Below are 72089 nucleotides of genomic sequence, written 5' to 3'. Positions count from 1 at the left end.
AAATAACAATGCTGAATAAGACCCCTTACCAGCTCATCTCTTTTCCTTCCTCTCCAAATTCAGTAGGAAAGAGAATTGAGAGCTTGTCAGGATTAGCTGCATGGCATTAAACAGTCCCTCCCAGGGAAGGCACAGAGAAGAGACTCCCTGGTACCTTGCTTTGGGGAGTGGCCCATAGGAACCCAGTGTCAGCAAGTCTCCAAAAAAGCAGCATCTGGAAAAGGAGACATCTCGCCCAGAGATGCCTCTTTCTTCCTCCCCTCCCAGACCTTAGGCTGAAAACATTGAGTTCTCTTGGTCTATAAAGGAGGACATATTATTAAAAGGGCCATAGGGAAGCCCGTCTATTTCTCAATGTCCTAGAATGCCATCCAACCATCTGGGGTCAGATGCCCATTCTTCATCTCTCTCTGACTAGGGGGTGGGAGGCTCATGCCAATGCTTGAGTTCATTCTGATTTTAAGATTAAGACAGAGTTTTCTCTCCCCTCCTGAGAGAAAGGTACACAGGTGTCCAGAGAGAGGGAAACAGTCAGGGACCACTGTGCTAATGTGGACCTGTGGATCTGGTGGTTTTGACAATGGGAAACCAAAGGTGGTTCTGAAATGGGATCTGGTGTCCAGATCCAGCTTACTTATTTTTGCTGAAAACTTTAAAAATTAGTTTCCTGGTAAAGAAACAATGTTGTGTCAAGGTCCCTGGAAAAATTAAACAGTGTTATTCTGTAAGGTCTTAATGGGAGGATCTATCCATTTTGACCAGGGATAAATGTATTCGATTCAATATGTTTGGTTTGGGAAATCTCTTTTTGTCAAACCCAGGATAACCAATTGTCCATTATACCATGTCCTTGCTAAGAGAAGCTGATGTAGAAATATTTAACCACCCCATCCATAAACATTTCTTTCCTCCCAGAGCAGAAAAAGGCTGATCTTCTCAAGGCCTAATGTTATTTATTTTCCAGTGAAGGGATATGATTTTTATGCCAGGTACAGTTTTCCTTTAGCATTTTTAAGTGCCTGCTTTTTAAGTGACTCCTAGAACTGAGATCCTGACCACTTGCCCTTGTTAAATATCTGGCGATCCTTTTACCCAACAGATGGGAAGGGCCTCCTGATATGCCCCTGGCCTAATTTCAATTTGGGTAATTGCATTCTGTCGACTTGAAATTTCCCCACCAGTTTAACCTGCCTGGGATATGGTGCCTCCTTCTCGGTCCTGAACTGCCTGGCGTGCCGATGGAGGCTGGGGAACACCTGGTGCATTCCACCCCAGAAGTGGATACATTTTAGTGGCAGGTGCAAAGGTTTTCTTCAGCTGAATACAAATTCTAACATAGGAATGAGCCTCTTGGATGCTTTTTATTTTTATTTTTCTCAATGAACATAACTTTCGCAGAACCAAAAATATAAAAGCATCCAAAGCATCAATATGAATGGAAAAGAAAATACATGCTCACTAAAACCAATCTATTGTGTGATCATTTTGCATTCCGTGAATCTTACAATGCTTCTAGATTTGAATGTTGACAATAAGGATAAATAATTCACATAAAGCAATCATTCCTTTTCTCAAAGAATTTTACACACAAATACATGTACACACGGGGGCACATGGGTATGTGCACACATCCTTCCATGCACGTATAGGGGTGTGTGTGTTTGGGTATACCAACTCTTACCTCCCTCTGGAGGGTCCTTTTTAGTTGGGAATAAAAACAGCTTTCCCCACAAAAATACCATGTTAGGCATTCTATGCATATCTTATTTGAGTAGGTAATACATTTAACTGTAAAGAGCTTATCTCCTGTAACAAACTGGAATCTTAGAAGGTATCCTATCCGTTTCTGTTTCCCTGGCACCTAGAACATAGTAGGTACTTAACTAATGGATTAAAATATAGACTACGTAGACAAACCTATTTAATCTTTAGCTCTAAGACCCAAAATGCAATTTAAGGACTGCAGGTCAAGGTATAGTTTTTTAAGGTACACCTTAAAACTCCGGGAACATTGGTGGCCCCAAAGTCACATCCCTTGGCTACCTGAGCTCTAGGAACAGTTACGTGCAAGCATAGGCTCACCTTGCAAACGACCAATACCATCTCTCAGAGGTGACTGCCAGAGATGCTGGTCTGCAGATTCAAGGCGAGTGCACCAAACCAACAGTAAACCAGTGGAAGATAGGGGCTAGTAGAGAAATGCTCCTGCCTTCCAGACTTCAGGCAGACAATCCTGGAAGTCCTTCCATACCTTCTCTGCATATCTCCATAAAACTGAATCCCACTGACCAACCTCAGTTTTTTTTTTCTTTTTCTGTAATCTTTTTCTCTGTGACCTTGATAACACACCATTGTATTGGACATTTCTCCTTCCCATCTTCCCACTCCCTTGCTCCTGCTTCAGGGAATCACCTCTCAAATGGACTATCTGCCCCCTTGCCTCAGGCTCCGAATTTGGGGGAACCCAGACTCTAATGACTTAGGACATCACCATGCTGACAGTCACACCAGCAGACTATCCACATATGAACACATAGAGTACCTATTCCCCCACCATTCATTTTCTTTCCCTATCATAGGACAGATAAGCCATACACCAAGACCACTCTGATATATATATAGGCTGACAGATTATATGCTATATTTATGCCAGGAAAAAGGAGGAGAACTAAGATTGTGCCTTGATGTATTCTAACCATATTAGTTTAGCTCTAAATATCTTACCTTACCAATGGCTCAAGAGGCATTCCCAGAGTCTCATAATTAGTAGGACAGTCCAGATTCTGCCTCATTTTAGCCTCTGCAGGTCATCATAAATTAGCTTAGAGGCCCCAAGCCTCTGTATGACTCAAGCTGACTTGAATCCTAATTTGTACTATGCAGCAACCTTAGCAATGCCACTTGCATGCTTAAGTCTTTTGCTCTCTTGGCCCTTGGAAAAAACATATTTGCAGTAGCACCTGTCTCTGCCATCCCTGTTTAGTGTAGATCATCAATGGGTAGTGTCCTAACCTAAGAATACAGCCTGATGAAGACTTGGGTCCACCATGTAATGACTATGCACGTCATGAAGCCAAGGGCGGGCTGCCACAGAAGAGGGCCAAGCCATCTTTGAGTTGACTGCCTCATACTCACTGGAGGGCTACCCTGTTGGCCACACTAGATAGAGAAATGCAGGGAATTCTCAGCAGTTTTGAAGACACCGGTGTTTAGACCTCTGGCTTCTTTAAGGGCAAATTGAGGCCAGTGCCTAATATAGTAGCCAGAGTGGGCCTAAGGTGAGCTGAGGGACCAGTCTTTCAGTTCATGGAAAGGACTGTAGTACCTTAAAAGTAGTATTAGAGAAGACCCATGAGGGATATGGATCATCCTTTGATTCTCATAAAATTGATGATTTTTTATAAGACTGTAAAAGCTCTACTTTCTCACTATAAAATGCAAAATTGCATTAAAACAATTGTATAAAAATTACATTAAACATACATCTCTTGGGATCCCTGGGTGGCGCAGCAGTTTAGCGCCTGCCTTTGGCCCAGGGCGCGATCCTGGAGACCCGGGATCGAATCCCACATCGGGCTCCCAGTTCATGGAGCCTGCTTCTCCCTCTGTCTGTGTCTCTGCCTCTCTCTCTGTGTGTGTGTGACTATCATAAATAAATAAAAATGAAAAAAATTAAAAATAAATAAATAAAAGCTGCACTTAAAAAAATACATCTCTGATCCTATCTGATCCTATCACACAGAGGTAACAGCTATTAATATTTGCTCTATTTGTTTCTAGTTTTTCCTATGAATAATGAATATATATTTCTCTCTTTCTCTGTGTTGTCCCTCTGTCCATATATGTGAGATCTAGAAAAAAATATTGTATTTCTGTGCACTTCCTTCTTCTGACAACATACCATGAACATTTTCTTTGAACACAGCACTTAATGGGGGCATAATATATAATCATAATATTTTGTAATTCTCTGTTAGGGATGTATAAGGTTTTTTAATGTTTGTTATGTATAACCTTATATTTATATATATTTCATATATACATGTTTTGAAATCCGCCCCCCCCCCTCAGTGTGGATTCTGGGATTCCTTTCTGCAACAAGGGCCAGATATCCATCAGTGGGCAGTGTCTGGGTCATCCACATGACCATGACAAGCCACCTTCTGTGTGTTGATATCTAGCCTCATGGTCACAAGATGACCACAGCAGTGTTGGCCACGTTATAATCGCCCACCTCAAGTGGTTTCTTCTTCCTCTGGTATCTTTTAAAAATGTAAGAAATCTTACTAAAGGCTCCTGCCCCCAACAGTCTGCTCCTCACAGTTCATTGGACAAAACGGGTCACGTGCAATTTCCCAACTCATTCACTGATGCAGATGGAAGGGTAATGATTGGTTTAGACTACGTAAGACACACCTCCCTCTGAGCCTAGGCAAAAGATCATTGGCTCCAAGCAAACAGCGGCATATGGCTGGAGAATGGAACATGTGCTGTGGACAAGAAGTGGAGTCCTCCTGAAAAGAAAGGGGGACTTAAAGAGGAACTATATTCAGGGAGGCAAGAAGCAATTGTCTCCAATATAAATTAAACTTGTTTCGTTATCTTCTCACCTACATTATCACGCTCTCTTCCCCGATAACATTGTCCTTCCTTAATTTACCAGCTAGACACTCCTTTTTAATCAAATGTGTGCTGGTTATCCATGAATCTCTAAAAAGTTAACTGAAAAATTAACATCATAATGATAATGAGTTTAAGGTCTTGCTCTCCTTGGGGGCATTTCTGTTCTAAAAGGCAGTTCTGAAAGATATAATCATCTTCACGATCTATAAGACCAAAGTAGTAATGGTAGTATGGCAGGCAAGAAAGGATTCAAGACCCACTGTGACCCTCCTACCTTGCTCACCTTCCTCACTCTGTTACACTCACACTGGCCTCCCTGCTGTCTCTCCAGGAAGCCAGGATACTTACACTTGGGAGCCTTTGCACTTGACTTCCCGCTGCCTGAAACAAGCTTTCTCTAGATAGCCTCAGGGCTTAATTCCTTGCTTCTTATAGTTTTCTTACCCATATGCCACCTTATTAAAGAGGCTTTCCTTGATCCTCTTACATAACATAGTACCTTCACTTCACTCTGTAGCCTATTACCCTACTTTCCACATATTTGGCACTTATAACCACCTGACATGGTATGTAGGTGTTTACTATCTTTCTCCTAAATAGAGAGTAAATCCTATGAGACTAGAGTTTATGTTTTTTTAGATTGATTTCTTTTTTTTAATTTATTTATGATAGTCACACAAGAGAGAGAGAGAGAGAGAGAGAGAGAGATGCAGAGACACAGGCAGAGGGAGAAGCAGGCTCCATGCAGAGAGCCCGACGTGGGACTCGATCCCGGGTCTCCGGGATCGCGCCCTGGGCCAAAGGCAGGCGCTAAACCGCTGCGCCACCCAGGGATCCCCGAGTTTATGTATATTCATTGTTCGTTCCTCTGAGCCTAGACACAGTGCCTAAAAAGCAGGCATTCCATTGCTAAACATTGATTGAGCTGCATCAGAATAGAAGCCTGATGGCAAGTGATGCAGAGCATTTTCTCATGTGCATGTTGGCCATGTCTATGTCTTCCTCTGTGAGATTTCTGTTCATGTCTTTTGCCCATTTCATGATTGGATTGTTTCTTTCTTTGGTGTTGAGTTTAATAAGTTCTTTATAGATCTTGGAAACTAGCCCTTTATCTGATATGTCATTTGCAAATATCTTCTCCCATTCTGTAGGTTGTCTCTGAGTTTTGTTGACTGTATCCTTTGCTGTGCAAAAGCTTCTTATCTTGAGAGACCACCTCACACCAGTGAGATTGGGGAAAATTAACAAGGCAGGAAACAACAAATGTTGGAGAGGATGTGGAGAAAAGGGAACCCTCTTACACTGTTGGTGGGAATGTGAACTGGTGCAGCCACTCTGGAAACCTGTGTGGAGGTTCCTCAAACAGTTAAAAATATACCTGCCCTACGACCCAGCAATTGCACTGTTGGGGATTTACCCCAAAGATACAAATGCAATGAAACGCCGGGACACCTGCACCCCGATGTTTCTAGCAGCAATGGCCACGATAGCCAAACTGTGGAAGGAGCCTCGGTGTCCAACGAAAGATGAATGGATAAAGAAGATGTGGTCTATGTATACAATGGAATATTCCTCAGCTATTAGAGATGACAAATACCCACCATTTGCTTCAACGTGGATGGAACTGGAGGGTATTATGCTGAGTGAAGTAAGTCAATCAGAGAAGGACAAACATTATATGTTCTCATTCATTTGGGGAATATAAATAATAGTGAAAGGGAATATAAGGGAAGGGAGAAGAAATGTGTGGGAAATATCAGAAAGGGAGACAGAACGTAAAGACTGCTAACTCTGGGAAACGAACTAGGGGTGGTAGAAGGGGAGGAGGGCGGGGGGTGGGAGTGAATGGGTGACGGGCACTGGGGGTTATTCTGTATGTTAGTAAATTGAACACCAATAAAAAATAAATTAAAAAAAAAAGAATAGAAGCCAATGGGACCTAATCCTGTGTAGTCATCTTTCTGTCATAACTCTGATGCCCACAGTAAGTCTAAGGAGGTCATATTTTCTTTTTCACCTATTTCCCTGTAGGCAAGACCTTCATTTTCCAGGATGCACTGTGTAGCTGTGTATGTCTTGAAATCTGAACAGTATCTATCTCTCTACTATGAAATAAAAGGCAAGTCCCAACTTAAGACACATCCTATAACTTGTAATACTATCTAATTAATAAAATGTGTTTCAATTCTGATTAAAATTTATCTTGAGTGCCAGAAATACTCATAAAAGCATATCTAAAAGCTACAAGGAAATAAGGTAATGTAATTATTCAACAATAACTTAAGAAGTACATTACCATGTGACTTGGAGCTCCCATCTAATGCTCTGGTTGAGACAGATACACACACACACACACACACACACAGAGAGAGAGTTTTATTTTTTATTTATTTTTAATTTTTTAAAAATTTATTTATGATAGTCACACAGAGAGAGAGAGAGAGAGAGAGGCAGAGACATAGGCAGAGGGAGAAGCAGGCTCCATGCACCGGGAGCCCAACGTGGGATTTGATCCCAGGTCTCCAGGATTGCGCCCTGGGCCAAAGGCAGGCGCCAAACCACTGCGCCACCCAGGGATCCCAAGACTAAAGTATTTAACCAATTCGTGTCCAATTATCATCAGTTATATTTCATCCCGTTTCAAGACCCACAGGCCTCCTGATGGCAGCCAGCACAGAAAAACAGAGCTTCGAAAAGTAAAGAACATCTATTGTAAGGCTCCAAACTTCAGTCTCTAGAGTCTTGATCACCCTCCATATAAAATAAAATATGTAAGGCAAATACACAAAAACAAAAGCACACCCAAACAAACTCTACGGGACGTCAGTTAGTCGTACTATACCTTCCCACACCTTCTTTCATTCTATACTCTGTGATTGAAAGTCTGAGTTGCCCCCACCCTGGTGCATCCTATCCAGTGAGAAAAACCCTTTCAGAGCCACAAAGAACAGCTCACCAGAAAAGCCTCTGAAATCGTTGTTGTTCCTGATAATCACTGTCACAATCTCCTTTCTAACAACCCTGTCCATCTGCAAAGCACTTTACTACGGATATCAGGAACATCTTTATGTTGCCAAATAACAACAAAGGAACACGAGCGAAACTATTATCTCTGCTAGAAGAGAAAAACCACAATCCCAGGGCTTGCTTTCTTCTCATATTCTCCTCTGCCTCATTAACTCCATTGCTATGTTACTAATTTCAAAGAAGCAGGAAGAGGTGATGGGAAAGGGGAGGTAAATAATAATCCACATGCCTGTTTCCCATCCCAAGTGCAGGATACACACTGCTTGCCAGACTGTGGGTCGAGCCATACCTTGGTTTAGAGACAGTGAGGATAGTAGTAAGTGTACTGGGGGTACATTTGTGGCTGATCCAGGCGTTTACCCATGTAGCTGGAATCTTTATCTCCGAGGCAGGGAACTCGATGACACGGTATGGTGCCCCAGGCCGAGCGTCCTCTTAAACCACTATTCCTGATGGTCCCGATGACTGATGAGGCTTCAGAGATCCTTCGTCTTCCACCATTCACTAGTTCCAACACGGCAGGAATTTAAAAAAGAAACACACCAAAAAAATAGAAAGAAAGAAAGAAAGAAAGAAAGAAAGAAAGAAAGAAAGAAAGAAAAAAGGAAAGGTATTGGTAGAACAACACACGCACACACACACGCGCGCACACACACACACACACACACAGCCTTCCCAGATCCTGCCTTCCTTCCCCCAGCTGCCAGGGTCCACTTGGGATGAGGCACTTTGTTCTCTACCCAGGCTGTCTGTAGTGATGTCAATTGCCAGCGTTTGTAAAGAGGGAGAGAAGAAAAAAATCAAAGTCTTTTTAGCACAACTCCGAATCCTTGCAGATCAGCTTCCTGTCTCCTGTTTGTCTCTTTCCCCACCTTAAAGAAAAAGGGAAAAAAAGAAAGAAGAAAGAAAGAAAGAAAACAAAAAAATGAAAAAGAAAAAAAAAAAAAAGAAAGAGAAAGGGGAAAAGAAAACAAAACAAAACAACCTTGCACAGCCTGGTTGCTGCTGTCTCCCTTCCAGAGTGACATGGTGTTCGGGCTCCTCCTGTCCTTTCATTCACTTCCTCTCCTTCCAGCTGGTGGGTGGAACCTCTCCAGGGAGCAGGGTATGCAGTCCAGAAAGCTGCAGTATTTCCTCCAAGAAAAAAAAAAAAGCCTGCTTCAACCCCTGCTGCAAGCAAAGTCCTGATTCCCTCTGCTGGCTATCTCGAACAGCAAAGCAATTTTTGCAGCAAAGCTGCTGCCGCTGGAACTGAACCCAGGGAACTCAAATTCGGGCGGTGGATTATTTCTTATCCTTCCCTCCATCTACCCCACACAAGAGCTGCCTTTTTTTTCTTGCCAAGTGGCAAGGTAAGCCACACTGCTAAAGCAAACACAGAAGACCACGGGAGGGAAGAGAGGACGAAGGGAGGAAGGAAGAGAAAGACAAAAATAAAAGCAGACGGACGACCCGTGCTGGTTAAAATGGAACAAGTGTGTCCCAGATGCTTTCAGAACCTGTTAACATACGAAAGCCAGATGAATCCAAGACCCGGTCCAGAAACTAACCTTTTACTTCTCGGACGACACGGAGGATGCTAAGCATTGAAGAAATTTGAGAGTCTATGCCAGGACTACTATTAGCAAGCCCTGCATCGTCAGATCACAAGGACCCACTTGCCATAGCCGAAATGATCATTCTTACCCTTACATCCGTTTTGTAAGCATCAAAGGAGGTATCCCATTAGGTTTACAGGCGTCTTCATAAATAAAAGCTCTGGTTCTCTCACTGTCTATCTATGATGATTTTGATTCAGGGATGCTTTAATCACTTTCCCGATGTCATCACAAAAAAAAGCACAATTACCTGACAGAGTTTTTCCCCACCAATAATAAGTAATATTCTGACATGTCTGTCGGCTGTTACATTATAATACAAATGGTTTCAGCGAAAATATATTTCCTTTAAGGGTCCCTTTTCAAGGCAGTCAAGGCTAAAATTAGACATGCCAGCTGTGTTTTGCTGTGAGCGCTCACGCATGCCCAAAGCGTGGCCAGACCAACATTGAGCGCCTCTCCACTTCGTCAAACCAGCTCTGTTCTCCCCAGCCTAGAGCTGCCTTTTCAGATAAGAGGTTCCTGGTACAAATCCAGCTTCCTAGTGAGGAAGAACAGAGAATTCCAGCCCGGTGCACAATATGGTATCCAGCCACAAACAAGCCCTGCCGCCCGTGAGGTCACTGGCTTTCACTCAGGGGTCTGGTTATTAGAAGCTGTGTGAGTGCATGGATATTCCTTGGAAAAAGTTAAGGATGGTGGATAAATAGCTTTATGTTTGACAAGAATAACAACCAGAAAGAAGGAAGGAGAGAGGGTGGGAAGGTAGGAGTTAGAAGCCCTGATATCACTGTCATTAAGAGAATTAAATCAATTCCACCAACATTGAAATGTGTTCTTCTGGGCCTTATTCGTCCCATCCAGAAAGTGGAAATGCTGCCAACTTATGTGGCTGAAGGTGGTAAACGGAATCAGATACTAAATCAAAACTACATTGATTTAAAAATCATTCAGTGGCATCTCAATGCTCAGACAATAAAGTCTTGGCTTCTTGGAATAGTTTTCAAGACCCTTGAAAACCCAACTTTATTCTCCAGCCTCAGACAGTAAACTCTGGCCCTCGTAGTCTATATCTGAGTCACAGTGAACTGCTTTTAAAGTGGAATGTGCGGAGGATCCCTGGGTGGCTCAGCGGTTTGGCACCTGCCTTCAGCCCAGGGCCTGAATCTGGAGTTCCGGGATCGAGTCTCACGCCGGGCTCCCTGCATGGAGCCTGCTTCTCCCTCTGCCTGTGTCTCTCTGCCCCTCTCTCTCTGTCTCTATAAATAAAATCTTTAAAAAAATAATAAACTGGAATGTGCCCTCTCAGGGACTTCTGTCATCTGCTCTGCCCCAAATGGTCTTGCATCCCCATTCAGCCCATCCTTCAGCTCTCAACACGGATATCACCCCTCGGAATAGCTTTCCCTAAAGCCTCCTTTCCCTGCTGCACCTTATATTTGCCCTAAAAGGATGCTTATCCTGGGCAACTGTCTGTTAATTGCATGTTTGTTTCTTCTAGGATGCCGGAAAAGCATCAGGAAAAGCAGAAAAGTAGGAGTCCCCATCATTCTCATTCACGTTCCTATTTCCACAAACTGTCATGGAATCTGACACAAAATGGTGCTCTGCAAGTGTTTGAAGAGTAAGATACCTTAAACCCGATAAAAATTCTAACTCAATTCGTATCCTCTCTCAGTACATTTCAGTACACTTCTGGATGCAGGGGATAGAGTGGTAACACGGATCAGAACAATGTCCATCCCTCATAGAATATATATTCTAGTGAGGGAGATAAGCAAAGAAGTAAGCAAGTAAACAGGCATTATCAATCAGGTAATATGTAGTACTGTTCATAAATATAAAGCTAAGTAAACAGAAAGAGTCACAGGAATTCCACTTTAAATAAGATAGTCAGGAAATGCTCACCAAGAAAGAGCTCTGAGGTTAAAGGAAGAGTGGGAACCACACCCTGGGTGTTGTGTACTATGAGAGCACTTCTTGTGAGAGCCAAGGCCTTCGTTCCAATCCTGCCTTTGCCAGATCACTCTGCCTCCTTTCTCATCCATCCAGTGTCACTACACACTTCATACGGTTATCATGAAAATTCACCACAACAAACATGCAAAGCATTTATAACCCCTTGGAACATACTGGATCTGCCCAATAAATGTCAGCTTGTCTCTGGGGGAAGATCATCCCAGGCAGAAAGAACAGGAAGAACAGAAGGCCTGGCAGCAAGAACACTTCTTTTGAAATGTGTGAGAAATGGCATAGGGACTGAAATGGAGCAAGTAAGAAGTAAAGACTATCAAACAAGACTAGAGAGGTTCCCTAGACCAGATCATATAAGCCTTGATGAGGAAAGCTAAATTGCTGACAGGTAATAGTATAGCCTGGACTCTACCCAAATATTTTGATTATAGATCTAGCCATCTTCAACTATGGAATGCTGTTCTCCTAAATGACTTATTAAGGCTCCTCCAAATACTAAGACTTTTAAGGTCAGGATCCTCAATTTTGCCATGATGAGCAAAGGCTATCAATATTCTTTTACTAATAACTGGCCTAGCTACTCCTTGGAAGGAAAAGATTAGTGTCTTATTTACAAATGAAAGACCAAATAAATAACTCCTTCACCCACGCTATAGCTCACTTATATGTAAAGTTCCCAGCATGTGTTGATGCTTTCTGCAATTTCTACACAAATTGCCACTTTACAAAATGGTATTGGATTATTGCTATATTCTTGGCATCAACTGTCATTAGTCTAAGCACATTCATCGAACACTTAAAGCTTTTCTTAAATAATGCAAAGACAGTTTACCACTTGTGAGAATCGCAGAACCTGTGTTTTATTTATTTATTTATTTATTTATTTATTTATTTATTTATTATTTATTTGTTTGTTTGTTTATTATTTATTTTCCTTCAGAGATACCAGTAGCCATCACAACTGAGGAGGCAAGATACTCGTGTCGGAAATGGTTTTTATATCATGTCTACTCTGTTGGAGCCATAGTGCTTTCCATTTAAATGATCAAGTTAAGGTAGGAGGTAACTAATTTAAAACACTCTCTAAATCAGAAGCCAGCTGTGTCCCATTTGCCAAGTAACAAACAAATTTTGTACAAATCCAAGAGCAGCAAACTCATCAAAGGGCATGGACTCTTACAGATTCACGGGATTCATGGCACAGACTGGAGAGGCACTGATTTAAGACAAGTTCTTGGTTTCTAGGATAGAGACAACATCTCAGACATACCATCCATAAATAGAGAAGTGACGGTACCGAAACGAGGTTCAGTTGGGTAGAGACAGAGATTCTCTTCTGGTTTGCTCTTGATCTATCCAGTCAAAGAATAACTGGGTCCTCTCTTTGGCTGATTTATTTTTTAAATGACAAAGACTTAGTCAAAAGCAAAAGGAAAGAACAATAGAGAGAGAGGCATCATCATCATCATCATCATCACCATCATCATCACCATCATCATCATATGCTATCTTTGAAAGCAAGTATACTATTCTTACATTCATGATCATGAATAAATTAAAACAAACAAAACTGCCACTCGGTATTTGTTGCCCTCTTTATTCAAATTTGTGAAATCTCTTCAACACAGCAGTTGCCAAACAGATATTAAAGGTAAATGTTGTTGTTGTTGTTGTTGTTGTTGTTGTTGTTTTTAGAAGACAAGATGGTAGATCACAAACTCCAACAGTAAAGTAGTAGTCTTTTGTCCTACTGGACATACCCATGGTTTAGGAACATACCCGAGACAAACTAGGAGAAAGAGACCACTAGTGATTCAAGCATTTGTGGTCCAAATTTAAACTATAATTAAATGTAAAATTTTAATGTAGATAAAAACAATGAAAATTGGCCTTGCTTCTGAGCAAAATTATAATGGACTATATTTTAAGACAGTCAACCAAATGGAGAAGAATAATTTAAAACAATGAACATTATTAACTTCAACGAAGTTTTACTGAGCATCTTGTATGTGCCTAAATAACCAAGAATAGCAATATAAAAACCATCACCCTTGTCCTCAAGTAGACTTAACATCTCCATATCTATTAAACATCAGTCATTCATAAATGACCTAAATGCCTTTCCTCTTATCTAAATACTAAATTTTAATAATTGTTATTAAATAACTTTAAGTTGACCCAATTTTTTAAATACATATTTTATTATAAATTTAAACAATGATATACTTGAAAACTTATGTTTATTTTGTTTTATTATCTTTTTAAAAATACTTATTTATTCTCTTGTTTTTTATATACTTAATACTGTGGTAGTCACATATGTTTCTCCTTTACCACTAGGATTACCAAGAGTCACATTTCTCCTCTTCATTGAAATTAGGCATGACAATGTGACTTGCTATGGCCAATAAAAATATGAAGCAAAAGTGATGCATGTAGAATCTTTTAACTGTTGCTGTTTGATTCACTGGTCCACTCTTCCCTGATGGAAGCATGTGCTTAGATGGAGGAAGCATATTGGAAGGCTTAGAATAGCTGCTTCAAATAGTCACCTGAACCAGCCACTGACTTGTCACGAGCAAGAAATAAACTTTTGTTGTAATTATGCTAATGAGATTTAGTGACTTACCACAGCATCACTTAGCCTACCCTGACTAATATGATATTACTTGTAGTGTGATTTTATGCTTATTGATTTCTTTCTTTGAGAGTCTCTCCCACTAATATCCAAGCTAAAAGGGCAAGGAATTTATCTATCGTCTTCACTGTTAAATCTCCAGCACCCAGAACAATCCTTGGGATTTAATAGACATTTAATAAATATTTGTTAGATAAATGAGTAAAATATTAATTTAAAATCATCTAATTTATCTATCAGTGGTTAAAATGCAATACTTCATGAAATAGAAGGGAAATGAGGCTTATACTTAAAATGGAAAAAATGTTTAAGTCTTCTAGGAGGAAAATTGCTACGAGTGGAACTACTAAATGTTCAGAGACAGGGAAGGTTTTTTTGTACTGATCATATAGATGGCCTTTCATATACTAGATGCTGTACTAGAATTTCAGAAATGTTTCCCCAGTTAGAACTTAACAAGTTACTGGAAAATGGGTATGATTCTCCCTACTTTTTAGTTGAGCAAATTAAGAAGGAAAGGGTTTAGCTATCCAAACCAAATTAATACAGTTGTAACGTGGTAGGGGAATATTCCTAAGTCACATCTGCATAAAGCCCAAACCCAGATTTTTTTCTCAGCATCACTTGATGGAGATCTTAAATGTTTTATTCCAAAACTAGATTAAGATAATCTTTGTGTTTACAACAGAAAACTCACAGTATACATAAAAGTCCTAAATAAGTCAGTGTGTTTTCATAGAAACAGATGGTACTGAACAGAGAAAAAACTGGAAAGAAAGAACATGGCCTTCTATCAAATAGTATAAACTCTATTTGGACCACAGATGTGATGGTTAATTGTATGTGTCAACTTGGCTAGGCTATAGTGCCCAGTCATTTGGTCAAATACCAGTCTAGATGTTGCTGTGAGGTATTTTTCGATGTGGTTTACATTTACATGAGTAGACTCTGAGTAAAGCACCTTATTCTTCACAATGGGACTGAACTTCATCCAAAAACGTAAAGGCTTTAAGAATGAAGACTGAGATCCTTTTAGAAGGAAGAAATTCTGTCTCCAGACTGCCTTTGGCTTCTAGATTCGACGTCAGCTCTTCCTGAGTCTTCAGCCTGACAACCTGACCTGAAGTTTGGGGATCCACTCCCACCCCCCAGAATCACATGAGCCAATTCCTTTAAGATTCTCTTTGCATACAAACACATCTTACAGGTTATGTTTTTCTGGAAAACCCAGACAAATACACTAGGTTAATAAAATGAAATAAATGACAGCAATGAAGGTCAGTGATATAGGCACTCTTACACATTCCTAGTAAATATCTATAATGGTTCTAATAGAGCTTAACAAAATGTATAGCCTTAAAACTTTTCATCCTTGTCAGTCCCAGTAATTTCGGTTCTAGGAATCCAAACAGATCATCACTAGACATTTAGGAATAGGTAATTGGAGAACTCTGAGTATCCAACTCTAGTTTGGTTAAGTAAATCACAGTACAGAGTATGATTCAACCATTAAAATGATACTTAAGAAATACTTTAACATATGGGAAATGCTTAAGTCAAATAGTTAATGAAAAAATCAGAATACAGGGACACCTGAGTGGCTCAGCAGTTGAGCGCCTGTCTTTGACTCAGGGGGTGATCCTGTGGTCCTGGGATCAAGTCCCACATAGGGCTTCCTGCATGGAGCCTGCTTCTCCCTCTGCCTATGTCTCTCTCTCTATCTCTCATGAATAAATACATAAAATATTTTTTAAAAAAGAAAAAATCAGAATACAACCTTGTATATACAGTAGGTTTCCAACTATGAACTAAAAACACATAGACAAGACAATAGAACAACTACATCGAAGTAACAATAGTGGAAATGTTTCCTCTATGATAGTGTTATTGGTGATTTTACTTTTTTTCCTTATCCTTCCAGAAATCCCAGCATTTTTCAAATTTGTCTTAAAATGAGCATATATTTCATTATTTAAAATAAATATTATTTTTAAAGAATTCTCTTAGGTAAGTATATTCTTAAGATTTTTGTTGTTGGGGGATCCCTGGGTGGCGTAGCGGTTTGGCGCCTGCCTTTGGCCCAGGGCGCGATCCTGGAGACCCGGGATCGAATCCCACGTCGGGCTCCCGGTGCATGGAGCCTGTGTCTCTGCCTCTCTCTCTCTCTCTCTGTGAATATCGTAAATAAATAAACAAAAAATTAAAAAAAAAAGATTTTTGTTGTTGTTGTTGTTGTTGTTAGCTGACAGGACATTTTAAAACACCCAGATATGACATTAAAATAAATTGTGTGTGCACTTGAAATAGCCATTTCCTTCTTACCTGAATCAAACATCACTTTAAGAAAAGTTTACCTTTCTTTAAAGACTGGGAGCATAAATTCTATAATTTAACAATGACAAAACTCTGATTTAAGGCCTATAACCAAATATCCTCATTTAAAGAAAGAAAAACAGCTACCAACGGCAAAGGACATATCTTTGCAGACACTACAGTAAACCTACATAAGTATCTAAAACATTAATTTTTTTTTTAAAGATTTCATTTATTTATTCATGACAGTCACAGAGAGAGAGAGAGAGAGAGAGGCAGAGACATAGGCAGAGGGAGAAGCAGGCTCCATGCAGGGAACCCGACGTGGGATTCGATCCCGGGTCTCCAGGATCGCGCCCTGGGCCAAAGGCAGGCGCCAAACCGCTGCGCCACCCAGGGATCCCTAAAACATTAATTTTTTTAATATCCACTAATTCTGCCTTTGCATTTCTTTCTCTTTTTTTTTTTTTGCATTTCTTTCTCATAAGTTTATTTGTAAACATCAGTTTGCTTACAATATGCTGTAGAAACAGGGAATTTCTTTCTTTCTTTCTTTCTTTCTTTCTTTCTTTCTTTCTTTCTTTCTTTCTTTCTTTCTTTTTGGGGGGGTGGCTATCACTGTCTCCTTGTATATTTCCGTGCAAAGAATTCCACTATTTGCAGACCACTGAGCCAACTTTGTCTTCATGTAGCTGGCAGATTCTTGTGGCCTTCTTACAAACACACCTTCCGCCATGACTTTTGCCAGCAGTGAACCAGAGCTTTAGAAAACACCAACTAACAGCCTCAAAGTCAGGACAGATGAGTAGCTGCTTTGTCACATGAGAAACACATTTTCCTAAAAGGAATATCATTACTTTGTATTCACTATTCAGCTTCCAGCTGCCAAAAGCTAAGCAAGGTAGGTCAATATGACCACATTTGATTGGCTGGGCTGAGCCTTCTCTCTAGAAACATCTGCAGAAGTCCAGGCTAAAAGTTCACTACTAATTAGAATCACTATGCTATACACCTAAAACTACCATAATATTGTATGTCAACTATATTTCAATTAAAAAATTTTAAAAAAGAAATTAAAAAAGAAGAATTACTGGATAAAATACAAGATATCCAGTTAAACTTGAATTTCAGACAAACGATGAATACATTTTTTAAAAAGATTTTTATTTATTTATTTATTTATTTATTTATTTATTTATTTATTCATGAGAGACACAGACAGAGAGAGAGAGGCAGAGACACAGGCAGAGGGAGAAGCAGGCTCCATGCAGGGAGCCCGATGTGAGACTTGATCCCGGGTCTCCAGGATCACACCCTGGGCCGAAGGCAGGTGCCAAACCGCTGAGCCACCCAGGGATCCCGATTAATACATTTTTAATACAAATTATGTCCCGCCCAAATATTGCACATGGCACTTCTCATGAAATATCTGGGCCATACTTTTAAAAAGCACTCAATGCTTATCTGAGACTTAAATGTACCTGGGTGTTACATACTTTTTATTTCCTAAAGCTAACAAACTTAATCCTAATTGATGCACTTAAAAGGTCTACAGGTCTTTTAGAGGATATAAGAATTGGTAGAAAGTTCAAACTTAATGACAACGGAAATGCTTAATATATTCAATCCTCTTTACACTCAAACCACGTAAACCAAAAATGTCCCCATTTTAAGTCTCTTAAGAAGAATCCATACACTGATCTCTGGGTTTTTTGGTTTTTTTTTTTATGATTGTAAACTTGTTTTTTTTTTTCCTTTTACACGAGGAAACATTTAAATTTTTTCTTAAGTTGTTATTCAACGCAATAAAGTACCTATCAAAAATGACAGATGCCTAGATCCTATCCCTGATATCAGAAAGTTGCAACCTAGAGAACCAGACAAAAGCACAAAATAATAGAGAAAAAGAGACCAAGGCAGTTCTCCTGTGTCCATGATCAGTGTGTACTGCGATCAAGAATAAGTGTCTAGCAACTATATAGTAATTTGTCAGCAGAAGTTTATGTCTCTTGTCTCCAAGAAATAAAAGTTTGGACTTGTATTTTGAAAGTCTACACTTCATTTTTTTCTAGTAATTTCTATCGCACATTACAGAGATATCAGCTGAGGTCAATTAGAAATAAACAAAAACCTGTCTTTCATGACAGTTTGAAAAGTGCTGATCTAGAAAATATTCAATTGTCTTATTTCCTTTCATTTCCACTTGCACATTTCTAGTGGTGGAGAAGTTGCATCGATGTGTTTTCTGATTGAGATACAAGGAATAATGAAACTCATATGAACTACAAAGGAAAAATGCAATTCTCTCAGATTTACTTTTCTTGTCTTCCTAACTCACTTTTTAAAAATCTATTCCTTACCCTCTAACCTATGTCACCTTCCTGACCCCAAGGACAATATTTAAGAGTACCAAACCCAAAGCCAGGAGATGTGAGACTTGTTGCTTGGGACCCTGGATAGAATGATTCCCCAGCCAAAGCCTCTTGTGTAAAATGTAGGTTGTAATGAGGTCATCTAAGGTCGTTTCCTAACTCCAATAGTCCACGATGCCGGGATATGCTTGTTAAACTCCGATGACACCGCATCATTTTAGCTCCAGGGATACACTGGCTGGCCCCTGGGGTGGATGGCGAGCTTCAGGCCAATAGCACAAGCTTGACATGCTTCAGCCAGGGGCTTTATGTGACGCCCAGCCATTCCCAACAGCTGTAGGCTGGGAGGCCCCAAGTCCAAAAATAGCCACACAAATTATGATTTCCCTTCTAGAGATGACATCTCTGTGAATGGCACTAAATCAAGGCCAAGCAGTTAGCCTGACACTCTAGCCAATGCCTCGAAAACAGCTCAATCCCTGGAAGTCTAGGTGTACCATCCATCCCACCCAGGGCTTTCAGTATTTGAATGTTGATGCTCATTATGCAGTCAGGAAACATAATTATTCGTTTTTCTTTAAGGAAGTTTATGACCGAAGGTAATGGGGGGAACATAAATGTACTGACTGTTTACTGACACTCATAAATGCTATGAACACAGACATATAATTGTCTCCTGAAGATCTGCTCTTCTGGTGTAGAATCTTCATTTTTAGCAATTTAACTACTGAAAGTTTACCCACCTTGAGGAGAATTATTTAGTGGAAAATAAAACTTAGCACCTATTTCATTCCGTGCTCCAACAACTTTCATCCTTTCAGAAAACTGGCTTTCCCATAAAATTTGCAGAAGGTAGCTTGTTATATAGGGCTAGTAAAACTAAGAGGTAATTAGTACAAACCAAACCTCTAAATAATAATGTCAAGTTTTAACATTTGCAGAGTTCTGGATCAACATTAACTAATAACTCCTCTCTCTGTTTTCCTCTGTGAGAAAAAAACTTTGTTATTCACAAATTATCAAGATAGAAAACAAAACAAAGAAATTGGTTCTGGCTAATTAGAAAAAAAAAGAAGAAAGAGGAAGAAGAAGAAGAAGAAGAAGAAGAAGAAGAAGAAGAAGAAGAAGAAAAGAAGAAGAAGAAGAAGGAGGAGGAGGAGGAGAAGTAGAAGAAAGAAGAAGAAGAAGAAGAAGAAGAAGAAGAAGAAGAAGAAGACGAAGAAGAAGGAGGAGGAGAAGGAGAAGAAGAAGAAAGAAGAAGAAGAAGAAGAAGAAGAAGAAGAAGAAGAAGAAGAAGAAGGAGGAGGAGAAGGAGAAGAAGAAGAAAGAAGAAGAAAGAAGAAGAAGAAGAAGAAGGAGGAGGAGAAGGAGAAGAAGAAGAAAGAAGAAGAAAGAAGAAGAAGAAGGAGGAGGAGAAGGAGAAGAAGAAGAAAGAAGAAGAAGAAGAAGAAGAAGGAGGAGGAGGAGGAGGAGGAGAAGGAGAAGAAGAAGAAAGAAGAAGAAGAAGAAGAAGAAGAAGAAGAAGAAGAAGAAGGAGGAGGAGGAGGAGGAGGAGGAGGAGGGGGAGGGGGAGGAGGAGGAGGAGAAGGAGGAGAAGAAGAAGAAGAAGAAGAAGAAGAAGAAGAAGAAGAAGAAGAAGAAAGAAGAAGAAAGAAGAAGAAGAAGAAGAAAAAAAAGAAAGAAAGAAAGAAAGAAAGAAAGAAAGAAAGAAAGAAAGAAAGAAAGAAAGAAAGAAAGAAAAGGTAAGCAGCTCAGGTCAGAATTCAGCAAGTGCAAGCAAATGTTTACACCTGTTCAGAGTTAAGAACAATGGTCACTTATGACTAGGATGGACCATTAGGTCACACTGAGCTCATTTTTAGGAGACCGTCCAGGAAGGCTTGGCATTGCAGAATGGGAGAAACCAGTGTGAAATCCCTAGACTTTTGGATTACTGCTCTCCTACCTTAACTGCTGCAATGACAGGTACATGTGTGTGTGCAGGGGAGGAGGGACAGAGACGCTGCAAGTAACTCAGTGTGTACATGGCCTGCCTGTAGCTCTCCCCCAACCCCCCAATGGGCAGCTTTGCTAAATTTGTCAGTTAACCTTGCCTTACCCCTTCCAGGAGTGGCCGTACTGTCAGGGTCCCCAGGATGTCACCTCTTGGCTAGCAAAGAGAGTTAAAAGTGAACCACTCCAACAAAGGAAAAAAATAACAATGCTGAATAAGACCCCTTACCAGCTCATCTCTTTTCCTTCCTCTCCAAATTCAGTAGGAAAGAGAATTGAGAGCTTGTCAGGATTAGCTGCATGGCATTAAACAGTCCCTCCCAGGGAAGGCACAGAGAAGAGACTCCCTGGTACCTTGCTTTGGGGAGTGGCCCATAGGAACCCAGTGTCAGCAAGTCTCCAAAAAAGCAGCATCTGGAAAAGGAGACATCTCGCCCAGAGATGCCTCTTTCTTCCTCCCCTCCCAGACCTTAGGCTGAAAACATTGAGTTCTCTTGGTCTATAAAGGAGGACATATTATTAAAAGGGCCATAGGGAAGCCCGTCTATTTCTCAATGTCCTAGAATGCCATCCAACCATCTGGGGTCAGATGCCCATTCTTCATCTCTCTCTGACTAGGGGGTGGGAGGCTCATGCCAATGCTTGAGTTCATTCTGATTTTAAGATTAAGACAGAGTTTTCTCTCCCCTCCTGAGAGAAAGGTACACAGGTGTCCAGAGAGAGGGAAACAGTCAGGGACCACTGTGCTAATGTGGACCTGTGGATCTGGTGGTTTTGACAATGGGAAACCAAAGGTGGTTCTGAAATGGGATCTGGTGTCCAGATCCAGCTTACTTATTTTTGCTGAAAACTTTAAAAATTAGTTTCCTGGTAAAGAAACAATGTTGTGTCAAGGTCCCTGGAAAAATTAAACAGTGTTATTCTGTAAGGTCTTAATGGGAGGATCTATCCATTTTGACCAGGGATAAATGTATTCGATTCAATATGTTTGGTTTGGGAAATCTCTTTTTGTCAAACCCAGGATAACCAATTGTCCATTATACCATGTCCTTGCTAAGAGAAGCTGATGTAGAAATATTTAACCACCCCATCCATAAACATTTCTTTCCTCCCAGAGCAGAAAAAGGCTGATCTTCTCAAGGCCTAATGTTATTTATTTTCCAGTGAAGGGATATGATTTTTATGCCAGGTACAGTTTTCCTTTAGCATTTTTAAGTGCCTGCTTTTTAAGTGACTCCTAGAACTGAGATCCTGACCACTTGCCCTTGTTAAATATCTGGTGATCCTTTTACCCAACAGATGGGAAGGGCCTCCTGATATGCCCCTGGCCTAATTTCAATTTGGGTAATTGCATTCTGTCGACTTGAAATTTCCCCACCAGTTTAACCTGCCTGGGATATGGTGCCTCCTTCTCGGTCCTGAACTGCCTGGCGTGCCGATGGAGGCTGGGGAACACCTGGTGCATTCCACCCCAGAAGTGGATACATTTTAGTGGCAGGTGCAAAGGTTTTCTTCAGCTGAATACAAATTCTAACATAGGAATGAGCCTCTTGGATGCTTTTTATTTTTATTTTTCTCAATGAACATAACTTTCGCAGAACCAAAAATATAAAAGCATCCAAAGCATCAATATGAATGGAAAAGAAAATACATGCTCACTAAAACCAATCTATTGTGTGATCATTTTGCATTCCGTGAATCTTACAATGCTTCTAGATTTGAATGTTGACAATAAGGATAAATAATTCACATAAAGCAATCATTCCTTTTCTCAAAGAATTTTACACACAAATACATGTACACACGGGGGCACATGGGTATGTGCACACATCCTTCCATGCACGTATAGGGGTGTGTGTGTTTGGGTATACCAACTCTTACCTCCCTCTGGAGGGTCCTTTTTAGTTGGGAATAAAAACAGCTTTCCCCACAAAAATACCATGTTAGGCATTCTATGCATATCTTATTTGAGTAGGTAATACATTTAACTGTAAAGAGCTTATCTCCTGTAACAAACTGGAATCTTAGAAGGTATCCTATCCGTTTCTGTTTCCCTGGCACCTAGAACATAGTAGGTACTTAACTAATGGATTAAAATATAGACTACGTAGACAAACCTATTTAATCTTTAGCTCTAAGACCCAAAATGCAATTTAAGGACTGCAGGTCAAGGTATAGTTTTTTAAGGTACACCTTAAAACTCCGGGAACATTGGTGGCCCCAAAGTCACATCCCTTGGCTACCTGAGCTCTAGGAACAGTTACGTGCAAGCATAGGCTCACCTTGCAAACGACCAATACCATCTCTCAGAGGTGACTGCCAGAGATGCTGGTCTGCAGATTCAAGGCGAGTGCACCAAACCAACAGTAAACCAGTGGAAGATAGGGGCTAGTAGAGAAATGCTCCTGCCTTCCAGACTTCAGGCAGACAATCCTGGAAGTCCTTCCATACCTTCTCTGCATATCTCCATAAAACTGAATCCCACTGACCAACCTCAGTTTTTTTTTTCTTTTTCTGTAATCTTTTTCTCTGTGACCTTGATAACACACCATTGTATTGGACATTTCTCCTTCCCATCTTCCCACTCCCTTGCTCCTGCTTCAGGGAATCACCTCTCAAATGGACTATCTGCCCCCTTGCCTCAGGCTCCGAATTTGGGGGAACCCAGACTCTAATGACTTAGGACATCACCATGCTGACAGTCACACCAGCAGACTATCCACATATGAACACATAGAGTACCTATTCCCCCACCATTCATTTTCTTTCCCTATCATAGGACAGATAAGCCATACACCAAGACCACTCTGATATATATATAGGCTGACAGATTATATGCTATATTTATGCCAGGAAAAAGGAGGAGAACTAAGATTGTGCCTTGATGTATTCTAACCATATTAGTTTAGCTCTAAATATCTTACCTTACCAATGGCTCAAGAGGCATTCCCAGAGTCTCATAATTAGTAGGACAGTCCAGATTCTGCCTCATTTTAGCCTCTGCAGGTCATCATAAATTAGCTTAGAGGCCCCAAGCCTCTGTATGACTCAAGCTGACTTGAATCCTAATTTGTACTATGCAGCAACCTTAGCAATGCCACTTGCATGCTTAAGTCTTTTGCTCTCTTGGCCCTTGGAAAAAACATATTTGCAGTAGCACCTGTCTCTGCCATCCCTGTTTAGTGTAGATCATCAATGGGTAGTGTCCTAACCTAAGAATACAGCCTGATGAAGACTTGGGTCCACCATGTAATGACTATGCACGTCATGAAGCCAAGGGCGGGCTGCCACAGAAGAGGGCCAAGCCATCTTTGAGTTGACTGCCTCATACTCACTGGAGGGCTACCCTGTTGGCCACACTAGATAGAGAAATGCAGGGAATTCTCAGCAGTTTTGAAGACACCGGTGTTTAGACCTCTGGCTTCTTTAAGGGCAAATTGAGGCCAGTGCCTAATATAGTAGCCAGAGTGGGCCTAAGGTGAGCTGAGGGACCAGTCTTTCAGTTCATGGAAAGGACTGTAGTACCTTAAAAGTAGTATTAGAGAAGACCCATGAGGGATATGGATCATCCTTTGATTCTCATAAAATTGATGATTTTTTATAAGACTGTAAAAGCTCTACTTTCTCACTATAAAATGCAAAATTGCATTAAAACAATTGTATAAAAATTACATTAAACATACATCTCTTGGGATCCCTGGGTGGCGCAGCAGTTTAGCGCCTGCCTTTGGCCCAGGGCGCGATCCTGGAGACCCGGGATCGAATCCCACATCGGGCTCCCAGTTCATGGAGCCTGCTTCTCCCTCTGTCTGTGTCTCTGCCTCTCTCTCTGTGTGTGTGTGACTATCATAAATAAATAAAAATGAAAAAAATTAAAAATAAATAAATAAAAGCTGCACTTAAAAAAATACATCTCTGATCCTATCTGATCCTATCACACAGAGGTAACAGCTATTAATATTTGCTCTATTTGTTTCTAGTTTTTCCTATGAATAATGAATATATATTTCTCTCTTTCTCTGTGTTGTCCCTCTGTCCATATATGTGAGATCTAGAAAAAAATATTGTATTTCTGTGCACTTCCTTCTTCTGACAACATACCATGAACATTTTCTTTGAACACAGCACTTAATGGGGGCATAATATATAATCATAATATTTTGTAATTCTCTGTTAGGGATGTATAAGGTTTTTTAATGTTTGTTATGTATAACCTTATATTTATATATATTTCATATATACATGTTTTGAAATCCGCCCCCCCCCCTCAGTGTGGATTCTGGGATTCCTTTCTGCAACAAGGGCCAGATATCCATCAGTGGGCAGTGTCTGGGTCATCCACATGACCATGACAAGCCACCTTCTGTGTGTTGATATCTAGCCTCATGGTCACAAGATGACCACAGCAGTGTTGGCCACGTTATAATCGCCCACCTCAAGTGGTTTCTTCTTCCTCTGGTATCTTTTAAAAATGTAAGAAATCTTACTAAAGGCTCCTGCCCCCAACAGTCTGCTCCTCACAGTTCATTGGACAAAACGGGTCACGTGCAATTTCCCAACTCATTCACTGATGCAGATGGAAGGGTAATGATTGGTTTAGACTACGTAAGACACACCTCCCTCTGAGCCTAGGCAAAAGATCATTGGCTCCAAGCAAACAGCGGCATATGGCTGGAGAATGGAACATGTGCTGTGGACAAGAAGTGGAGTCCTCCTGAAAAGAAAGGGGGACTTAAAGAGGAACTATATTCAGGGAGGCAAGAAGCAATTGTCTCCAATATAAATTAAACTTGTTTCGTTATCTTCTCACCTACATTATCACGCTCTCTTCCCCGATAACATTGTCCTTCCTTAATTTACCAGCTAGACACTCCTTTTTAATCAAATGTGTGCTGGTTATCCATGAATCTCTAAAAAGTTAACTGAAAAATTAACATCATAATGATAATGAGTTTAAGGTCTTGCTCTCCTTGGGGGCATTTCTGTTCTAAAAGGCAGTTCTGAAAGATATAATCATCTTCACGATCTATAAGACCAAAGTAGTAATGGTAGTATGGCAGGCAAGAAAGGATTCAAGACCCACTGTGACCCTCCTACCTTGCTCACCTTCCTCACTCTGTTACACTCACACTGGCCTCCCTGCTGTCTCTCCAGGAAGCCAGGATACTTACACTTGGGAGCCTTTGCACTTGACTTCCCGCTGCCTGAAACAAGCTTTCTCTAGATAGCCTCAGGGCTTAATTCCTTGCTTCTTATAGTTTTCTTACCCATATGCCACCTTATTAAAGAGGCTTTCCTTGATCCTCTTACATAACATAGTACCTTCACTTCACTCTGTAGCCTATTACCCTACTTTCCACATATTTGGCACTTATAACCACCTGACATGGTATGTAGGTGTTTACTATCTTTCTCCTAAATAGAGAGTAAATCCTATGAGACTAGAGTTTATGTTTTTTTAGATTGATTTCTTTTTTTAATTTATTTATGATAGTCACACAAGAGAGAGAGAGAGAGAGAGAGAGAGAGATGCAGAGACACAGGCAGAGGGAGAAGCAGGCTCCATGCAGAGAGCCCGACGTGGGACTCGATCCCGGGTCTCCGGGATCGCGCCCTGGGCCAAAGGCAGGCGCTAAACCGCTGCGCCACCCAGGGATCCCCGAGTTTATGTATATTCATTGTTCGTTCCTCTGAGCCTAGACACAGTGCCTAAAAAGCAGGCATTCCATTGCTAAACATTGATTGAGCTGCATCAGAATAGAAGCCTGATGGCAAGTGATGCAGAGCATTTTCTCATGTGCATGTTGGCCATGTCTATGTCTTCCTCTGTGAGATTTCTGTTCATGTCTTTTGCCCATTTCATGATTGGATTGTTTCTTTCTTTGGTGTTGAGTTTAATAAGTTCTTTATAGATCTTGGAAACTAGCCCTTTATCTGATATGTCATTTGCAAATATCTTCTCCCATTCTGTAGGTTGTCTCTGAGTTTTGTTGACTGTATCCTTTGCTGTGCAAAAGCTTCTTATCTTGAGAGACCACCTCACACCAGTGAGATTGGGGAAAATTAACAAGGCAGGAAACAACAAATGTTGGAGAGGATGTGGAGAAAAGGGAACCCTCTTACACTGTTGGTGGGAATGTGAACTGGTGCAGCCACTCTGGAAACCTGTGTGGAGGTTCCTCAAACAGTTAAAAATATACCTGCCCTACGACCCAGCAATTGCACTGTTGGGGATTTACCCCAAAGATACAAATGCAATGAAACGCCGGGACACCTGCACCCCGATGTTTCTAGCAGCAATGGCCACGATAGCCAAACTGTGGAAGGAGCCTCGGTGTCCAACGAAAGATGAATGGATAAAGAAGATGTGGTCTATGTATACAATGGAATATTCCTCAGCTATTAGAGATGACAAATACCCACCATTTGCTTCAACGTGGATGGAACTGGAGGGTATTATGCTGAGTGAAGTAAGTCAATCAGAGAAGGACAAACATTATATGTTCTCATTCATTTGGGGAATATAAATAATAGTGAAAGGGAATATAAGGGAAGGGAGAAGAAATGTGTGGGAAATATCAGAAAGGGAGACAGAACGTAAAGACTGCTAACTCTGGGAAACGAACTAGGGGTGGTAGAAGGGGAGGAGGGCGGGGGGTGGGAGTGAATGGGTGACGGGCACTGGGGGTTATTCTGTATGTTAGTAAATTGAACACCAATAAAAAATAAATTAAAAAAAAAAGAATAGAAGCCAATGGGACCTAATCCTGTGTAGTCATCTTTCTGTCATAACTCTGATGCCCACAGTAAGTCTAAGGAGGTCATATTTTCTTTTTCACCTATTTCCCTGTAGGCAAGACCTTCATTTTCCAGGATGCACTGTGTAGCTGTGTATGTCTTGAAATCTGAACAGTATCTATCTCTCTACTATGAAATAAAAGGCAAGTCCCAACTTAAGACACATCCTATAACTTGTAATACTATCTAATTAATAAAATGTGTTTCAATTCTGATTAAAATTTATCTTGAGTGCCAGAAATACTCATAAAAGCATATCTAAAAGCTACAAGGAAATAAGGTAATGTAATTATTCAACAATAACTTAAGAAGTACATTACCATGTGACTTGGAGCTCCCATCTAATGCTCTGGTTGAGACAGATACACACACACACACACACACACACAGAGAGAGAGTTTTATTTTTTATTTATTTTTAATTTTTTTAAAATTTATTTATGATAGTCACACAGAGAGAGAGAGAGAGAGAGGCAGAGACATAGGCAGAGGGAGAAGCAGGCTCCATGCACCGGGAGCCCAACGTGGGATTTGATCCCAGGTCTCCAGGATTGCGCCCTGGGCCAAAGGCAGGCGCCAAACCACTGCGCCACCCAGGGATCCCAAGACTAAAGTATTTAACCAATTCGTGTCCAATTATCATCAGTTATATTTCATCCCGTTTCAAGACCCACAGGCCTCCTGATGGCAGCCAGCACAGAAAAACAGAGCTTCGAAAAGTAAAGAACATCTATTGTAAGGCTCCAAACTTCAGTCTCTAGAGTCTTGATCACCCTCCATATAAAATAAAATATGTAAGGCAAATACACAAAAACAAAAGCACACCCAAACAAACTCTACGGGACGTCAGTTAGTCGTACTATACCTTCCCACACCTTCTTTCATTCTATACTCTGTGATTGAAAGTCTGAGTTGCCCCCACCCTGGTGCATCCTATCCAGTGAGAAAAACCCTTTCAGAGCCACAAAGAACAGCTCACCAGAAAAGCCTCTGAAATCGTTGTTGTTCCTGATAATCACTGTCACAATCTCCTTTCTAACAACCCTGTCCATCTGCAAAGCACTTTACTACGGATATCAGGAACATCTTTATGTTGCCAAATAACAACAAAGGAACACGAGCGAAACTATTATCTCTGCTAGAAGAGAAAAACCACAATCCCAGGGCTTGCTTTCTTCTCATATTCTCCTCTGCCTCATTAACTCCATTGCTATGTTACTAATTTCAAAGAAGCAGGAAGAGGTGATGGGAAAGGGGAGGTAAATAATAATCCACATGCCTGTTTCCCATCCCAAGTGCAGGATACACACTGCTTGCCAGATTGTGGGTCGAGCCATACCTTGGTTTAGAGACAGTGAGGATAGTAGTAAGTGTACTGGGGGTACATTTGTGGCTGATCCAGGCGTTTACCCATGTAGCTGGAATCTTTATCTCCGAGGCAGGGAACTCGATGACACGGTATGGTGCCCCAGGCCGAGCGTCCTCTTAAACCACTATTCCTGATGGTCCCGATGACTGATGAGGCTTCAGAGATCCTTCGTCTTCCACCACTCACTAGTTCCAACACGGCAGGAATTTAAAAAAGAAACACACCAAAAAAATAGAAAGAAAGAAAGAAAGAAAGAAAGAAAGAAAGAAAGAAAGAAAGAAAGAAAAAAGGAAAGGTATTGGTAGAACAACACACGCACACACACACGCGCGCACACACACACACACACACACAGCCTTCCCAGATCCTGCCTTCCTTCCCCCAGCTGCCAGGGTCCACTTGGGATGAGGCACTTTGTTCTCTACCCAGGCTGTCTGTAGTGATGTCAATTGCCAGCGTTTGTAAAGAGGGAGAGAAGAAAAAAATCAAAGTCTTTTTAGCACAACTCCGAATCCTTGCAGATCAGCTTCCTGTCTCCTGTTTGTCTCTTTCCCCACCTTAAAGAAAAAGGGAAAAAAAGAAAGAAGAAAGAAAGAAAGAAAGAAAACAAAAAAATGAAAAAGAAAAAAAAAAAAGAAAGAGAAAGGGGAAAAGAAAACAAAACAAAACAACCTTGCACAGCCTGGTTGCTGCTGTCTCCCTTCCAGAGTGACATGGTGTTCGGGCTCCTCCTGTCCTTTCATTCACTTCCTCTCCTTCCAGCTGGTGGGTGGAACCTCTCCAGGGAGCAGGGTATGCAGTCCAGAAAGCTGCAGTATTTCCTCCAAGAAAAAAAAAAAAGCCTGCTTCAACCCCTGCTGCAAGCAAAGTCCTGATTCCCTCTGCTGGCTATCTCGAACAGCAAAGCAATTTTTGCAGCAAAGCTGCTGCCGCTGGAACTGAACCCAGGGAACTCAAATTCGGGCGGTGGATTATTTCTTATCCTTCCCTCCATCTACCCCACACAAGAGCTGCCTTTTTTTTCTTGCCAAGTGGCAAGGTAAGCCACACTGCTAAAGCAAACACAGAAGACCACGGGAGGGAAGAGAGGACGAAGGGAGGAAGGAAGAGAAAGACAAAAATAAAAGCAGACGGACGACCCGTGCTGGTTAAAATGGAACAAGTGTGTCCCAGATGCTTTCAGAACCTGTTAACATACGAAAGCCAGATGAATCCAAGACCCGGTCCAGAAACTAACCTTTTACTTCTCGGACGACACGGAGGATGCTAAGCATTGAAGAAATTTGAGAGTCTATGCCAGGACTACTATTAGCAAGCCCTGCATCGTCAGATCACAAGGACCCACTTGCCATAGCCGAAATGATCATTCTTACCCTTACATCCGTTTTGTAAGCATCAAAGGAGGTATCCCATTAGGTTTACAGGCGTCTTCATAAATAAAAGCTCTGGTTCTCTCACTGTCTATCTATGATGATTTTGATTCAGGGATGCTTTAATCACTTTCCCGATGTCATCACAAAAAAAAGCACAATTACCTGACAGAGTTTTTCCCCACCAATAATAAGTAATATTCTGACATGTCTGTCGGCTGTTACATTATAATACAAATGGTTTCAGCGAAAATATATTTCCTTTAAGGGTCCCTTTTCAAGGCAGTCAAGGCTAAAATTAGACATGCCAGCTGTGTTTTGCTGTGAGCGCTCACGCATGCCCAAAGCGTGGCCAGACCAACATTGAGCGCCTCTCCACTTCGTCAAACCAGCTCTGTTCTCCCCAGCCTAGAGCTGCCTTTTCAGATAAGAGGTTCCTGGTACAAATCCAGCTTCCTAGTGAGGAAGAACAGAGAATTCCAGCCCGGTGCACAATATGGTATCCAGCCACAAACAAGCCCTGCCGCCCGTGAGGTCACTGGCTTTCACTCAGGGGTCTGGTTATTAGAAGCTGTGTGAGTGCATGGATATTCCTTGGAAAAAGTTAAGGATGGTGGATAAATAGCTTTATGTTTGACAAGAATAACAACCAGAAAGAAGGAAGGAGAGAGGGTGGGAAGGTAGGAGTTAGAAGCCCTGATATCACTGTCATTAAGAGAATTAAATCAATTCCACCAACATTGAAATGTGTTCTTCTGGGCCTTATTCGTCCCATCCAGAAAGTGGAAATGCTGCCAACTTATGTGGCTGAAGGTGGTAAACGGAATCAGATACTAAATCAAAACTACATTGATTTAAAAATCATTCAGTGGCATCTCAATGCTCAGACAATAAAGTCTTGGCTTCTTGGAATAGTTTTCAAGACCCTTGAAAACCCAACTTTATTCTCCAGCCTCAGACAGTAAACTCTGGCCCTCGTAGTCTATATCTGAGTCACAGTGAACTGCTTTTAAAGTGGAATGTGCGGAGGATCCCTGGGTGGCTCAGCGGTTTGGCACCTGCCTTCAGCCCAGGGCCTGAATCTGGAGTTCCGGGATCGAGTCTCACGCCGGGCTCCCTGCATGGAGCCTGCTTCTCCCTCTGCCTGTGTCTCTCTGCCCCTCTCTCTCTGTCTCTATAAATAAAATCTTTAAAAAAATAATAAACTGGAATGTGCCCTCTCAGGGACTTCTGTCATCTGCTCTGCCCCAAATGGTCTTGCATCCCCATTCAGCCCATCCTTCAGCTCTCAACACGGATATCACCCCTCGGAATAGCTTTCCCTAAAGCCTCCTTTCCCTGCTGCACCTTATATTTGCCCTAAAAGGATGCTTATCCTGGGCAACTGTCTGTTAATTGCATGTTTGTTTCTTCTAGGATGCCGGAAAAGCATCAGGAAAAGCAGAAAAGTAGGAGTCCCCATCATTCTCATTCACGTTCCTATTTCCACAAACTGTCATGGAATCTGACACAAAATGGTGCTCTGCAAGTGTTTGAAGAGTAAGATACCTTAAACCCGATAAAAATTCTAACTCAATTCGTATCCTCTCTCAGTACATTTCAGTACACTTCTGGATGCAGGGGATAGAGTGGTAACACGGATCAGAACAATGTCCATCCCTCATAGAATATATATTCTAGTGAGGGAGATAAGCAAAGAAGTAAGCAAGTAAACAGGCATTATCAATCAGGTAATATGTAGTACTGTTCATAAATATAAAGCTAAGTAAACAGAAAGAGTCACAGGAATTCCACTTTAAATAAGATAGTCAGGAAATGCTCACCAAGAAAGAGCTCTGAGGTTAAAGGAAGAGTGGGAACCACACCCTGGGTGTTGTGTACTATGAGAGCACTTCTTGTGAGAGCCAAGGCCTTCGTTCCAATCCTGCCTTTGCCAGATCACTCTGCCTCCTTTCTCATCCATCCAGTGTCACTACACACTTCATACGGTTATCATGAAAATTCACCACAACAAACATGCAAAGCATTTATAACCCCTTGGAACATACTGGATCTGCCCAATAAATGTCAGCTTGTCTCTGGGGGAAGATCATCCCAGGCAGAAAGAACAGGAAGAACAGAAGGCCTGGCAGCAAGAACACTTCTTTTGAAATGTGTGAGAAATGGCATAGGGACTGAAATGGAGCAAGTAAGAAGTAAAGACTATCAAACAAGACTAGAGAGGTTCCCTAGACCAGATCATATAAGCCTTGATGAGGAAAGCTAAATTGCTGACAGGTAATAGTATAGCCTGGACTCTACCCAAATATTTTGATTATAGATCTAGCCATCTTCAACTATGGAATGCTGTTCTCCTAAATGACTTATTAAGGCTCCTCCAAATACTAAGACTTTTAAGGTCAGGATCCTCAATTTTGCCATGATGAGCAAAGGCTATCAATATTCTTTTACTAATAACTGGCCTAGCTACTCCTTGGAAGGAAAAGATTAGTGTCTTATTTACAAATGAAAGACCAAATAAATAACTCCTTCACCCACGCTATAGCTCACTTATATGTAAAGTTCCCAGCATGTGTTGATGCTTTCTGCAATTTCTACACAAATTGCCACTTTACAAAATGGTATTGGATTATTGCTATATTCTTGGCATCAACTGTCATTAGTCTAAGCACATTCATCGAACACTTAAAGCTTTTCTTAAATAATGCAAAGACAGTTTACCACTTGTGAGAATCGCAGAACCTGTGTTTTATTTATTTATTTATTTATTTATTTATTTATTTATTATTTATTTGTTTGTTTGTTTATTATTTATTTTCCTTCAGAGATACCAGTAGCCATCACAACTGAGGAGGCAAGATACTCGTGTCGGAAATGGTTTTTATATCATGTCTACTCTGTTGGAGCCATAGTGCTTTCCATTTAAATGATCAAGTTAAGGTAGGAGGTAACTAATTTAAAACACTCTCTAAATCAGAAGCCAGCTGTGTCCCATTTGCCAAGTAACAAACAAATTTTGTACAAATCCAAGAGCAGCAAACTCATCAAAGGGCATGGACTCTTACAGATTCACGGGATTCATGGCACAGACTGGAGAGGCACTGATTTAAGACAAGTTCTTGGTTTCTAGGATAGAGACAACATCTCAGACATACCATCCATAAATAGAGAAGTGACGGTACCGAAACGAGGTTCAGTTGGGTAGAGACAGAGATTCTCTTCTGGTTTGCTCTTGATCTATCCAGTCAAAGAATAACTGGGTCCTCTCTTTGGCTGATTTATTTTTTAAATGACAAAGACTTAGTCAAAAGCAAAAGGAAAGAACAATAGAGAGAGAGGCATCATCATCATCATCATCATCACCATCATCATCACCATCATCATCATATGCTATCTTTGAAAGCAAGTATACTATTCTTACATTCATGATCATGAATAAATTAAAACAAACAAAACTGCCACTCGGTATTTGTTGCCCTCTTTATTCAAATTTGTGAAATCTCTTCAACACAGCAGTTGCCAAACAGATATTAAAGGTAAATGTTGTTGTTGTTGTTGTTGTTGTTGTTGTTGTTTTTAGAAGACAAGATGGTAGATCACAAACTCCAACAGTAAAGTAGTAGTCTTTTGTCCTACTGGACATACCCATGGTTTAGGAACATACCCGAGACAAACTAGGAGAAAGAGACCACTAGTGATTCAAGCATTTGTGGTCCAAATTTAAACTATAATTAAATGTAAAATTTTAATGTAGATAAAAACAATGAAAATTGGCCTTGCTTCTGAGCAAAATTATAATGGACTATATTTTAAGACAGTCAACCAAATGGAGAAGAATAATTTAAAACAATGAACATTATTAACTTCAACGAAGTTTTACTGAGCATCTTGTATGTGCCTAAATAACCAAGAATAGCAATATAAAAACCATCACCCTTGTCCTCAAGTAGACTTAACATCTCCATATCTATTAAACATCAGTCATTCATAAATGACCTAAATGCCTTTCCTCTTATCTAAATACTAAATTTTAATAATTGTTATTAAATAACTTTAAGTTGACCCAATTTTTTAAATACATATTTTATTATAAATTTAAACAATGATATACTTGAAAACTTATGTTTATTTTGTTTTATTATCTTTTTAAAAATACTTATTTATTCTCTTGTTTTTTATATACTTAATACTGTGGTAGTCACATATGTTTCTCCTTTACCACTAGGATTACCAAGAGTCACATTTCTCCTCTTCATTGAAATTAGGCATGACAATGTGACTTGCTATGGCCAATAAAAATATGAAGCAAAAGTGATGCATGTAGAATCTTTTAACTGTTGCTGTTTGATTCACTGGTCCACTCTTCCCTGATGGAAGCATGTGCTTAGATGGAGGAAGCATATTGGAAGGCTTAGAATAGCTGCTTCAAATAGTCACCTGAACCAGCCACTGACTTGTCACGAGCAAGAAATAAACTTTTGTTGTAATTATGCTAATGAGATTTAGTGACTTACCACAGCATCACTTAGCCTACCCTGACTAATATGATATTACTTGTAGTGTGATTTTATGCTTATTGATTTCTTTCTTTGAGAGTCTCTCCCACTAATATCCAAGCTAAAAGGGCAAGGAATTTATCTATCGTCTTCACTGTTAAATCTCCAGCACCCAGAACAATCCTTGGGATTTAATAGACATTTAATAAATATTTGTTAGATAAATGAGTAAAATATTAATTTAAAATCATCTAATTTATCTATCAGTGGTTAAAATGCAATACTTCATGAAATAGAAGGGAAATGAGGCTTATACTTAAAATGGAAAAAATGTTTAAGTCTTCTAGGAGGAAAATTGCTACGAGTGGAACTACTAAATGTTCAGAGACAGGGAAGGTTTTTTTGTACTGATCATATAGATGGCCTTTCATATACTAGATGCTGTACTAGAATTTCAGAAATGTTTCCCCAGTTAGAACTTAACAAGTTACTGGAAAATGGGTATGATTCTCCCTACTTTTTAGTTGAGCAAATTAAGAAGGAAAGGGTTTAGCTATCCAAACCAAATTAATACAGTTGTAACGTGGTAGGGGAATATTCCTAAGTCACATCTGCATAAAGCCCAAACCCAGATTTTTTTCTCAGCATCACTTGATGGAGATCTTAAATGTTTTATTCCAAAACTAGATTAAGATAATCTTTGTGTTTACAACAGAAAACTCACAGTATACATAAAAGTCCTAAATAAGTCAGTGTGTTTTCATAGAAACAGATGGTACTGAACAGAGAAAAAACTGGAAAGAAAGAACATGGCCTTCTATCAAATAGTATAAACTCTATTTGGACCACAGATGTGATGGTTAATTGTATGTGTCAACTTGGCTAGGCTATAGTGCCCAGTCATTTGGTCAAATACCAGTCTAGATGTTGCTGTGAGGTATTTTTCGATGTGGTTTACATTTACATGAGTAGACTCTGAGTAAAGCACCTTATTCTTCACAATGGGACTGAACTTCATCCAAAAACGTAAAGGCTTTAAGAATGAAGACTGAGATCCTTTTAGAAGGAAGAAATTCTGTCTCCAGACTGCCTTTGGCTTCTAGATTCGACGTCAGCTCTTCCTGAGTCTTCAGCCTGACAACCTGACCTGAAGTTTGGGGATCCACTCCCACCCCCCAGAATCACATGAGCCAATTCCTTTAAGATTCTCTTTGCATACAAACACATCTTACAGGTTATGTTTTTCTGGAAAACCCAGACAAATACACTAGGTTAATAAAATGAAATAAATGACAGCAATGAAGGTCAGTGATATAGGCACTCTTACACATTCCTAGTAAATATCTATAATGGTTCTAATAGAGCTTAACAAAATGTATAGCCTTAAAACTTTTCATCCTTGTCAGTCCCAGTAATTTCGGTTCTAGGAATCCAAACAGATCATCACTAGACATTTAGGAATAGGTAATTGGAGAACTCTGAGTATCCAACTCTAGTTTGGTTAAGTAAATCACAGTACAGAGTATGATTCAACCATTAAAATGATACTTAAGAAATACTTTAACATATGGGAAATGCTTAAGTCAAATAGTTAATGAAAAAATCAGAATACAGGGACACCTGAGTGGCTCAGCAGTTGAGCGCCTGTCTTTGACTCAGGGGGTGATCCTGTGGTCCTGGGATCAAGTCCCACATAGGGCTTCCTGCATGGAGCCTGCTTCTCCCTCTGCCTATGTCTCTCTCTCTATCTCTCATGAATAAATACATAAAATATTTTTTAAAAAAGAAAAAATCAGAATACAACCTTGTATATACAGTAGGTTTCCAACTATGAACTAAAAACACATAGACAAGACAATAGAACAACTACATCGAAGTAACAATAGTGGAAATGTTTCCTCTATGATAGTGTTATTGGTGATTTTACTTTTTTTCCTTATCCTTCCAGAAATCCCAGCATTTTTCAAATTTGTCTTAAAATGAGCATATATTTCATTATTTAAAATAAATATTATTTTTAAAGAATTCTCTTAGGTAAGTATATTCTTAAGATTTTTGTTGTTGGGGGATCCCTGGGTGGCGTAGCGGTTTGGCGCCTGCCTTTGGCCCAGGGCGCGATCCTGGAGACCCGGGATCGAATCCCACGTCGGGCTCCCGGTGCATGGAGCCTGTGTCTCTGCCTCTCTCTCTCTCTCTCTGTGAATATCGTAAATAAATAAATAAAAAATTAAAAAAAAAAAGATTTTTGTTGTTGTTGTTGTTGTTGTTAGCTGACAGGACATTTTAAAACACCCAGATATGACATTAAAATAAATTGTGTGTGCACTTGAAATAGCCATTTCCTTCTTACCTGAATCAAACATCACTTTAAGAAAAGTTTACCTTTCTTTAAAGACTGGGAGCATAAATTCTATAATTTAACAATGACAAAACTCTGATTTAAGGCCTATAACCAAATATCCTCATTTAAAGAAAGAAAAACAGCTACCAACGGCAAAGGACATATCTTTGCAGACACTACAGTAAACCTACATAAGTATCTAAAACATTAATTTTTTTTTTAAAGATTTTATTTATTTATTCATGACAGTCACAGAGAGAGAGAGAGAGAGAGAGGCAGAGACATAGGCAGAGGGAGAAGCAGGCTCCATGCAGGGAACCCGACGTGGGATTCGATCCCGGGTCTCCAGGATCGCGCCCTGGGCCAAAGGCAGGCGCCAAACCGCTGCGCCACCCAGGGATCCCTAAAACATTAATTTTTTTAATATCCACTAATTCTGCCTTTGCATTTCTTTCTCTTTTTTTTTTTTTTGCATTTCTTTCTCATAAGTTTATTTGTAAACATCAGTTTGCTTACAATATGCTGTAGAAACAGGGAATTTCTTTCTTTCTTTCTTTCTTTCTTTCTTTCTTTCTTTCTTTCTTTCTTTCTTTCTTTTTGGGGGGGTGGCTATCACTGTCTCCTTGTATATTTCCGTGCAAAGAATTCCACTATTTGCAGACCACTGAGCCAACTTTGTCTTCATGTAGCTGGCAGATTCTTGTGGCCTTCTTACAAACACACCTTCCGCCATGACTTTTGCCAGCAGTGAACCAGAGCTTTAGAAAACACCAACTAACAGCCTCAAAGTCAGGACAGATGAGTAGCTGCTTTGTCACATGAGAAACACATTTTCCTAAAAGGAATATCATTACTTTGTATTCACTATTCAGCTTCCAGCTGCCAAAAGCTAAGCAAGGTAGGTCAATATGACCACATTTGATTGGCTGGGCTGAGCCTTCTCTCTAGAAACATCTGCAGAAGTCCAGGCTAAAAGTTCACTACTAATTAGAATCACTATGCTGTACACCTAAAACTAACATAATATTGTATGTCAACTATATTTCAATTAAAAAATTTTAAAAAAGAAATTAAAAAAGAAGAATTACTGGATAAAATACAAGATATCCAGTTAAACTTGAATTTCAGACAAACGATGAATACATTTTTTAAAAAGATTTTTATTTATTTATTTATTTATTTATTTATTTATTCATGAGAGACACAGACAGAGAGAGAGAGGCAGAGACACAGGCAGAGGGAGAAGCAGGCTCCATGCAGGGAGCCCGATGTGAGACTTGATCCCGGGTCTCCAGGATCACACCCTGGGCCGAAGGCAGGTGCCAAACCGCTGAGCCACCCAGGGATCCCGATTAATACATTTTTAATACAAATTATGTCCCGCCCAAATATTGCACATGGCACTTCTCATGAAATATCTGGGCCATACTTTTAAAAAGCACTCAATGCTTATCTGAGACTTAAATGTACCTGGGTGTTACATACTTTTTATTTCCTAAAGCTAACAAACTTAATCCTAATTGATGCACTTAGAAGGTCTACAGGTCTTTTAGAGGATATAAGAATTGGTAGAAAGTTCAAACTTAATGACAACGGAAATGCTTAATATATTCAATCCTCTTTACACTCAAACCACGTAAACCAAAAATGTCCCCATTTTAAGTCTCTTAAGAAGAATCCATACACTGATCTCTGGGTTTTTTGGTTTTTTTTTTTATGATTGTAAACTTGTTTTTTTTTTTCCTTTTACACGAGGAAACATTTAAATTTTTTCTTAAGTTGTTATTCAACGCAATAAAGTACCTATCAAAAATGACAGATGCCTAGATCCTATCCCTGATATCAGAAAGTTGCAACCTAGAGAACCAGACAAAAGCACAAAATAATAGAGAAAAAGAGACCAAGGCAGTTCTCCTGTGTCCATGATCAGTGTGTACTGCGATCAAGAATAAGTGTCTAGCAACTATATAGTAATTTGTCAGCAGAAGTTTATGTCTCTTGTCTCCAAGAAATAAAAGTTTGGACTTGTATTTTGAAAGTCTACACTTCATTTTTTTCTAGTAATTTCTATCGCACATTACAGAGATATCAGCTGAGGTCAATTAGAAATAAACAAAAACCTGTCTTTCATGACAGTTTGAAAAGTGCTGATCTAGAAAATATTCAATTGTCTTATTTCCTTTCATTTCCACTTGCACATTTCTAGTGGTGGAGAAGTTGCATCGATGTGTTTTCTGATTGAGATACAAGGAATAATGAAACTCATATGAACTACAAAGGAAAAATGCAATTCTCTCAGATTTACTTTTCTTGTCTTCCTAACTCACTTTTTAAAAATCTATTCCTTACCCTCTAACCTATGTCACCTTCCTGACCCCAAGGACAATATTTAAGAGTACCAAACCCAAAGCCAGGAGATGTGAGACTTGTTGCTTGGGACCCTGGATAGAATGATTCCCCAGCCAAAGCCTCTTGTGTAAAATGTAGGTTGTAATGAGGTCATCTAAGGTCGTTTCCTAACTCCAATAGTCCATGATGCCGGGATGTGCTTGTTAAACTCCGATGACACCGCATCATTTTAGCTCCAGGGATACACTGGCTGGCCCCTGGGGTGGATGGCGAGCTTCAGGCCAATAGCACAAGCTTGACATGCTTCAGCCAGGGGCTTTATGTGACGCCCAGCCATTCCCAACAGCTGTAGGCTGGGAGGCCCCAAGTCCAAAAATAGCCACACAAATTATGATTTCCCTTCTAGAGATGACATCTCTGTGAATGGCACTAAATCAAGACCAAGCAGTTAGCCTGACACTCTAGCCAATGCCTCGAAAACAGCTCAATCCCTGGAAGTCTAGGTGTACCATCCATCCCACCCAGGGCTTTCAGTATTTGAATGTTGATGCTCATTCTGCAGTCAGGAAACATAATTATTCGTTTTTCTTTAAGGAAGTTTATGACCGAAGGTAATGGGGGGAACATAAATGTACTGACTGTTTACTGACACTCATAAATGCTATGAACACAGACATATAATTGTCTCCTGAAGATCTGCTCTTGTAGTGTAGAATCTTCATTTTTAGCAATTTAACTACTGAAAGTTTACCCACCTTGAGGAGAATTATTTAGTGGAAAATAAAACTTAGCACCTATTTCATTCCGTGCTCCAACAACTTTCATCCTTTCAGAAAACTGGCTTTCCCATAAAATTTGCAGAAGGTAGCTTGTTATATAGGGCTAGTAAAACTAAGAGGTAATTAGTACAAACCAAACCTCTAAATAATAATGTCAAGTTTTAACATTTGCAGAGTTCTGGATCAACATTAACTAATAACTCCTCTCTCTGTTTTCCTCTGTGAGAAAAAAACTTTGTTATTCACAAATTATCAAGATAGAAAACAAAACAAAGAAATTGGTTCTGGCTAATTAGAAAAAAAAAGAAGAAAGAGGAAGAAGAAGAAGAAGAAGAAGAAGAAGAAGAAGAAGAAGAAGAAGAAGAAGAAGAAGAAGGAGGAGGAGGAGGAGGAGAAGGAGAAGAAGAAGAAAGAAGAAGAAGAAGAAGAAGAAGAAGAAGAAGAAGAAGAAGAAGAAGAAGAAGAAGGAGGAGGAGGAGGAGGAGGAGGAGGAGGAGGAGGAGGAGGGGGAGGGGGAGGAGGAGGAGGAGAAGGAGGAGAAGAAGAAGAAGAAGAAGAAGAAGAAGAAGAAGAAGAAGAAGAAGAAGAAAGAAGAAGAAAGAAGAAGAAGAAGAAGAAAGAAAGAAAGAAAGAAAGAAAGAAAGAAAGAAAGAAAGAAAGAAAGAAAGAAAGAAAGAAAGAAAGAAAAGGTAAGCAGCTCAGGTCAGAATTCAGCAAGTGCAAGCAAATGTTTACACCTGTTCAGAGTTAAGAACAATGGTCACTTATGACTAGGATGGACCATTAGGTCACACTGAGCTCATTTTTAGGAGACCGTCCAGGAAGGCTTGGCATTGCAGAATGGGAGAAACCAGTGTGAAATCCCTAGACTTTTGGATTACTGCTCTCCTACCTTAACTGCTGCAATGACAGGTACATGTGTGTGTGCAGGGGAGGAGGGACAGAGACGCTGCAAGTAACTCAGTGTGTACATGGCCTGCCTGTAGCTCTCCCCCAACCCCCCAATGGGCAGCTTTGCTAAATTTGTCAGTTAACCTTGCCTTACCCCTTCCAGGAGTGGCCGTACTGTCAGGGTCCCCAGGATGTCACCTCTTGGCTAGCAAAGAGAGTTAAAAGTGAACCACTCCAACAAAGGAAAAAAATAACAATGCTGAATAAGACCCCTTACCAGCTCATCTCTTTTCCTTCCTCTCCAAATTCAGTAGGAAAGAGAATTGAGAGCTTGTCAGGATTAGCTGCATGGCATTAAACAGTCCCTCCCAGGGAAGGCACAGAGAAGAGACTCCCTGGTACCTTGCTTTGGGGAGTGGCCCATAGGAACCCAGTGTCAGCAAGTCTCCAAAAAAGCAGCATCTGGAAAAGGAGACATCTCGCCCAGAGATGCCTCTTTCTTCCTCCCCTCCCAGACCTTAGGCTGAAAACATTGAGTTCTCTTGGTCTATAAAGGAGGACATATTATTAAAAGGGCCATAGGGAAGCCCGTCTATTTCTCAATGTCCTAGAATGCCATCCAACCATCTGGGGTCAGATGCCCATTCTTCATCTCTCTCTGACTAGGGGGTGGGAGGCTCATGCCAATGCTTGAGTTCATTCTGATTTTAAGATTAAGACAGAGTTTTCTCTCCCCTCCTGAGAGAAAGGTACACAGGTGTCCAGAGAGAGGGAAACAGTCAGGGACCACTGTGCTAATGTGGACCTGTGGATCTGGTGGTTTTGACAATGGGAAACCAAAGGTGGTTCTGAAATGGGATCTGGTGTCCAGATCCAGCTTACTTATTTTTGCTGAAAACTTTAAAAATTAGTTTCCTGGTAAAGAAACAATGTTGTGTCAAGGTCCCTGGAAAAATTAAACAGTGTTATTCTGTAAGGTCTTAATGGGAGGATCTATCCATTTTGACCAGGGATAAATGTATTCGATTCAATATGTTTGGTTTGGGAAATCTCTTTTTGTCAAACCCAGGATAACCAATTGTCCATTATACCATGTCCTTGCTAAGAGAAGCTGATGTAGAAATATTTAACCACCCCATCCATAAACATTTCTTTCCTCCCAGAGCAGAAAAAGGCTGATCTTCTCAAGGCCTAATGTTATTTATTTTCCAGTGAAGGGATATGATTTTTATGCCAGGTACAGTTTTCCTTTAGCATTTTTAAGTGCCTGCTTTTTAAGTGACTCCTAGAACTGAGATCCTGACCACTTGCCCTTGTTAAATATCTGGTGATCCTTTTACCCAACAGATGGGAAGGGCCTCCTGATATGCCCCTGGCCTAATTTCAATTTGGGTAATTGCATTCTGTCGACTTGAAATTTCCCCACCAGTTTAACCTGCCTGGGATATGGTGCCTCCTTCTCGGTCCTGAACTGCCTGGCGTGCCGATGGAGGCTGGGGAACACCTGGTGCATTCCACCCCAGAAGTGGATACATTTTAGTGGCAGGTGCAAAGGTTTTCTTCAGCTGAATACAAATTCTAACATAGGAATGAGCCTCTTGGATGCTTTTTATTTTTATTTTTCTCAATGAACATAACTTTCGCAGAACCAAAAATATAAAAGCATCCAAAGCATCAATATGAATGGAAAAGAAAATACATGCTCACTAAAACCAATCTATTGTGTGATCATTTTGCATTCCGTGAATCTTACAATGCTTCTAGATTTGAATGTTGACAATAAGGATAAATAATTCACATAAAGCAATCATTCCTTTTCTCAAAGAATTTTACACACAAATACATGTACACACGGGGGCACATGGGTATGTGCACACATCCTTCCATGCACGTATAGGGGTGTGTGTGTTTGGGTATACCAACTCTTACCTCCCTCTGGAGGGTCCTTTTTAGTTGGGAATAAAAACAGCTTTCCCCACAAAAATACCATGTTAGGCATTCTATGCATATCTTATTTGAGTAGGTAATACATTTAACTGTAAAGAGCTTATCTCCTGTAACAAACTGGAATCTTAGAAGGTATCCTATCCGTTTCTGTTTCCCTGGCACCTAGAACATAGTAGGTACTTAACTAATGGATTAAAATATAGACTACGTAGACAAACCTATTTAATCTTTAGCTCTAAGACCCAAAATGCAATTTAAGGACTGCAGGTCAAGGTATAGTTTTTTAAGGTACACCTTAAAACTCCGGGAACATTGGTGGCCCCAAAGTCACATCCCTTGGCTACCTGAGCTCTAGGAACAGTTACGTGCAAGCATAGGCTCACCTTGCAAACGACCAATACCATCTCTCAGAGGTGACTGCCAGAGATGCTGGTCTGCAGATTCAAGGCGAGTGCACCAAACCAACAGTAAACCAGTGGAAGATAGGGGCTAGTAGAGAAATGCTCCTGCCTTCCAGACTTCAGGCAGACAATCCTGGAAGTCCTTCCATACCTTCTCTGCATATCTCCATAAAACTGAATCCCACTGACCAACCTCAGTTTTTTTTTTCTTTTTCTGTAATCTTTTTCTCTGTGACCTTGATAACACACCATTGTATTGGACATTTCTCCTTCCCATCTTCCCACTCCCTTGCTCCTGCTTCAGGGAATCACCTCTCAAATGGACTATCTGCCCCCTTGCCTCAGGCTCCGAATTTGGGGGAACCCAGACTCTAATGACTTAGGACATCACCATGCTGACAGTCACACCAGCAGACTATCCACATATGAACACATAGAGTACCTATTCCCCCACCATTCATTTTCTTTCCCTATCATAGGACAGATAAGCCATACACCAAGACCACTCTGATATATATATAGGCTGACAGATTATATGCTATATTTATGCCAGGAAAAAGGAGGAGAACTAAGATTGTGCCTTGATGTATTCTAACCATATTAGTTTAGCTCTAAATATCTTACCTTACCAATGGCTCAAGAGGCATTCCCAGAGTCTCATAATTAGTAGGACAGTCCAGATTCTGCCTCATTTTAGCCTCTGCAGGTCATCATAAATTAGCTTAGAGGCCCCAAGCCTCTGTATGACTCAAGCTGACTTGAATCCTAATTTGTACTATGCAGCAACCTTAGCAATGCCACTTGCATGCTTAAGTCTTTTGCTCTCTTGGCCCTTGGAAAAAACATATTTGCAGTAGCACCTGTCTCTGCCATCCCTGTTTAGTGTAGATCATCAATGGGTAGTGTCCTAACCTAAGAATACAGCCTGATGAAGACTTGGGTCCACCATGTAATGACTATGCACGTCATGAAGCCAAGGGCGGGCTGCCACAGAAGAGGGCCAAGCCATCTTTGAGTTGACTGCCTCATACTCACTGGAGGGCTACCCTGTTGGCCACACTAGATAGAGAAATGCAGGGAATTCTCAGCAGTTTTGAAGACACCGGTGTTTAGACCTCTGGCTTCTTTAAGGGCAAATTGAGGCCAGTGCCTAATATAGTAGCCAGAGTGGGCCTAAGGTGAGCTGAGGGACCAGTCTTTCAGTTCATGGAAAGGACTGTAGTACCTTAAAAGTAGTATTAGAGAAGACCCATGAGGGATATGGATCATCCTTTGATTCTCATAAAATTGATGATTTTTTATAAGACTGTAAAAGCTCTACTTTCTCACTATAAAATGCAAAATTGCATTAAAACAATTGTATAAAAATTACATTAAACATACATCTCTTGGGATCCCTGGGTGGCGCAGCAGTTTAGCGCCTGCCTTTGGCCCAGGGCGCGATCCTGGAGACCCGGGATCGAATCCCACATCGGGCTCCCAGTTCATGGAGCCTGCTTCTCCCTCTGTCTGTGTCTCTGCCTCTCTCTCTGTGTGTGTGTGACTATCATAAATAAATAAAAATGAAAAAAATTAAAAATAAATAAATAAAAGCTGCACTTAAAAAAATACATCTCTGATCCTATCTGATCCTATCACACAGAGGTAACAGCTATTAATATTTGCTCTATTTGTTTCTAGTTTTTCCTATGAATAATGAATATATATTTCTCTCTTTCTCTGTGTTGTCCCTCTGTCCATATATGTGAGATCTAGAAAAAAATATTGTATTTCTGTGCACTTCCTTCTTCTGACAACATACCATGAACATTTTCTTTGAACACAGCACTTAATGGGGGCATAATATATAATCATAATATTTTGTAATTCTCTGTTAGGGATGTATAAGGTTTTTTAATGTTTGTTATGTATAACCTTATATTTATATATATTTCATATATACATGTTTTGAAATCCGCCCCCCCCCCTCAGTGTGGATTCTGGGATTCCTTTCTGCAACAAGGGCCAGATATCCATCAGTGGGCAGTGTCTGGGTCATCCACATGACCATGACAAGCCACCTTCTGTGTGTTGATATCTAGCCTCATGGTCACAAGATGACCACAGCAGTGTTGGCCACGTTATAATCGCCCACCTCAAGTGGTTTCTTCTTCCTCTGGTATCTTTTAAAAATGTAAGAAATCTTACTAAAGGCTCCTGCCCCCAACAGTCTGCTCCTCACAGTTCATTGGACAAAACGGGTCACGTGCAATTTCCCAACTCATTCACTGATGCAGATGGAAGGGTAATGATTGGTTTAGACTACGTAAGACACACCTCCCTCTGAGCCTAGGCAAAAGATCATTGGCTCCAAGCAAACAGCGGCATATGGCTGGAGAATGGAACATGTGCTGTGGACAAGAAGTGGAGTCCTCCTGAAAAGAAAGGGGGACTTAAAGAGGAACTATATTCAGGGAGGCAAGAAGCAATTGTCTCCAATATAAATTAAACTTGTTTCGTTATCTTCTCACCTACATTATCACGCTCTCTTCCCCGATAACATTGTCCTTCCTTAATTTACCAGCTAGACACTCCTTTTTAATCAAATGTGTGCTGGTTATCCATGAATCTCTAAAAAGTTAACTGAAAAATTAACATCATAATGATAATGAGTTTAAGGTCTTGCTCTCCTTGGGGGCATTTCTGTTCTAAAAGGCAGTTCTGAAAGATATAATCATCTTCACGATCTATAAGACCAAAGTAGTAATGGTAGTATGGCAGGCAAGAAAGGATTCAAGACCCACTGTGACCCTCCTACCTTGCTCACCTTCCTCACTCTGTTACACTCACACTGGCCTCCCTGCTGTCTCTCCAGGAAGCCAGGATACTTACACTTGGGAGCCTTTGCACTTGACTTCCCGCTGCCTGAAACAAGCTTTCTCTAGATAGCCTCAGGGCTTAATTCCTTGCTTCTTATAGTTTTCTTACCCATATGCCACCTTATTAAAGAGGCTTTCCTTGATCCTCTTACATAACATAGTACCTTCACTTCACTCTGTAGCCTATTACCCTACTTTCCACATATTTGGCACTTATAACCACCTGACATGGTATGTAGGTGTTTACTATCTTTCTCCTAAATAGAGAGTAAATCCTATGAGACTAGAGTTTATGTTTTTTTAGATTGATTTCTTTTTTTTAATTTATTTATGATAGTCACACAAGAGAGAGAGAGAGAGAGAGAGAGAGAGATGCAGAGACACAGGCAGAGGGAGAAGCAGGCTCCATGCAGAGAGCCCGACGTGGGACTCGATCCCGGGTCTCCGGGATCGCGCCCTGGGCCAAAGGCAGGCGCTAAACCGCTGCGCCACCCAGGGATCCCCGAGTTTATGTATATTCATTGTTCGTTCCTCTGAGCCTAGACACAGTGCCTAAAAAGCAGGCATTCCATTGCTAAACATTGATTGAGCTGCATCAGAATAGAAGCCTGATGGCAAGTGATGCAGAGCATTTTCTCATGTGCATGTTGGCCATGTCTATGTCTTCCTCTGTGAGATTTCTGTTCATGTCTTTTGCCCATTTCATGATTGGATTGTTTCTTTCTTTGGTGTTGAGTTTAATAAGTTCTTTATAGATCTTGGAAACTAGCCCTTTATCTGATATGTCATTTGCAAATATCTTCTCCCATTCTGTAGGTTGTCTCTGAGTTTTGTTGACTGTATCCTTTGCTGTGCAAAAGCTTCTTATCTTGAGAGACCACCTCACACCAGTGAGATTGGGGAAAATTAACAAGGCAGGAAACAACAAATGTTGGAGAGGATGTGGAGAAAAGGGAACCCTCTTACACTGTTGGTGGGAATGTGAACTGGTGCAGCCACTCTGGAAACCTGTGTGGAGGTTCCTCAAACAGTTAAAAATATACCTGCCCTACGACCCAGCAATTGCACTGTTGGGGATTTACCCCAAAGATACAAATGCAATGAAACGCCGGGACACCTGCACCCCGATGTTTCTAGCAGCAATGGCCACGATAGCCAAACTGTGGAAGGAGCCTCGGTGTCCAACGAAAGATGAATGGATAAAGAAGATGTGGTCTATGTATACAATGGAATATTCCTCAGCTATTAGAGATGACAAATACCCACCATTTGCTTCAACGTGGATGGAACTGGAGGGTATTATGCTGAGTGAAGTAAGTCAATCAGAGAAGGACAAACATTATATGTTCTCATTCATTTGGGGAATATAAATAATAGTGAAAGGGAATATAAGGGAAGGGAGAAGAAATGTGTGGGAAATATCAGAAAGGGAGACAGAACGTAAAGACTGCTAACTCTGGGAAACGAACTAGGGGTGGTAGAAGGGGAGGAGGGCGGGGGGTGGGAGTGAATGGGTGACGGGCACTGGGGGTTATTCTGTATGTTAGTAAATTGAACACCAATAAAAAATAAATTAAAAAAAAAAGAATAGAAGCCAATGGGACCTAATCCTGTGTAGTCATCTTTCTGTCATAACTCTGATGCCCACAGTAAGTCTAAGGAGGTCATATTTTCTTTTTCACCTATTTCCCTGTAGGCAAGACCTTCATTTTCCAGGATGCACTGTGTAGCTGTGTATGTCTTGAAATCTGAACAGTATCTATCTCTCTACTATGAAATAAAAGGCAAGTCCCAACTTAAGACACATCCTATAACTTGTAATACTATCTAATTAATAAAATGTGTTTCAATTCTGATTAAAATTTATCTTGAGTGCCAGAAATACTCATAAAAGCATATCTAAAAGCTACAAGGAAATAAGGTAATGTAATTATTCAACAATAACTTAAGAAGTACATTACCATGTGACTTGGAGCTCCCATCTAATGCTCTGGTTGAGACAGATACACACACACACACACACACACACACACAGAGAGAGTTTTATTTTTTATTTATTTTTAATTTTTTTAAAATTTATTTATGATAGTCACACAGAGAGAGAGAGAGAGAGAGGCAGAGACATAGGCAGAGGGAGAAGCAGGCTCCATGCACCGGGAGCCCAACGTGGGATTTGATCCCAGGTCTCCAGGATTGCGCCCTGGGCCAAAGGCAGGCGCCAAACCACTGCGCCACCCAGGGATCCCAAGACTAAAGTATTTAACCAATTCGTGTCCAATTATCATCAGTTATATTTCATCCCGTTTCAAGACCCACAGGCCTCCTGATGGCAGCCAGCACAGAAAAACAGAGCTTCGAAAAGTAAAGAACATCTATTGTAAGGCTCCAAACTTCAGTCTCTAGAGTCTTGATCACCCTCCATATAAAATAAAATATGTAAGGCAAATACACAAAAACAAAAGCACACCCAAACAAACTCTACGGGACGTCAGTTAGTCGTACTATACCTTCCCACACCTTCTTTCATTCTATACTCTGTGATTGAAAGTCTGAGTTGCCCCCACCCTGGTGCATCCTATCCAGTGAGAAAAACCCTTTCAGAGCCACAAAGAACAGCTCACCAGAAAAGCCTCTGAAATCGTTGTTGTTCCTGATAATCACTGTCACAATCTCCTTTCTAACAACCCTGTCCATCTGCAAAGCACTTTACTACGGATATCAGGAACATCTTTATGTTGCCAAATAACAACAAAGGAACACGAGCGAAACTATTATCTCTGCTAGAAGAGAAAAACCACAATCCCAGGGCTTGCTTTCTTCTCATATTCTCCTCTGCCTCATTAACTCCATTGCTATGTTACTAATTTCAAAGAAGCAGGAAGAGGTGATGGGAAAGGGGAGGTAAATAATAATCCACATGCCTGTTTCCCATCCCAAGTGCAGGATACACACTGCTTGCCAGATTGTGGGTCGAGCCATACCTTGGTTTAGAGACAGTGAGGATAGTAGTAAGTGTACTGGGGGTACATTTGTGGCTGATCCAGGCGTTTACCCATGTAGCTGGAATCTTTATCTCCGAGGCAGGGAACTCGATGACACGGTATGGTGCCCCAGGCCGAGCGTCCTCTTAAACCACTATTCCTGATGGTCCCGATGACTGATGAGGCTTCAGAGATCCTTCGTCTTCCACCACTCACTAGTTCCAACACGGCAGGAATTTAAAAAAGAAACACACCAAAAAAATAGAAAGAAAGAAAGAAAGAAAGAAAGAAAGAAAGAAAGAAAGAAAGAAAGAAAAAAGGAAAGGTATTGGTAGAACAACACACGCACACACACACGCGCGCACACACACACACACACACACAGCCTTCCCAGATCCTGCCTTCCTTCCCCCAGCTGCCAGGGTCCACTTGGGATGAGGCACTTTGTTCTCTACCCAGGCTGTCTGTAGTGATGTCAATTGCCAGCGTTTGTAAAGAGGGAGAGAAGAAAAAAATCAAAGTCTTTTTAGCACAACTCCGAATCCTTGCAGATCAGCTTCCTGTCTCCTGTTTGTCTCTTTCCCCACCTTAAAGAAAAAGGGAAAAAAAGAAAGAAGAAAGAAAGAAAGAAAGAAAACAAAAAAATGAAAAAGAAAAAAAAAAAGAAAGAGAAAGGGGAAAAGAAAACAAAACAAAACAACCTTGCACAGCCTGGTTGCTGCTGTCTCCCTTCCAGAGTGACATGGTGTTCGGGCTCCTCCTGTCCTTTCATTCACTTCCTCTCCTTCCAGCTGGTGGGTGGAACCTCTCCAGGGAGCAGGGTATGCAGTCCAGAAAGCTGCAGTATTTCCTCCAAGAAAAAAAAAAAAGCCTGCTTCAACCCCTGCTGCAAGCAAAGTCCTGATTCCCTCTGCTGGCTATCTCGAACAGCAAAGCAATTTTTGCAGCAAAGCTGCTGCCGCTGGAACTGAACCCAGGGAACTCAAATTCGGGCGGTGGATTATTTCTTATCCTTCCCTCCATCTACCCCACACAAGAGCTGCCTTTTTTTTCTTGCCAAGTGGCAAGGTAAGCCACACTGCTAAAGCAAACACAGAAGACCACGGGAGGGAAGAGAGGACGAAGGGAGGAAGGAAGAGAAAGACAAAAATAAAAGCAGACGGACGACCCGTGCTGGTTAAAATGGAACAAGTGTGTCCCAGATGCTTTCAGAACCTGTTAACATACGAAAGCCAGATGAATCCAAGACCCGGTCCAGAAACTAACCTTTTACTTCTCGGACGACACGGAGGATGCTAAGCATTGAAGAAATTTGAGAGTCTATGCCAGGACTACTATTAGCAAGCCCTGCATCGTCAGATCACAAGGACCCACTTGCCATAGCCGAAATGATCATTCTTACCCTTACATCCGTTTTGTAAGCATCAAAGGAGGTATCCCATTAGGTTTACAGGCGTCTTCATAAATAAAAGCTCTGGTTCTCTCACTGTCTATCTATGATGATTTTGATTCAGGGATGCTTTAATCACTTTCCCGATGTCATCACAAAAAAAAGCACAATTACCTGACAGAGTTTTTCCCCACCAATAATAAGTAATATTCTGACATGTCTGTCGGCTGTTACATTATAATACAAATGGTTTCAGCGAAAATATATTTCCTTTAAGGGTCCCTTTTCAAGGCAGTCAAGGCTAAAATTAGACATGCCAGCTGTGTTTTGCTGTGAGCGCTCACGCATGCCCAAAGCGTGGCCAGACCAACATTGAGCGCCTCTCCACTTCGTCAAACCAGCTCTGTTCTCCCCAGCCTAGAGCTGCCTTTTCAGATAAGAGGTTCCTGGTACAAATCCAGCTTCCTAGTGAGGAAGAACAGAGAATTCCAGCCCGGTGCACAATATGGTATCCAGCCACAAACAAGCCCTGCCGCCCGTGAGGTCACTGGCTTTCACTCAGGGGTCTGGTTATTAGAAGCTGTGTGAGTGCATGGATATTCCTTGGAAAAAGTTAAGGATGGTGGATAAATAGCTTTATGTTTGACAAGAATAACAACCAGAAAGAAGGAAGGAGAGAGGGTGGGAAGGTAGGAGTTAGAAGCCCTGATATCACTGTCATTAAGAGAATTAAATCAATTCCACCAACATTGAAATGTGTTCTTCTGGGCCTTATTCGTCCCATCCAGAAAGTGGAAATGCTGCCAACTTATGTGGCTGAAGGTGGTAAACGGAATCAGATACTAAATCAAAACTACATTGATTTAAAAATCATTCAGTGGCATCTCAATGCTCAGACAATAAAGTCTTGGCTTCTTGGAATAGTTTTCAAGACCCTTGAAAACCCAACTTTATTCTCCAGCCTCAGACAGTAAACTCTGGCCCTCGTAGTCTATATCTGAGTCACAGTGAACTGCTTTTAAAGTGGAATGTGCGGAGGATCCCTGGGTGGCTCAGCGGTTTGGCACCTGCCTTCAGCCCAGGGCCTGAATCTGGAGTTCCGGGATCGAGTCTCACGCCGGGCTCCCTGCATGGAGCCTGCTTCTCCCTCTGCCTGTGTCTCTCTGCCCCTCTCTCTCTGTCTCTATAAATAAAATCTTTAAAAAAATAATAAACTGGAATGTGCCCTCTCAGGGACTTCTGTCATCTGCTCTGCCCCAAATGGTCTTGCATCCCCATTCAGCCCATCCTTCAGCTCTCAACACGGATATCACCCCTCGGAATAGCTTTCCCTAAAGCCTCCTTTCCCTGCTGCACCTTATATTTGCCCTAAAAGGATGCTTATCCTGGGCAACTGTCTGTTAATTGCATGTTTGTTTCTTCTAGGATGCCGGAAAAGCATCAGGAAAAGCAGAAAAGTAGGAGTCCCCATCATTCTCATTCACGTTCCTATTTCCACAAACTGTCATGGAATCTGACACAAAATGGTGCTCTGCAAGTGTTTGAAGAGTAAGATACCTTAAACCCGATAAAAATTCTAACTCAATTCGTATCCTCTCTCAGTACATTTCAGTACACTTCTGGATGCAGGGGATAGAGTGGTAACACGGATCAGAACAATGTCCATCCCTCATAGAATATATATTCTAGTGAGGGAGATAAGCAAAGAAGTAAGCAAGTAAACAGGCATTATCAATCAGGTAACATGTAGTACTGTTCATAAATATAAAGCTAAGTAAACAGAAAGAGTCACAGGAATTCCACTTTAAATAAGATAGTCAGGAAATGCTCACCAAGAAAGAGCTCTGAGGTTAAAGGAAGAGTGGGAACCACACCCTGGGTGTTGTGTACTATGAGAGCACTTCTTGTGAGAGCCAAGGCCTTCGTTCCAATCCTGCCTTTGCCAGATCACTCTGCCTCCTTTCTCATCCATCCAGTGTCACTACACACTTCATACGGTTATCATGAAAATTCACCACAACAAACATGCAAAGCATTTATAACCCCTTGGAACATACTGGATCTGCCCAATAAATGTCAGCTTGTCTCTGGGGGAAGATCATCCCAGGCAGAAAGAACAGGAAGGCAGCAAGAACACTTCTTTTGAAATGTGTGAGAAATGGCATAGGGACTGAAATGGAGCAAGTAAGAAGTAAAGACTATCAAACAAGACTAGAGAGGTTCCCTAGACCAGATCATATAAGCCTTGATGAGGAAAGCTAAATTGCTGACAGGTAATAGTATAGCCTGGACTCTACCCAAATATTTTGATTATAGATCTAGCCATCTTCAACTATGGAATGCTGTTCTCCTAAATGACTTATTAAGGCTCCTCCAAATACTAAGACTTTTAAGGTCAGGATCCTCAATTTTGCCATGATGAGCAAAGGCTATCAATATTCTTTTACTAATAACTGGCCTAGCTACTCCTTGGAAGGAAAAGATTAGTGTCTTATTTACAAATGAAAGACCAAATAAATAACTCCTTCACCCACGCTATAGCTCACTTATATGTAAAGTTCCCAGCATGTGTTGATGCTTTCTGCAATTTCTACACAAATTGCCACTTTACAAAATGGTATTGGATTATTGCTATATTCTTGGCATCAACTGTCATTAGTCTAAGCACATTCATCGAACACTTAAAGCTTTTCTTAAATAATGCAAAGACAGTTTACCACTTGTGAGAATCGCAGAACCTGTGTTTTATTTATTTATTTATTTATTTATTTATTTATTTATTATTTATTTGTTTGTTTGTTTATTATTTATTTTCCTTCAGAGATACCAGTAGCCATCACAACTGAGGAGGCAAGATACTCGTGTCGGAAATGGTTTTTATATCATGTCTACTCTGTTGGAGCCATAGTGCTTTCCATTTAAATGATCAAGTTAAGGTAGGAGGTAACTAATTTAAAACACTCTCTAAATCAGAAGCCAGCTGTGTCCCATTTGCCAAGTAACAAACAAATTTTGTACAAATCCAAGAGCAGCAAACTCATCAAAGGGCATGGACTCTTACAGATTCACGGGATTCATGGCACAGACTGGAGAGGCACTGATTTAAGACAAGTTCTTGGTTTCTAGGATAGAGACAACATCTCAGACATACCATCCATAAATAGAGAAGTGACGGTACCGAAACGAGGTTCAGTTGGGTAGAGACAGAGATTCTCTTCTGGTTTGCTCTTGATCTATCCAGTCAAAGAATAACTGGGTCCTCTCTTTGGCTGATTTATTTTTTAAATGACAAAGACTTAGTCAAAAGCAAAAGGAAAGAACAATAGAGAGAGAGGCATCATCATCATCATCATCATCACCATCATCATCACCATCATCATCATATGCTATCTTTGAAAGCAAGTATACTATTCTTACATTCATGATCATGAATAAATTAAAACAAACAAAACTGCCACTCGGTATTTGTTGCCCTCTTTATTCAAATTTGTGAAATCTCTTCAACACAGCAGTTGCCAAACAGATATTAAAGGTAAATGTTGTTGTTGTTGTTGTTGTTGTTGTTGTTGTTTTTAGAAGACAAGATGGTAGATCACAAACTCCAACAGTAAAGTAGTAGTCTTTTGTCCTACTGGACATACCCATGGTTTAGGAACATACCCGAGACAAACTAGGAGAAAGAGACCACTAGTGATTCAAGCATTTGTGGTCCAAATTTAAACTATAATTAAATGTAAAATTTTAATGTAGATAAAAACAATGAAAATTGGCCTTGCTTCTGAGCAAAATTATAATGGACTATATTTTAAGACAGTCAACCAAATGGAGAAGAATAATTTAAAACAATGAACATTATTAACTTCAACGAAGTTTTACTGAGCATCTTGTATGTGCCTAAATAACCAAGAATAGCAATATAAAAACCATCACCCTTGTCCTCAAGTAGACTTAACATCTCCATATCTATTAAACATCAGTCATTCATAAATGACCTAAATGCCTTTCCTCTTATCTAAATACTAAATTTTAATAATTGTTATTAAATAACTTTAAGTTGACCCAATTTTTTAAATACATATTTTATTATAAATTTAAACAATGATATACTTGAAAACTTATGTTTATTTTGTTTTATTATCTTTTTAAAAATACTTATTTATTCTCTTGTTTTTTATATACTTAATACTGTGGTAGTCACATATGTTTCTCCTTTACCACTAGGATTACCAAGAGTCACATTTCTCCTCTTCATTGAAATTAGGCATGACAATGTGACTTGCTATGGCCAATAAAAATATGAAGCAAAAGTGATGCATGTAGAATCTTTTAACTGTTGCTGTTTGATTCACTGGTCCACTCTTCCCTGATGGAAGCATGTGCTTAGATGGAGGAAGCATATTGGAAGGCTTAGAATAGCTGCTTCAAATAGTCACCTGAACCAGCCACTGACTTGTCACGAGCAAGAAATAAACTTTTGTTGTAATTATGCTAATGAGATTTAGTGACTTACCACAGCATCACTTAGCCTACCCTGACTAATATGATATTACTTGTAGTGTGATTTTATGCTTATTGATTTCTTTCTTTGAGAGTCTCTCCCACTAATATCCAAGCTAAAAGGGCAAGGAATTTATCTATCGTCTTCACTGTTAAATCTCCAGCACCCAGAACAATCCTTGGGATTTAATAGACATTTAATAAATATTTGTTAGATAAATGAGTAAAATATTAATTTAAAATCATCTAATTTATCTATCAGTGGTTAAAATGCAATACTTCATGAAATAGAAGGGAAATGAGGCTTATACTTAAAATGGAAAAAATGTTTAAGTCTTCTAGGAGGAAAATTGCTACGAGTGGAACTACTAAATGTTCAGAGACAGGGAAGGTTTTTTTGTACTGATCATATAGATGGCCTTTCATATACTAGATGCTGTACTAGAATTTCAGAAATGTTTCCCCAGTTAGAACTTAACAAGTTACTGGAAAATGGGTATGATTCTCCCTACTTTTTAGTTGAGCAAATTAAGAAGGAAAGGGTTTAGCTATCCAAACCAAATTAATACAGTTGTAACGTGGTAGGGGAATATTCCTAAGTCACATCTGCATAAAGCCCAAACCCAGATTTTTTTCTCAGCATCACTTGATGGAGATCTTAAATGTTTTATTCCAAAACTAGATTAAGATAATCTTTGTGTTTACAACAGAAAACTCACAGTATACATAAAAGTCCTAAATAAGTCAGTGTGTTTTCATAGAAACAGATGGTACTGAACAGAGAAAAAACTGGAAAGAAAGAACATGGCCTTCTATCAAATAGTATAAACTCTATTTGGACCACAGATGTGATGGTTAATTGTATGTGTCAACTTGGCTAGGCTATAGTGCCCAGTCATTTGGTCAAATACCAGTCTAGATGTTGCTGTGAGGTATTTTTCGATGTGGTTTACATTTACATGAGTAGACTCTGAGTAAAGCACCTTATTCTTCACAATGGGACTGAACTTCATCCAAAAACGTAAAGGCTTTAAGAATGAAGACTGAGATCCTTTTAGAAGGAAGAAATTCTGTCTCCAGACTGCCTTTGGCTTCTAGATTCGACGTCAGCTCTTCCTGAGTCTTCAGCCTGACAACCTGACCTGAAGTTTGGGGATCCACTCCCACCCCCCAGAATCACATGAGCCAATTCCTTTAAGATTCTCTTTGCATACAAACACATCTTACAGGTTATGTTTTTCTGGAAAACCCAGACAAATACACTAGGTTAATAAAATGAAATAAATGACAGCAATGAAGGTCAGTGATATAGGCACTCTTACACATTCCTAGTAAATATCTATAATGGTTCTAATAGAGCTTAACAAAATGTATAGCCTTAAAACTTTTCATCCTTGTCAGTCCCAGTAATTTCGGTTCTAGGAATCCAAACAGATCATCACTAGACATTTAGGAATAGGTAATTGGAGAACTCTGAGTATCCAACTCTAGTTTGGTTAAGTAAATCACAGTACAGAGTATCAGAGTATGATTCAACCATTAAAATGATACTTAAGAAATACTTTAACATATGGGAAATGCTTAAGTCAAATAGTTAATGAAAAAATCAGAATACAGGGACACCTGAGTGGCTCAGCAGTTGAGCGCCTGTCTTTGACTCAGGGGGTGATCCTGTGGTCCTGGGATCAAGTCCCACATAGGGCTTCCTGCATGGAGCCTGCTTCTCCCTCTGCCTATGTCTCTCTCTCTATCTCTCATGAATAAATACATAAAATATTTTTTAAAAAAGAAAAAATCAGAATACAACCTTGTATATACAGTAGGTTTCCAACTATGAACTAAAAACACATAGACAAGACAATAGAACAACTACATCGAAGTAACAATAGTGGAAATGTTTCCTCTATGATAGTGTTATTGGTGATTTTACTTTTTTTCCTTATCCTTCCAGAAATCCCAGCATTTTTCAAATTTGTCTTAAAATGAGCATATATTTCATTATTTAAAATAAATATTATTTTTAAAGAATTCTCTTAGGTAAGTATATTCTTAAGATTTTTGTTGTTGGGGGATCCCTGGGTGGCGTAGCGGTTTGGCGCCTGCCTTTGGCCCAGGGCGCGATCCTGGAGACCCGGGATCGAATCCCACGTCGGGCTCCCGGTGCATGGAGCCTGTGTCTCTGCCTCTCTCTCTCTCTCTCTGTGAATATCGTAAATAAATAAATAAAAAATTAAAAAAAAAAGATTTTTGTTGTTGTTGTTGTTGTTGTTAGCTGACAGGACATTTTAAAACACCCAGATATGACATTAAAATAAATTGTGTGTGCACTTGAAATAGCCATTTCCTTCTTACCTGAATCAAACATCACTTTAAGAAAAGTTTACCTTTCTTTAAAGACTGGGAGCATAAATTCTATAATTTAACAATGACAAAACTCTGATTTAAGGCCTATAACCAAATATCCTCATTTAAAGAAAGAAAAACAGCTACCAACGGCAAAGGACATATCTTTGCAGACACTACAGTAAACCTACATAAGTATCTAAAACATTAATTTTTTTTTTAAAGATTTTATTTATTTATTCATGACAGTCACAGAGAGAGAGAGAGAGAGAGAGGCAGAGACATAGGCAGAGGGAGAAGCAGGCTCCATGCAGGGAACCCGACGTGGGATTCGATCCCGGGTCTCCAGGATCGCGCCCTGGGCCAAAGGCAGGCGCCAAACCGCTGCGCCACCCAGGGATCCCTAAAACATTAATTTTTTTAATATCCACTAATTCTGCCTTTGCATTTCTTTCTCTTTTTTTTTTTTTGCATTTCTTTCTCATAAGTTTATTTGTAAACATCAGTTTGCTTACAATATGCTGTAGAAACAGGGAATTTCTTTCTTTCTTTCTTTCTTTCTTTCTTTCTTTCTTTCTTTCTTTCTTTCTTTCTTTCTTTTTGGGGGGGTGGCTATCACTGTCTCCTTGTATATTTCCGTGCAAAGAATTCCACTATTTGCAGACCACTGAGCCAACTTTGTCTTCATGTAGCTGGCAGATTCTTGTGGCCTTCTTACAAACACACCTTCCGCCATGACTTTTGCCAGCAGTGAACCAGAGCTTTAGAAAACACCAACTAACAGCCTCAAAGTCAGGACAGATGAGTAGCTGCTTTGTCACATGAGAAACACATTTTCCTAAAAGGAATATCATTACTTTGTATTCACTATTCAGCTTCCAGCTGCCAAAAGCTAAGCAAGGTAGGTCAATATGACCACATTTGATTGGCTGGGCTGAGCCTTCTCTCTAGAAACATCTGCAGAAGTCCAGGCTAAAAGTTCACTACTAATTAGAATCACTATGCTGTACACCTAAAACTAACATAATATTGTATGTCAACTATATTTCAATTAAAAAATTTTAAAAAAGAAATTAAAAAAGAAGAATTACTGGATAAAATACAAGATATCCAGTTAAACTTGAATTTCAGACAAACGATGAATACATTTTTTAAAAAGATTTTTATTTATTTATTTATTTATTTATTTATTTATTTATTTATTCATGAGAGACACAGACAGAGAGAGAGAGGCAGAGACACAGGCAGAGGGAGAAGCAGGCTCCATGCAGGGAGCCCGATGTGAGACTTGATCCCGGGTCTCCAGGATCACACCCTGGGCCGAAGGCAGGTGCCAAACCGCTGAGCCACCCAGGGATCCCGATTAATACATTTTTAATACAAATTATGTCCCGCCCAAATATTGCACATGGCACTTCTCATGAAATATCTGGGCCATACTTTTAAAAAGCACTCAATGCTTATCTGAGACTTAAATGTACCTGGGTGTTACATACTTTTTATTTCCTAAAGCTAACAAACTTAATCCTAATTGATGCACTTAGAAGGTCTACAGGTCTTTTAGAGGATATAAGAATTGGTAGAAAGTTCAAACTTAATGACAACGGAAATGCTTAATATATTCAATCCTCTTTACACTCAAACCACGTAAACCAAAAATGTCCCCATTTTAAGTCTCTTAAGAAGAATCCATACACTGATCTCTGGGTTTTTTGGTTTTTTTTTTTATGATTGTAAACTTGTTTTTTTTTTTCCTTTTACACGAGGAAACATTTAAATTTTTTCTTAAGTTGTTATTCAACGCAATAAAGTACCTATCAAAAATGACAGATGCCTAGATCCTATCCCTGATATCAGAAAGTTGCAACCTAGAGAACCAGACAAAAGCACAAAATAATAGAGAAAAAGAGACCAAGGCAGTTCTCCTGTGTCCATGATCAGTGTGTACTGCGATCAAGAATAAGTGTCTAGCAACTATATAGTAATTTGTCAGCAGAAGTTTATGTCTCTTGTCTCCAAGAAATAAAAGTTTGGACTTGTATTTTGAAAGTCTACACTTCATTTTTTTCTAGTAATTTCTATCGCACATTACAGAGATATCAGCTGAGGTCAATTAGAAATAAACAAAAACCTGTCTTTCATGACAGTTTGAAAAGTGCTGATCTAGAAAATATTCAATTGTCTTATTTCCTTTCATTTCCACTTGCACATTTCTAGTGGTGGAGAAGTTGCATCGATGTGTTTTCTGATTGAGATACAAGGAATAATGAAACTCATATGAACTACAAAGGAAAAATGCAATTCTCTCAGATTTACTTTTCTTGTCTTCCTAACTCACTTTTTAAAAATCTATTCCTTACCCTCTAACCTATGTCACCTTCCTGACCCCAAGGACAATATTTAAGAGTACCAAACCCAAAGCCAGGAGATGTGAGACTTGTTGCTTGGGACCCTGGATAGAATGATTCCCCAGCCAAAGCCTCTTGTGTAAAATGTAGGTTGTAATGAGGTCATCTAAGGTCGTTTCCTAACTCCAATAGTCCATGATGCCGGGATGTGCTTGTTAAACTCCGATGACACCGCATCATTTTAGCTCCAGGGATACACTGGCTGGCCCCTGGGGTGGATGGCGAGCTTCAGGCCAATAGCACAAGCTTGACATGCTTCAGCCAGGGGCTTTATGTGACGCCCAGCCATTCCCAACAGCTGTAGGCTGGGAGGCCCCAAGTCCAAAAATAGCCACACAAATTATGATTTCCCTTCTAGAGATGACATCTCTGTGAATGGCACTAAATCAAGACCAAGCAGTTAGCCTGACACTCTAGCCAATGCCTCGAAAACAGCTCAATCCCTGGAAGTCTAGGTGTACCATCCATCCCACCCAGGGCTTTCAGTATTTGAATGTTGATGCTCATTCTGCAGTCAGGAAACATAATTATTCGTTTTTCTTTAAGGAAGTTTATGACCGAAGGTAATGGGGGGAACATAAATGTACTGACTGTTTACTGACACTCATAAATGCTATGAACACAGACATATAATTGTCTCCTGAAGATCTGCTCTTGTAGTGTAGAATCTTCATTTTTAGCAATTTAACTACTGAAAGTTTACCCACCTTGAGGAGAATTATTTAGTGGAAAATAAAACTTAGCACCTATTTCATTCCGTGCTCCAACAACTTTCATCCTTTCAGAAAACTGGCTTTCCCATAAAATTTGCAGAAGGTAGCTTGTTATATAGGGCTAGTAAAACTAAGAGGTAATTAGTACAAACCAAACCTCTAAATAATAATGTCAAGTTTTAACATTTGCAGAGTTCTGGATCAACATTAACTAATAACTCCTCTCTCTGTTTTCCTCTGTGAGAAAAAAACTTTGTTATTCACAAATTATCAAGATAGAAAACAAAACAAAGAAATTGGTTCTGGCTAATTAGAAAAAAAAAGAAGAAAGAGGAAGAAGAAGAAGAAGAAGAAGAAGAAGAAGAAGAAGAAGAAGAAAAGAAGAAGAAGAAGAAGGAGGAGGAGGAGGAGGAGAAGTAGAAGAAAGAAGAAGAAGAAGAAGAAGAAGAAGAAGAAGAAGAAGAAGAAGACGACGAAGAAGAAGGAGGAGGAGAAGGAGAAGAAGAAGAAAGAAGAAGAAGAAGAAGAAGAAGAAGAAGAAGAAGAAGAAGAAGAAGAAGAAGGAGGAGGAGGAGAAGGAGAAGAAGAAGAAAGAAGAAGAAAGAAGAAGAAGAAGAAGAAGGAGGAGGAGAAGGAGAAGAAGAAGAAAGAAGAAGAAGAAGAAGAAGAAGAAGAAGAAGAAGAAGAAGAAGAAGAAGGAGGAGGAGGAGGAGAAGGAGAAGAAGAAGAAAGAAGAAGAAGAAGAAGAAGAAGAAGAAGAAGAAGAAGAAGAAGAAGAAGAAGGAGGAGGAGGAGGAGGAGGAGGAGGGGGAGGGGGAGGAGGAGGAGGAGAAGGAGGAGAAGAAGAAGAAGAAGAAGAAGAAGAAGAAGAAGAAGAAGAAGAAGAAAGAAGAAGAAAGAAGAAGAAGAAGAAAGAAAGAAAGAAAGAAAGAAAGAAAGAAAGAAAGAAAGAAAGAAAGAAAGAAAGAAAGAAAAGGTAAGCAGCTCAGGTCAGAATTCAGCAAGTGCAAGCAAATGTTTACACCTGTTCAGAGTTAAGAACAATGGTCACTTATGACTAGGATGGACCATTAGGTCACACTGAGCTCATTTTTAGGAGACCGTCCAGGAAGGCTTGGCATTGCAGAATGGGAGAAACCAGTGTGAAATCCCTAGACTTTTGGATTACTGCTCTCCTACCTTAACTGCTGCAATGACAGGTACATGTGTGTGTGCAGGGGAGGAGGGACAGAGACGCTGCAAGTAACTCAGTGTGTACATGGCCTGCCTGTAGCTCTCCCCCAACCCCCCAATGGGCAGCTGTGCTAAATTTGTCAGTTAACCTTGCCTTACCCCTTCCAGGAGTGGCCGTACTGTCAGGGTCCCCAGGATGTCACCTTGGCTAGCAAAGAGAGTTAAAAGTGAACCACTCCAACAAAGGAAAAAAATAACAATGCTGAATAAGACCCCTTACCAGCTCATCTCTTTTCCTTCCTCTCCAAATTCAGTAGGAAAGAGAATTGAGAGCTTGTCAGGATTAGCTGCATGGCATTAAACAGTCCCTCCCAGGGAAGGCACAGAGAAGAGACTCCCTGGTACCTTGCTTTGGGGAGTGGCCCATAGGAACCCAGTGTCAGCAAGTCTCCAAAAAAGCAGCATCTGGAAAAGGAGACATCTCGCCCAGAGATGCCTCTTTCTTCCTCCCCTCCCAGACCTTAGGCTGAAAACATTGAGTTCTCTTGGTCTATAAAGGAGGACATATTATTAAAAGGGCCATAGGGAAGCCCGTCTATTTCTCAATGTCCTAGAATGCCATCCAACCATCTGGGGTCAGATGCCCATTCTTCATCTCTCTCTGACTAGGGGGTGGGAGGCTCATGCCAATGCTTGAGTTCATTCTGATTTTAAGATTAAGACAGAGTTTTCTCTCCCCTCCTGAGAGAAAGGTACACAGGTGTCCAGAGAGAGGGAAACAGTCAGGGACCACTGTGCTAATGTGGACCTGTGGATCTGGTGGTTTTGACAATGGGAAACCAAAGGTGGTTCTGAAATGGGATCTGGTGTCCAGATCCAGCTTACTTATTTTTGCTGAAAACTTTAAAAATTAGTTTCCTGGTAAAGAAACAATGTTGTGTCAAGGTCCCTGGAAAAATTAAACAGTGTTATTCTGTAAGGTCTTAATGGGAGGATCTATCCATTTTGACCAGGGATAAATGTATTCGATTCAATATGTTTGGTTTGGGAAATCTCTTTTTGTCAAACCCAGGATAACCAATTGTCCATTATACCATGTCCTTGCTAAGAGAAGCTGATGTAGAAATATTTAACCACCCCATCCATAAACATTTCTTTCCTCCCAGAGCAGAAAAAGGCTGATCTTCTCAAGGCCTAATGTTATTTATTTTCCAGTGAAGGGATATGATTTTTATGCCAGGTACAGTTTTCCTTTAGCATTTTTAAGTGCCTGCTTTTTAAGTGACTCCTAGAACTGAGATCCTGACCACTTGCCCTTGTTAAATATCTGGCGATCCTTTTACCCAACAGATGGGAAGGGCCTCCTGATATGCCCCTGGCCTAATTTCAATTTGGGTAATTGCATTCTGTCGACTTGAAATTTCCCCACCAGTTTAACCTGCCTGGGATATGGTGCCTCCTTCTCGGTCCTGAACTGCCTGGCGTGCCGATGGAGGCTGGGGAACACCTGGTGCATTCCACCCCAGAAGTGGATACATTTTAGTGGCAGGTGCAAAGGTTTTCTTCAGCTGAATACAAATTCTAACATAGGAATGAGCCTCTTGGATGCTTTTTATTTTTATTTTTCTCAATGAACATAACTTTCGCAGAACCAAAAATATAAAAGCATCCAAAGCATCAATATGAATGGAAAAGAAAATACATGCTCACTAAAACCAATCTATTGTGTGATCATTTTGCATTCCGTGAATCTTACAATGCTTCTAGATTTGAATGTTGACAATAAGGATAAATAATTCACATAAAGCAATCATTCCTTTTCTCAAAGAATTTTACACACAAATACATGTACACACGGGGGCACATGGGTATGTGCACACATCCTTCCATGCACGTATAGGGGTGTGTGTGTTTGGGTATACCAACTCTTACCTCCCTCTGGAGGGTCCTTTTTAGTTGGGAATAAAAACAGCTTTCCCCACAAAAATACCATGTTAGGCATTCTATGCATATCTTATTTGAGTAGGTAATACATTTAACTGTAAAGAGCTTATCTCCTGTAACAAACTGGAATCTTAGAAGGTATCCTATCCGTTTCTGTTTCCCTGGCACCTAGAACATAGTAGGTACTTAACTAATGGATTAAAATATAGACTACGTAGACAAACCTATTTAATCTTTAGCTCTAAGACCCAAAATGCAATTTAAGGACTGCAGGTCAAGGTATAGTTTTTTAAGGTACACCTTAAAACTCCGGGAACATTGGTGGCCCCAAAGTCACATCCCTTGGCTACCTGAGCTCTAGGAACAGTTACGTGCAAGCATAGGCTCACCTTGCAAACGACCAATACCATCTCTCAGAGGTGACTGCCAGAGATGCTGGTCTGCAGATTCAAGGCGAGTGCACCAAACCAACAGTAAACCAGTGGAAGATAGGGGCTAGTAGAGAAATGCTCCTGCCTTCCAGACTTCAGGCAGACAATCCTGGAAGTCCTTCCATACCTTCTCTGCATATCTCCATAAAACTGAATCCCACTGACCAACCTCAGTTTTTTTTTTCTTTTTCTGTAATCTTTTTCTCTGTGACCTTGATAACACACCATTGTATTGGACATTTCTCCTTCCCATCTTCCCACTCCCTTGCTCCTGCTTCAGGGAATCACCTCTCAAATGGACTATCTGCCCCCTTGCCTCAGGCTCCGAATTTGGGGGAACCCAGACTCTAATGACTTAGGACATCACCATGCTGACAGTCACACCAGCAGACTATCCACATATGAACACATAGAGTACCTATTCCCCCACCATTCATTTTCTTTCCCTATCATAGGACAGATAAGCCATACACCAAGACCACTCTGATATATATATAGGCTGACAGATTATATGCTATATTTATGCCAGGAAAAAGGAGGAGAACTAAGATTGTGCCTTGATGTATTCTAACCATATTAGTTTAGCTCTAAATATCTTACCTTACCAATGGCTCAAGAGGCATTCCCAGAGTCTCATAATTAGTAGGACAGTCCAGATTCTGCCTCATTTTAGCCTCTGCAGGTCATCATAAATTAGCTTAGAGGCCCCAAGCCTCTGTATGACTCAAGCTGACTTGAATCCTAATTTGTACTATGCAGCAACCTTAGCAATGCCACTTGCATGCTTAAGTCTTTTGCTCTCTTGGCCCTTGGAAAAAACATATTTGCAGTAGCACCTGTCTCTGCCATCCCTGTTTAGTGTAGATCATCAATGGGTAGTGTCCTAACCTAAGAATACAGCCTGATGAAGACTTGGGTCCACCATGTAATGACTATGCACGTCATGAAGCCAAGGGCGGGCTGCCACAGAAGAGGGCCAAGCCATCTTTGAGTTGACTGCCTCATACTCACTGGAGGGCTACCCTGTTGGCCACACTAGATAGAGAAATGCAGGGAATTCTCAGCAGTTTTGAAGACACCGGTGTTTAGACCTCTGGCTTCTTTAAGGGCAAATTGAGGCCAGTGCCTAATATAGTAGCCAGAGTGGGCCTAAGGTGAGCTGAGGGACCAGTCTTTCAGTTCATGGAAAGGACTGTAGTACCTTAAAAGTAGTATTAGAGAAGACCCATGAGGGATATGGATCATCCTTTGATTCTCATAAAATTGATGATTTTTTATAAGACTGTAAAAGCTCTACTTTCTCACTATAAAATGCAAAATTGCATTAAAACAATTGTATAAAAATTACATTAAACATACATCTCTTGGGATCCCTGGGTGGCGCAGCAGTTTAGCGCCTGCCTTTGGCCCAGGGCGCGATCCTGGAGACCCGGGATCGAATCCCACATCGGGCTCCCAGTTCATGGAGCCTGCTTCTCCCTCTGTCTGTGTCTCTGCCTCTCTCTCTGTGTGTGTGTGACTATCATAAATAAATAAAAATGAAAAAAATTAAAAATAAATAAATAAAAGCTGCACTTAAAAAAATACATCTCTGATCCTATCTGATCCTATCACACAGAGGTAACAGCTATTAATATTTGCTCTATTTGTTTCTAGTTTTTCCTATGAATAATGAATATATATTTCTCTCTTTCTCTGTGTTGTCCCTCTGTCCATATATGTGAGATCTAGAAAAAAATATTGTATTTCTGTGCACTTCCTTCTTCTGACAACATACCATGAACATTTTCTTTGAACACAGCACTTAATGGGGGCATAATATATAATCATAATATTTTGTAATTCTCTGTTAGGGATGTATAAGGTTTTTTAATGTTTGTTATGTATAACCTTATATTTATATATATTTCATATATACATGTTTTGAAATCCGCCCCCCCCCTCAGTGTGGATTCTGGGATTCCTTTCTGCAACAAGGGCCAGATATCCATCAGTGGGCAGTGTCTGGGTCATCCACATGACCATGACAAGCCACCTTCTGTGTGTTGATATCTAGCCTCATGGTCACAAGATGACCACAGCAGTGTTGGCCACGTTATAATCGCCCACCTCAAGTGGTTTCTTCTTCCTCTGGTATCTTTTAAAAATGTAAGAAATCTTACTAAAGGCTCCTGCCCCCAACAGTCTGCTCCTCACAGTTCATTGGACAAAACGGGTCACGTGCAATTTCCCAACTCATTCACTGATGCAGATGGAAGGGTAATGATTGGTTTAGACTACGTAAGACACACCTCCCTCTGAGCCTAGGCAAAAGATCATTGGCTCCAAGCAAACAGCGGCATATGGCTGGAGAATGGAACATGTGCTGTGGACAAGAAGTGGAGTCCTCCTGAAAAGAAAGGGGGACTTAAAGAGGAACTATATTCAGGGAGGCAAGAAGCAATTGTCTCCAATATAAATTAAACTTGTTTCGTTATCTTCTCACCTACATTATCACGCTCTCTTCCCCGATAACATTGTCCTTCCTTAATTTACCAGCTAGACACTCCTTTTTAATCAAATGTGTGCTGGTTATCCATGAATCTCTAAAAAGTTAACTGAAAAATTAACATCATAATGATAATGAGTTTAAGGTCTTGCTCTCCTTGGGGGCATTTCTGTTCTAAAAGGCAGTTCTGAAAGATATAATCATCTTCACGATCTATAAGACCAAAGTAGTAATGGTAGTATGGCAGGCAAGAAAGGATTCAAGACCCACTGTGACCCTCCTACCTTGCTCACCTTCCTCACTCTGTTACACTCACACTGGCCTCCCTGCTGTCTCTCCAGGAAGCCAGGATACTTACACTTGGGAGCCTTTGCACTTGACTTCCCGCTGCCTGAAACAAGCTTTCTCTAGATAGCCTCAGGGCTTAATTCCTTGCTTCTTATAGTTTTCTTACCCATATGCCACCTTATTAAAGAGGCTTTCCTTGATCCTCTTACATAACATAGTACCTTCACTTCACTCTGTAGCCTATTACCCTACTTTCCACATATTTGGCACTTATAACCACCTGACATGGTATGTAGGTGTTTACTATCTTTCTCCTAAATAGAGAGTAAATCCTATGAGACTAGAGTTTATGTTTTTTTAGATTGATTTCTTTTTTTTAATTTATTTATGATAGTCACACAAGAGAGAGAGAGAGAGAGAGAGAGAGATGCAGAGACACAGGCAGAGGGAGAAGCAGGCTCCATGCAGAGAGCCTGACGTGGGACTCGATCCCGGGTCTCCGGGATCGCGCCCTGGGCCAAAGGCAGGCGCTAAACCGCTGCGCCACCCAGGGATCCCCGAGTTTATGTATATTCATTGTTCGTTCCTCTGAGCCTAGACACAGTGCCTAAAAAGCAGGCATTCCATTGCTAAACATTGATTGAGCTGCATCAGAATAGAAGCCTGATGGCAAGTGATGCAGAGCATTTTCTCATGTGCATGTTGGCCATGTCTATGTCTTCCTCTGTGAGATTTCTGTTCATGTCTTTTGCCCATTTCATGATTGGATTGTTTCTTTCTTTGGTGTTGAGTTTAATAAGTTCTTTATAGATCTTGGAAACTAGCCCTTTATCTGATATGTCATTTGCAAATATCTTCTCCCATTCTGTAGGTTGTCTCTGAGTTTTGTTGACTGTATCCTTTGCTGTGCAAAAGCTTCTTATCTTGAGAGACCACCTCACACCAGTGAGATTGGGGAAAATTAACAAGGCAGGAAACAACAAATGTTGGAGAGGATGTGGAGAAAAGGGAACCCTCTTACACTGTTGGTGGGAATGTGAACTGGTGCAGCCACTCTGGAAACCTGTGTGGAGGTTCCTCAAACAGTTAAAAATATACCTGCCCTACGACCCAGCAATTGCACTGTTGGGGATTTACCCCAAAGATACAAATGCAATGAAACGCCGGGACACCTGCACCCCGATGTTTCTAGCAGCAATGGCCACGATAGCCAAACTGTGGAAGGAGCCTCGGTGTCCAACGAAAGATGAATGGATAAAGAAGATGTGGTCTATGTATACAATGGAATATTCCTCAGCTATTAGAGATGACAAATACCCACCATTTGCTTCAACGTGGATGGAACTGGAGGGTATTATGCTGAGTGAAGTAAGTCAATCAGAGAAGGACAAACATTATATGTTCTCATTCATTTGGGGAATATAAATAATAGTGAAAGGGAATATAAGGGAAGGGAGAAGAAATGTGTGGGAAATATCAGAAAGGGAGACAGAACGTAAAGACTGCTAACTCTGGGAAACGAACTAGGGGTGGTAGAAGGGGAGGAGGGCGGGGGGTGGGAGTGAATGGGTGACGGGCACTGGGGGTTATTCTGTATGTTAGTAAATTGAACACCAATAAAAAATAAATTAAAAAAAAAAGAATAGAAGCCAATGGGACCTAATCCTGTGTAGTCATCTTTCTGTCATAACTCTGATGCCCACAGTAAGTCTAAGGAGGTCATATTTTCTTTTTCACCTATTTCCCTGTAGGCAAGACCTTCATTTTCCAGGATGCACTGTGTAGCTGTGTATGTCTTGAAATCTGAACAGTATCTATCTCTCTACTATGAAATAAAAGGCAAGTCCCAACTTAAGACACATCCTATAACTTGTAATACTATCTAATTAATAAAATGTGTTTCAATTCTGATTAAAATTTATCTTGAGTGCCAGAAATACTCATAAAAGCATATCTAAAAGCTACAAGGAAATAAGGTAATGTAATTATTCAACAATAACTTAAGAAGTACATTACCATGTGACTTGGAGCTCCCATCTAATGCTCTGGTTGAGACAGATACACACACACACACACACACACACACAGAGAGTTTTATTTTTTATTTATTTTTAATTTTTTTTAAATTTATTTATGATAGTCACACAGAGAGAGAGAGAGAGAGAGGCAGAGACATAGGCAGAGGGAGAAGCAGGCTCCATGCACCGGGAGCCCAACGTGGGATTTGATCCCAGGTCTCCAGGATTGCGCCCTGGGCCAAAGGCAGGCGCCAAACCACTGCGCCACCCAGGGATCCCAAGACTAAAGTATTTAACCAATTCGTGTCCAATTATCATCAGTTATATTTCATCCCGTTTCAAGACCCACAGGCCTCCTGATGGCAGCCAGCACAGAAAAACAGAGCTTCGAAAAGTAAAGAACATCTATTGTAAGGCTCCAAACTTCAGTCTCTAGAGTCTTGATCACCCTCCATATAAAATAAAATATGTAAGGCAAATACACAAAAACAAAAGCACACCCAAACAAACTCTACGGGACGTCAGTTAGTCGTACTATACCTTCCCACACCTTCTTTCATTCTATACTCTGTGATTGAAAGTCTGAGTTGCCCCCACCCTGGTGCATCCTATCCAGTGAGAAAAACCCTTTCAGAGCCACAAAGAACAGCTCACCAGAAAAGCCTCTGAAATCGTTGTTGTTCCTGATAATCACTGTCACAATCTCCTTTCTAACAACCCTGTCCATCTGCAAAGCACTTTACTACGGATATCAGGAACATCTTTATGTTGCCAAATAACAACAAAGGAACACGAGCGAAACTATTATCTCTGCTAGAAGAGAAAAACCACAATCCCAGGGCTTGCTTTCTTCTCATATTCTCCTCTGCCTCATTAACTCCATTGCTATGTTACTAATTTCAAAGAAGCAGGAAGAGGTGATGGGAAAGGGGAGGTAAATAATAATCCACATGCCTGTTTCCCATCCCAAGTGCAGGATACACACTGCTTGCCAGACTGTGGGTCGAGCCATACCTTGGTTTAGAGACAGTGAGGATAGTAGTAAGTGTACTGGGGGTACATTTGTGGCTGATCCAGGCGTTTACCCATGTAGCTGGAATCTTTATCTCCGAGGCAGGGAACTCGATGACACGGTATGGTGCCCCAGGCCGAGCGTCCTCTTAAACCACTATTCCTGATGGTCCCGATGACTGATGAGGCTTCAGAGATCCTTCGTCTTCCACCACTCACTAGTTCCAACACGGCAGGAATTTAAAAAAGAAACACACCAAAAAAATAGAAAGAAAGAAAGAAAGAAAGAAAGAAAGAAAGAAAGAAAGAAAGAAAAAAGGAAAGGTATTGGTAGAACAACACACGCACACACACACGCGCGCACACACACACACACACACACAGCCTTCCCAGATCCTGCCTTCCTTCCCCCAGCTGCCAGGGTCCACTTGGGATGAGGCACTTTGTTCTCTACCCAGGCTGTCTGTAGTGATGTCAATTGCCAGCGTTTGTAAAGAGGGAGAGAAGAAAAAAATCAAAGTCTTTTTAGCACAACTCCGAATCCTTGCAGATCAGCTTCCTGTCTCCTGTTTGTCTCTTTCCCCACCTTAAAGAAAAAGGGAAAAAAAGAAAGAAGAAAGAAAGAAAGAAAACAAAAAAATGAAAAAGAAAAAAAAAAAAGAAAGAGAAAGGGGAAAAGAAAACAAAACAAAACAACCTTGCACAGCCTGGTTGCTGCTGTCTCCCTTCCAGAGTGACATGGTGTTCGGGCTCCTCCTGTCCTTTCATTCACTTCCTCTCCTTCCAGCTGGTGGGTGGAACCTCTCCAGGGAGCAGGGTATGCAGTCCAGAAAGCTGCAGTATTTCCTCCAAGAAAAAAAAAAAAGCCTGCTTCAACCCCTGCTGCAAGCAAAGTCCTGATTCCCTCTGCTGGCTATCTCGAACAGCAAAGCAATTTTTGCAGCAAAGCTGCTGCCGCTGGAACTGAACCCAGGGAACTCAAATTCGGGCGGTGGATTATTTCTTATCCTTCCCTCCATCTACCCCACACAAGAGCTGCCTTTTTTTTCTTGCCAAGTGGCAAGGTAAGCCACACTGCTAAAGCAAACACAGAAGACCACGGGAGGGAAGAGAGGACGAAGGGAGGAAGGAAGAGAAAGACAAAAATAAAAGCAGACGGACGACCCGTGCTGGTTAAAATGGAACAAGTGTGTCCCAGATGCTTTCAGAACCTGTTAACATACGAAAGCCAGATGAATCCAAGACCCGGTCCAGAAACTAACCTTTTACTTCTCGGACGACACGGAGGATGCTAAGCATTGAAGAAATTTGAGAGTCTATGCCAGGACTACTATTAGCAAGCCCTGCATCGTCAGATCACAAGGACCCACTTGCCATAGCCGAAATGATCATTCTTACCCTTACATCCGTTTTGTAAGCATCAAAGGAGGTATCCCATTAGGTTTACAGGCGTCTTCATAAATAAAAGCTCTGGTTCTCTCACTGTCTATCTATGATGATTTTGATTCAGGGATGCTTTAATCACTTTCCCGATGTCATCACAAAAAAAAGCACAATTACCTGACAGAGTTTTTCCCCACCAATAATAAGTAATATTCTGACATGTCTGTCGGCTGTTACATTATAATACAAATGGTTTCAGCGAAAATATATTTCCTTTAAGGGTCCCTTTTCAAGGCAGTCAAGGCTAAAATTAGACATGCCAGCTGTGTTTTGCTGTGAGCGCTCACGCATGCCCAAAGCGTGGCCAGACCAACATTGAGCGCCTCTCCACTTCGTCAAACCAGCTCTGTTCTCCCCAGCCTAGAGCTGCCTTTTCAGATAAGAGGTTCCTGGTACAAATCCAGCTTCCTAGTGAGGAAGAACAGAGAATTCCAGCCCGGTGCACAATATGGTATCCAGCCACAAACAAGCCCTGCCGCCCGTGAGGTCACTGGCTTTCACTCAGGGGTCTGGTTATTAGAAGCTGTGTGAGTGCATGGATATTCCTTGGAAAAAGTTAAGGATGGTGGATAAATAGCTTTATGTTTGACAAGAATAACAACCAGAAAGAAGGAAGGAGAGAGGGTGGGAAGGTAGGAGTTAGAAGCCCTGATATCACTGTCATTAAGAGAATTAAATCAATTCCACCAACATTGAAATGTGTTCTTCTGGGCCTTATTCGTCCCATCCAGAAAGTGGAAATGCTGCCAACTTATGTGGCTGAAGGTGGTAAACGGAATCAGATACTAAATCAAAACTACATTGATTTAAAAATCATTCAGTGGCA

At 40.5% G+C, this 72089-nt stretch overlaps 4 long non-coding RNA genes across 9 annotated transcripts; all 4 read right to left on the bottom strand.

Annotated features, from left to right (window-relative positions):
- Positions 1–7939: 7939 nt before the first annotated feature.
- LOC140629469 (uncharacterized) lies at positions 7940–10331 on the bottom strand. Its single transcript, XR_012027310.1, has 2 exons — positions 9201–10331; positions 7940–8784 (listed from the first exon to the last, which is right to left on the bottom strand). It is a non-coding gene; the product is annotated as an uncharacterized lncRNA (long non-coding RNA).
- Positions 10332–28673: 18342 nt separating this feature from the next.
- LOC140629470 (uncharacterized) lies at positions 28674–31137 on the bottom strand. Of its 3 annotated transcripts, none has more exons than XR_012027312.1 (3): positions 29941–30546; positions 29376–29524; positions 28674–28888 (listed from the first exon to the last, which is right to left on the bottom strand). It is a non-coding gene; the product is annotated as an uncharacterized lncRNA (long non-coding RNA). The 3 variants fall into 3 exon arrangements; XR_012027313.1 differs by having other exon boundaries at positions 30077–30546; XR_012027311.1 differs by having other exon boundaries at positions 29376–31137.
- A 17979-nt stretch (positions 31138–49116) lies between these two features.
- Positions 49117–51579, bottom strand: LOC140629468 (uncharacterized). 3 transcript variants are annotated; one of them, XR_012027308.1, is made up of 3 exons: positions 50383–50986; positions 49818–49966; positions 49117–49331 (listed from the first exon to the last, which is right to left on the bottom strand). It is a non-coding gene; the product is annotated as an uncharacterized lncRNA (long non-coding RNA). The 3 variants fall into 3 exon arrangements; XR_012027309.1 differs by having other exon boundaries at positions 50519–50986; XR_012027307.1 differs by having other exon boundaries at positions 49818–51579.
- An 18244-nt stretch (positions 51580–69823) lies between these two features.
- Positions 69824–71684, bottom strand: LOC140629467 (uncharacterized). 2 transcript variants are annotated; one of them, XR_012027305.1, is made up of 3 exons: positions 71083–71684; positions 70518–70666; positions 69824–70038 (listed from the first exon to the last, which is right to left on the bottom strand). It is a non-coding gene; the product is annotated as an uncharacterized lncRNA (long non-coding RNA). The 2 variants fall into 2 exon arrangements; XR_012027306.1 differs by having other exon boundaries at positions 71219–71684.
- Between the last annotated feature and the right edge of the window lie 405 nt (positions 71685–72089).

This window comes from Canis lupus (genome assembly GCF_048164855.1).
Source record: "Canis lupus baileyi chromosome 5 unlocalized genomic scaffold, mCanLup2.hap1 SUPER_5_unloc_9, whole genome shotgun sequence".
NCBI lineage: Eukaryota > Metazoa > Chordata > Mammalia > Carnivora > Canidae > Canis > Canis lupus.
The sequence above is the reverse complement of the archived record's forward strand: the minus strand, read 5'-3'. Positions and strand labels throughout refer to the sequence as shown.